We start from the raw sequence: 53809 nt of genomic DNA, 5'->3' as shown, positions 1-53809 counted from the left end.
TTGGTTTACCTTTTAGTATCTTATATGGATTCATGGTCTTCACTCATGCGAGCAGATTTCCTTCACCTTCCCACCCCAGTGTGGAGGGTAATCCTTGGTTATGGTTGAATCAGAAGAAAATATAATTCATGCTCAAATGGGGACACAAGGGATATATATTTTCTTCTTTTGTGAATAGATAATGAAAGAAAGTCTTTCATCATTTCATACACAGAAGTCCTTGAAGAAGAGGTATCCCTAAGGGGATAGATATTCAGGATTAATTTTATTCACATGAAAACAATGTAATTAATGCATGATAGAATTATTTCGAATTAATTTCCTTTTTTCTTCTTCTTGTTTCTAGCATGTCTCAATTTTTTAGGCTCATTTTCAGAAAATTGATGTGCGATGCCTTAAGTTGTGTCTTCTTGTAGGAAGGTTCTCGTTCAAGTGAACATTTTGTACTCAACGCCTTTAGGTTTTATTGGTAGAAAAAATGTCAGTTTTGCGTCTAAGAAGATGATAGTGTGACTTTATTAGCTCAACAAAAGGAAAGGGTATGATTTTTTGTGTCTAAAAAAAAGAAGATAAAGGCAATATTTCAAAGTCTCAAAGAAAGGTAATGTTAAAATTTGGTCCTTTGGTAGTGACCATGAATTATTTTGGGTAAAGAATCAGGGGTTTAATTTTTTGGTTTTAGATGGGATAAAAATGGTCTAATCTTGCCATATGTTAAAAATCTATAATTCTTGAAGAACTAAAAGAATATGTAATTCATTCGATATTCAAAGAGCTACAAGATTAAAACTCGTTCAATTATTCAACCTTAGAAGGTAGCATAAATTCAATCATTAAAAGATTAAAAAATATTTAAGCATATATTAAAGACAGAACAAAAATGAGCTCAAACAAAACAATGCTCTTAATGCAAGTGCAAGAAAGCTTTATGGTAGATGCAAAGATCTCTTCTTGGTCCACATCAGAATTCCCCATCATTCTTCGAATGTTCATGCCCCCCGAATCAATCAGATTCTCGACCTTTAGCTTCAATGCCCCACAATTCTCCTTGGAATGTCCTGAGCTTCCTATGTGATAGTTGCATGTGGTGTCAACATCGTAGCCCTCAGGATATGAGGACTCTTTTGGCTTGGACTGAATGGGAGTCCCAAGACTCATCTTAACTAGCTTTGGAAGTAATTCCTCATAGGTTATATGAATTGGATCAAATTAACTCTTTTCTCGGATCATCCTATAAGGCTCAGCCTATGGCTGGCTAAGTAGGCTCCCACTGTACTTATTTCAGCTTCTATGTTTACTTGTTCGAATCTTGCTTCTATTCTCAATGTGGGTGTCATGTGATTAGGACCACTTCATCGAATCCTCCATAAATTAGTCCCCATGTTTCCATGATTGATGCATGTGAAAAAGTTTAAATAAATCGAATGCATGTGAAAAATGTAAATATGCAAAAATAGATGCAAAAATATTGTTCTCAACGATGAATATCGTAAAACAATTTTCATCAGAGATAAAAGTCTCCGCATTACAAGATAGTCCATTTTACAGACATACTTTCGCTTAGATGCTAGGTATAAAATGGGTTGATGCTTCATCTTGGAGATTTGTCCTTGAAGATTACGCCCCTCAAGCACTTTATAACCTACCTCGGTTAATGCTCATGCGATGTTGAAGTCACGCGTCACTCCTTGGTGATTAGCGATAGAACGATCATATATAAGACTCTACCACTTGATTACTTCTTGGATCAATGGATCATCTTTCCAGTCTTGAATGTTGCATGATCTTCAAGCAGGTTTCCTTCTTGTACTATTTGAACTTCTTTTAGCCCTCGGTGCATGTTTGTATATGCGATTGCTTGATTGAAAACTTTTATCTCTCATTGTGAAAATTTTCGCTTAAATATTCCCTTGTGTATCAATACTTTCACATTATGTCATGTTGATGAAATGCAATGCAAAAAATATGAAAATGACACAAAAGAAAATAAACGAGTTAGTACCAGTAAGATAATCAATAGAGTTGAAAGATGCTATTTAAAGATAAATATAACACCTACCCGATCATGGTATTTACCCAAGCATGCTTTCATTAAATAACAACATTCCTGCCCGGACATGCTTTCTACCTAAATGATTTATTTTCAAGAAATTGATCCTAACCGCATGGTATCTAGTTCGTATGCTTTTATTCGAAAATAATTTAAAGCAAAAGGTAAAGGTTCAGAAACACTCCTCCTTTGTGTACACTTATTTTGGTACCTACTGACGGACAGAGGTTCGGTATGGCTATACCTAGGGTGACCGTTCTACGGTTTACTATATGCATGATTTCGACTCTATAAGGAAATGGTACTCGAATTGTCCTTGATGTCGGTGCCCCTTTGGGATACAAAAGCCTCAATCCTAAACCATTATAGGCGTAAACGAATTGAGTTCAATTCGAGGGGATTCACTTCCTTATACCCATACAAGGAATAAATCCCTACGAAGGTATAAGACATATGTATCTCAGGGGTTATTTGATAAAACTCATATGAAGAATAAATTCTGACAAGAGTAAAGCACTCACCCTGACTTATTTGGAACGAAGCTTGAGTCTAGAGCTCATGTTATGTAAATGCTCGTGATGTGTGTGAAGAGAAACGTATAAACCTATGACTCAAAAAAGAAAACGAAAAATCTTGATAAAAATCTTGACAAAGCTAAAAACATAAATTGAAACATTAGTACGATAATTTAAGGAAATAAAGAAATTAGAAAAACTTCAATAAATGGATCATATTTTATCTAAAGACTCGAACTCATGATTTATACCACAACGATAATGTATAAGTGACTTACATCTTGACTCTCTAAAAAAAGTCCCCAGCAGAGTCGCCAAGCTGTCATAACCATTTTTTTGAAAAACAATTAAGTTTTAAAAAAACAATTATGACTTTATTTGAAAATTTGATGATTTTTGAATTAATTTGAAAATTTTGAATTGGAGTCGCCATCGACCTTTGGGCTAGGTAGGTCGAATACCTAAAAATGTCTTTTAAAACAATTTTAAGAAAAAATCATTTTTAAGACAAAAATTGGTTTGCGTTATCAAATATTCATTTTTTGGATCTGGGAGTCAATTACGCGTGAGGAAGGGTAAACACCCCCACAACACCCAAAAATTGGTACTTAGTCGCTTATATATTGTTGCGGTAGTGGAAATTATAAATCGAACATAAAGTTAGAAAATGATCCATTTATTAAAGTTTAATTAATTTGCTTCAAAATATTTATTAGGTAAAATCCTTTAATTCGAAAAGAAATATCGAGATTTGATCATCATCCGACGGGAAGACTATCTCTTCTATTTCTTGCCAAAAAGAATATTCCCTCGTCGATTTTTCAAAAAAACGTAAAACAAATATAAATTGAATATCCGTATTTTGCATAAAATAAATTAGTATATAAAAAAACGCATTGCATAATTTGAATTAGAAATAAAAACGAATAAATTAGTAAAATAAATTCAATTTATTTCAAGTTCACATTTTGTTCGAATGTCTTATCGGATCGCACTACTTCGACCAAGCAATGCTTTCCATGCCCATTCTACAAATAAGTGTTCTTGAAAATATTAGAGTAAAAAAAGCGTTAAAAATGAATTAAACAAACATTTTCATACATGATAAAAATGTAATGAAACGAAATCTAACTATGAAAAAATTAAATTATAGAAGTAAAATAAACAGATAATAAAACACAGTAATTAAACAAATAAATTTAAAGTATAGAAAAATAAAGGGACATAAATAAACGATTAGAACATTAAAACAAATAAAATGTAAGTACTGAAATTAAATAAAGAAAATAAAAATGCATAAATTTAAAAGTGCATAAAGTTAAATAGCATAAATAAAATGCAATAAAATTAAAATGTTAGTAGTTAGTAATTAGCGGTTAAAAAGGTTAACTGCTAAAAAATTTAGTTGTTAGAAAAGTTAGCGGTTAACAGAGTCTGAACCATAATAATGTGGATCATACGCTGGATCTGGTCACCACAAGGTTGAATTGAATAATTCAAACAAATTAACAAAATAAAATAAATATATATAAAAAGTTAGTGGTTAACAGAGTCCAAACCATAATAATGTGGATCATACACCAAATCGGGTCACCACAAGTTCGATTCAAATATTAAAAACAATAAATAAATAAATAAATAAACTATGGTTAGAGTGCAATAAAATAAAAGTCATTAGTTAGAAGAGTCTGAGCCATAATAATGTGGATCATGCCCCTGACCAGGTCACCACAAGGTCGAAGTGAATATTAGAAACAATAAATAAATAAATAAATAACAACGGTTAAAGGGCAATAAAATAAAAAATTAGCAATTAATTTGAAATATAAAAAGCATGAATCAATGACTAAATTAAAATAAAGTAAAATCAACATGCATATTCGAAATAAAAATAAAAAAGTGACCAAAACGTGAAGTGGCGTTAGAACTGAGAGGACTTATGGGCGATTAGCCCCTAAAATCAATGACCAAAATGCAAATAGAAGATTAAAACTTAGGGACCTATGGGTAATTTACCCAAAAACATAAAACAAACAACTTCCTTCTACTTTTTTCTTTGTACGCACGACCGGTCACAAGGGTCTCTTCTCACTGGCCCAAACGTCGACCACCATTAACCGGTGGTCCTCACATACCTCAACTAATGCCAAATCAAACCGTGAAGCCTGATTAAACTCAAAAAGAACCAAAACCCCATTCGAACGAAACCCGAGAGCCCCTCTTTTTTTATTTGTTGTTTCAGACTTACAAAATTGGGGGATGTTTCTACTTTTTGCTTGGCTTTTAAAGCCCCAAAATTACAAATAGGTAATATTATAAGTTTGGTCCCTGCATTTTGTTTCCTCTTTAGTTTTAGGACAAAATTAGGGTATTACAACGACAACTAAAAATTATGTTAAATGACACGTGTCATGTTTATATGGTCTTAAAAATTTTATTTAAAATAATAAAGTTGAATTTATATTTAGAAAAAATCTCAAAATTTTCTCAAATCTTTAAAAAAATTCAAAATTCCACGTCAGTCATTGTCGTTTACCCCTTGTCATTGATCAAAACTCCATTGGACGACAAGATAAACTCGACGACTTAGAACCCAGAAACCTAACGAACATCCGACGAATAAAACTTTGAAAAATTGTGATACTCAGGTGACCTGACGACGCATGCGACGACGCATGCGACGACGGTTGACAAGGGAGATGCCGAAGGTGACAGTGATGACCATAGTGGCCGACAAGAGAAATGATAAGATTAGGAATTTTAGGGTTGATTTTAGGATTTTTTTAAGGATTTGAAGTTTTTTTTATATAATTTTAGAGAAACTAGATTTTTTTTAAATATAGTAATAATTTTATTTTTTTAAAATAAATTTTTAAAATTATTTGAAAGCAACATATATCACTTAACATACTTTTTAACGTCCGTACGACTTAGACACTTAAAATGGCAGTGTTTATAACATTAGACACCTAGATTAATCGAAAAACGTATAGACACCTAAATAGAAAAAATATATATAGTTTAAACATTTCTTTTGTATTGACCTTAAATTAAAGGCTTATATAACAAATAAGTACCTAAGTATACTATCTTTTCATTTAAGTACCTAAAATATTTTGTAGTCAAAATAAGTACCTAAAGTTATCTTTTTTTTTTGTCAAAATAAGTATCTAAAGTACTTTTTGGTCAAAATAGGTATCTAAAGTATTCAATTTTATCTAAGTACCTAACGTATTCTATAATTAATGTCACATGTCAACTTTTTTAGAACTTAGATGAAAAAGTTTGAATAGTTTAGATATTGTTTTGACCAAAAAGATAATTGTAGGTACTTATTTTGACAATGAATGCTCAATCATCCTGCTGTAATCGTTGGTGCTCAAACGCGTAGCCTCAAGAAAGAAAAACAACAATTTCTTTAACCATTGAGGTAAGTTGGTTCGTGTATATATATTAGATACTTATTTATGATATAAGTATAAATTAAATATGATATAACCGTAATGTCAACCATGAATTTTATCAAAATAACATTAATCAACTTGATTGAGTACGACAATTAATCCTTATGAGTTTAAATATAAATTATATTAGTCATGTTTAGGGTATAAATGAACTAGCGTTTGATGAATTGTTCGTGAACTATATATATAACATTCATTTATTAAGCTAAATAAATGAGTATGAACAAAAATTTTATGTTCATTTAGAAAAACGCGAACATAAGTATATTCAATTTGTTTATGTTCACGAACAAACACATTTAGTGACTTGTTTATAAGCTCATTTATCTATTTTTATTTTCTTTTATTCTTTAACATTTTAAATATGGGTGAGTATAGAGACTAAATTGAACACAAAATGATTTTTGGAGCTTAAATTATGAAGTCTAAGGAGCTTACTAATGACACAATTTCACCATTTTTGAGCTTACAAAATGAAAAGATAAAAAGAGAGTGTTGGTCGTTGAGGGAACTTGAATCATATAATTGAATATATTGTGAATGTTAAATGTATATGTTGGCGAATATATAAAGAAATATGTTTGTTAAATAAATATGTTTCTGAACGTTAAACGAACCGAACACAAATACCTTAAAAAAATAAACTAACAAACAAGAACACGAAATTAAAGTTTAAATGAACACGAATCAAACATGAACACCTTTAAAAATAAATAAATGAAAACGAACATAACCTTATTCATTCAAGCTCCATTCATTTACAATGTTAGTCATGTCCCTAACTTTTTGGTCCAATTGCAATTTAGATCCTTACAAGTTTAAATATAAGTTTAATTTTTAGATTTAAATACGTAATAAGTGATTATTAGGGGTTAGACGAGGTAGATAAATTGACTCCTAATATTTGATCATATTTCCAGCACATAGTAATTAAAATATTAATATTTGATTCACCAATGGATAGATGATATCAACAAAAAGGGAACATTGATTTGATCCAAATTAAGTGCTTGTACCAGAACTTTTCTCAGCTTATTTCATGTCTGAGATCTGCATTTAACCACTTTCGGATGATCCCGACTTCTTGTTTCCTCAGTTCAATAAGCCAGTCGGGATCGTCTTTCGTCGCCCACAGGAAATCAACATGAACAGCTCCTAATGACAGAGGGGCAAGTGGATAAATTTCTTACAATGCGTAACAATCGATCCATGTGTAGGACATAAAATGCTTATTGTTCAAACATACCCTTTTCTTTGACAAGTGCAATGATCCTGGAAGATATATTCTTCAGCTTGCTGTAACATCATTCGTATCATACATCGGTTTTAATTACGATGAATCGATGCCGTTTCGGCATAGAAGTTGTGATCTATGGCAAGCTAACAGAGAATAACTTACCGTCCTCAACTCCATGGATCTTGCATTCTGTCATGAGCAGCAGAGATACAGAAACAACCAGAGAAGGCGGGGAGAATTGGGGAAATTGGAAGTTGGGTTAGGGATTTCAATTGAGAAAATTAGGGTAATTGAGAATACAAAATTAGAAGGTCTTAGTCACTTATGTGATAGACCAATTAAGGGAAGGAATCATGCCAGCAACGCCTGCAGGGGAATTATTATGTTAGACAACTGTACTGCTAGCTGGTAAATTGGTTAGAATTTGTACAATGTTAACAAATAAAATGTGTACTGAACCAATGGAGAAATCATCTAAAAATTGAATGAAATTGTTCTCTTATTCAAGCTGTATTTCTTCTCTAAATATTCTTCTCTTTATCTCTATTTTTATTTCTTTGATTCTCATTCTTCTCCGATTCTATTGGGTCATAACAAATTGGTATCCAGAGCCACTCTTCGTGACAATTTGTTAATTGGTATGCTAAAGCAAAATCAAATCATGAAAGAAACTCCTTATCTTTCTTCAATCCAGAAGCAGATCGATGACTTAGCTAATTTGATGAAGCAAACTACAAAGGGAAATAACCTTCCTAAATGGTGCGAAGAACATGATAATCAGATTAGTAAATTCGAAATAAGGATGACATTGACTCAACGCTACGTGGAGTAGATATTAGGGATCTTGACAGGGAGGACGGAGGAGCAAGTCCAAAACAACCCTGAAATTGAGCATATGTTACATGTAGCAATAGAAGATACAAATGATGGGTATCAAGTGTTTGATAAAATGCCAGCAAGAGTATTTGATGCAATTCCATCCATCACCGACTCCATTAAGGCTAATTCACACCTGCAGCAGAATGTCAGTCTGGTTGGATATACCAAACTGATTTCATGGGAAAATCAAGCTTTGTATGTTTATTCAAGTTACTACATTTCATTCATTCTCCATTAAATTATTCATACTTTTTGATGGCAAGATTCAAATCGTTGGTTCTCCTTCAACGATCAATGTGGATCAATTTCTACATAGTCAAAAATTTGGTAACTCAAATAATCTGAATTCTCTATGTCAATCGATTTAGAGAAATTTATTTCATGATGTTTGTAAATGCCAATGACCATATCTCGATCCTTGATCCTTATGTGTTTGGACTTTTGTTGATGGGAAATGGTAGGTTTATTTGGCTAGGAATTTGAGTGTGAATCAAAGGTTGCACTTTATGCTTTCTAATATATTGAAGTTAGGTATATAGAGCAATTTCAATGGTCTCCTAATACTATTTCATGACTCCATGACTGCACTGTGTAGTCTCTGTTTTGGCATAGATTATTTTTATACATGGTGTAGATTGAAAATCAGTGGAATTAAGAAGAAATTAAGTAGTGAAAAATTGTCCCTCGAGCAAGATAAGGAACTTGCATGCTATGTTACACGTGAAAGAGCTAAAATCCCAAAAACTGTTCTAAATCATATTTTGGAATACTTGACTTCAGAAAATACTAGTTTGCGAAGTGTTCATACCATGAGTACTAAAAGCTCCAAAATAGGAGAGAATCAATTACGGACACTTTTGGAGGTAGTGCCAGAAAATGATTGGGACCAGTCCTATGTGTTACAATTATGTGAGAATGCATGTTTTTACCAGGTTTATGGATTAATTCATACCTACAGGCATCAGTATCTTGCTATTGTTGATAGTTATATTAAAGATGTAGAAGAGCCAATTCATGCCTTTGCTTTTATCAACAATATGTTAATGCAAATAAGCAATGGGGATTATACTAAATTCAGATCGACATTCATCTCTCGAATTCCAGAGCTGATTAATTTAAGCAGAGAGGAGACATTCCTTTTAGTTGCTGACCATTTTAATGATAAAAGTTCACGTATTCTTTCTGCACTTAAGTCTCATCCAAAAAGCATTTTCCTTCACTTAAAGACGGCCATTGAGGTTCACTTGTCAGGCATCATCAATTTCTCTTATTTAAGGGAAGAGAATATTGTAGATTTCTTGAGTGGAAAAAGGGGGAAAGATTCAGAAAAAATCCTTGAAGCCTACTTGGACAGAATGTTTAATTTCCCCAAGTTCCTGCGAAATAATCTTCCTCGTATAACTGATGATATGATTGAGTTTTATCTGGAGTTATTATATTAGTTTGAATGGAATTCAGTTCTCAAGTTCTTGGGAACTTTTGATAGCTACCGAGTTGAATATTGTCTCCGTTTGTGTTAGGAAAATAGTTGCTACTGCATTTTTATTAGAAAGGGTTGGTGATGTTGGTGCCCTCTTGCTTACACTTTCTAGCCTTAATGATAAACTTGCAGAGCTTGATACTTCCATCTGAAGTACGATCACTAAGGTTTCTTCAGGTAGATCTGGTGGCATGGAGTATTCCAACTCTATTTTGAAAATAGAAGAGGTGAGTGACATACGAACTTTATTGCAAGCTTGTATTGAATTGTGACAACAACATACCCTCCATTTGAATCCAGAAGATTCTGAGTTGTTTTGGTTTAGATTACTTGAATCATTTTGTAAACCTTTGATGGGTTCTTACTGTAATGAAAGGGTAGCTGAGAAGTAAAATCATGTAAGACTAGTTGAATCATTGGGTTCTCAAAATGAAGAGGAATGCATAATCAAGTGGATGATCCCAAAATCACCTCAAGGTGGTCATATATTGAGGAAATTGTTATCTTAGTTCATCAAAGAGATTGTTGAGGGCATGATAGGATATGTTCATCTTCCAACAATTATGTCAAAACTTCTAAATGATAATGGTGGCCTGGAATTTGGAGATTTAAGCTTACCATATTGAGAATGCTGGGAACTTATGGCTTTGAAAGAAGAATTTTGAATACTGCCAAATCTGCTCTTATAGAGAATGGTTTAGTTAGTTCATTGCATGTCACACCCCATTATAGGGTCAAATTATAAGATTTTGAAATTATAGGCAGTTAGAAAATTATAGAAAATTCGGGGACCCAGCCCTGAATTTGCCCATTTATCCTAGGCTGTGAAAATTAAAGCCCCGTGAAACCCCAAAATCATCCCAATGTTTTATACTTTTGCAAAATCATCCCCCCAAAATTTGTTCTTCACCGACGAGTCCCAGCACCATCCAGTTGCCTCCAGCCAGCAGTGGAGCACACCGCCACCTCCAATTGCATGCCCACTGTCTCGTGATCCTATCTCTGACCACTAAACACTTGATCGATCGTCGTTCATAACAAAACGGGGAGAGTGTGCTCAAAGGACCCATCGTCGATTTTGGCCGTGACCGGTGATCGTCACTGCCCTTACTGTGGAAGTGTCTCCCTCGTCCGATCATAGCCCAATGATCCACTCGTTGTGTAGCCTCGCTGTCCGTCGTGAATCCTCGATCGAAGGTCCGTTAAAAAATAAAAACTCACATTTATTGTTCACACGATTTCGGTCAAATCGTCCGCCTGTTGAGCTCATAACCATCCTCATTGAACTCTTCGTGGAATTCCAACCAAAACCTAGTTAGGTCCGTTGCTCACCGCCGTTGCAATCATCGTTCTCTATTGAGGGTAAACCTGCTATTTTTTTCAATTATTTTACACTATTATGGCTGATGATTAAGGTTGATTTGAATCAATTATGACTAGTGTTGAAACATGGAGTAACCGACCGATCACCCCGACCTCCTTCGCCACCGCACGCGCCACCACGTGCTGGTAACGCGCATGGGGCTCATTCTCCAATTCTGGGTTCTTTAAGAACTGATCCAACCATTTCCAGTCGAACCGGATCTGTTTGACCCGATCGAGTCAACCTGAACTGAGTCAACTCATTTGAGTCAACTCATTTGAGTCAACTCGTTCGAGTCAACCCATTAACTTTGACCAAAATTTTAACTTTTTCAAAAAGGTCTTATTTTATGTTTTTCGATGTCCAAAGTCCGAATCTAAAGTTCGTTTTCCAAATTTGCACCCGGTAAGCTGTTTTTCAATGTTTTATCTTTGGATTCAAGTTGATTTATCATTTAAGTTCAATTTTAGGTAAATTTATTTGCTATGTATCTGAGGAATTATTGGACATTGAATTAAAGTTCGAGGACGATCGAATGGATTTTATATGGTCGAACGATATGGCACGAAAATCAAGGTAATACTCTACTACCTTTTGTATGCTTTTCAGAACTTATTAATAGATGATGAATGCATGAATGAAAATGATTGGTCCATTAGATGTATTTAACTATCATCATACTAAGACGTAAATGGGATCAAAGAAAGAACATTATATAAGACTCAAACGACTCGAAAAAGAGAAATTGATAGATCGATCGGAAACAAATCTAAGTTCAGTGATTTAATCAGTAAATCAATCAATCTCAAGACTCATAAAGTATGATTAATCTAGTTAAAGGTTAAATTTCAGGAATTATTTGGATAAGAAATTACCTAAAATAGCCCTAAGGGGTAAAATTACAAAAATGCCATTGTATTGTAAAAGACCAAGACTTCCCCGGATGGTGAAAAATAACTCCGAAATGACATACTTTACCAATTATCACAAAAACTGCATATGATTGAATTGAAAGGAATTACTGAAATTTCCTCGAACTTAGTAATAATTATAATAACCTCTAATGATCAAAAGAGCAAAATAACATGAACGTTAAAAGAACTAGTATACATTCAAGCCTAATTTATTGAAAGTATGCCACTAATAGATTTTAATGAAATGACGATGATATGCTTAAAGTGTTAAGAACAATGGATGGCTATGATAATGGAGACGACATGAGAACTCATATTTTGATACACTTGAACCTTGGAATCATCGATTTAAATTCTGGATCTATATTATAATGCCTGAAATGTAAAATGACCCAATGAATGTCTAAGCACTGTAATAACTAAATACCCTTAAGCTCTGAAATGAATAAATCAAACTCGAATACCAAATGACCTAAGTACTTTCAAAGACCTAGAATTAAGAGAATGACTCAGACAAGTCTGGAAACACTGATGAACTTATATATTGTACCACCCTAAAAGTTTTTAAACCCCGGATCAAGCACGTTGACATTTATTGATATCATTGCAATACAGAAAAGAAATAAATACCACTGGAATACCTATTCGTCTCCTCAAGAACTGATCAAGGATGATTATGATATTGATCAGATCAACTGGTGCAATCAGTAAATATAAGTGAATAATATTGAAGTATCACAGCCCGAATGATTAACAAGTATTGTAGTGTTGGGATCGTTGGTTCAATTGGACTCAAAATCCTGTTAATTTAATACATAATCCTGAATACCCCTGATTGTTTGAGTAATGAAATCACTCTCAATAAATCTAAATCTAGAATTATTCTGATATAAAGGTTCCTGAATACCTTCCTGAATGCACCTGATTAAAAAGGGGGTATTAAGGTATCAATTTTAATGGTCTGATAGATCTATTTGTAATCGATCCCTTTTATATGGACCTCGTTCCTGGAATTCGATCAAATTGCATAAGTTTCATGTTTTCCATTCCTGATAACTATCGAGTGCCTCTGAAAAATAATTGGATCCTCTAATGTGTTCCCATGTGTAACATCCTGAAATCCGGGACAGTGACTAAAATGAGAATTTTTTAAATTTGGGGATTAATTTAGGAAATTGAAAAGTTTAAGGATTTTTATAAGAATATTTCAATATTGTATAAAGGGTAAATATGAAAGGATTATAAGGTTATTATGGTAATTTGGCTTGGAGGATATTTTTATCTCCCTTATTTAGGAAGATAACACGTGGGGATAAGGAGAGTTTTCAGGAAAGCTTATTTATTCTTCTTCATTCTTCACGTTGGCTTCCATTGTTAAGGGTAAGTTTGATTTTAGTTGTTGATTTCTTGAATATTAAGTAGGTTTTGATTATTTGGGTGTTATATAAGCTTAAGTAAAGCTTATATAAGCTTAAAGCACCAAGAAGAGAGAAATAGAAAAGAATTTCTATTAAGAGTTTAGAAATGAAGTTTTGTTATAGAAAGGGTTTTGAAGTTCTAAGAAAGCTTGTCAAAGGGTTAATTAAGAAGTCAGAGGTGATAGAATTGAACAAAGGACACATGGAAAATTTGATGAAATTCTTTGATTCAAGAATTATGGTGAATTATGAGGGATAATGAAGTGTTATAGTGTTATAAGAAGGTTTACATATGTATAGATAAGTTTTATGGTATAAGGAGGGGTTAATAAGTAGAATTTGAGGACAAAGTAAGAATTTTTGGGCTCAAAATGTAATTTCTAGGTTGTGTGCATCGATGCATCTTCAATGTGTATCGATGCACTCTCAAATAAATGAACATCGAATGCAATTAGTGCATCGATGCATAAGGAGTGAATCGATGAACCCCCTTAAGATTAGAACATTGAAGGTGATTTGTGTACCGATACATGGATAGTACATCGATGCACATGTTAAAGAATACATCGATACACTGTAGAATGTACCGATGCACTTCAATGGGAAATGGAATAAATCTTTCTTTCAGTCTAAAAAATTATAGATTATAGTATATCAATGGGATACTGATAGTATAAATATATGATTGTGTAGACATCGATCGAAAGCAAAGTTCGGTTAAGTCGGCAAAGTAAGATACGCAAAGAAAACAAGAGCTTAAGAGTGTTCATTGAGACCAGGTGAGTACATGATAGTAAGTGTACTTTATGTTAAGGAATTAAGACTTGCGAATAGTCTAATTCTGATATTATATGATATAAGTACTAAAGCATAAACATGTAGTGATATGGTGTTAGATGTATGGTATATGAGTATATGCATATGTCTAATTGTTGAATGCATCTTTATGTGTTAACTATGTAAATGCATGTATTTATGATAATATGTCATGTGATCATGAGATATATGATAAAATATATGTGAAAGTAATATGACTCATATGTATTTCTATTAGAATGTTATATGATATGTTATGTATGTGAAATGAATGATATGAATACATGTTAGTATAATAAGCTAGATTAAATATTATAATTGAATGAAGGGATTGTATGCGAACATGTGTTATGAGATAAGAATCATGACTATGAACTATGTGAAAAGGAATACAAGTAAAAGTGAAAAGATATGTAATAAGTGAATGAGAATTACATGGAAATATGTTATGTGAAAGTGAACTATGTGCCTACGTGAATATGTGAAAAGATATAAAAAAGTAATGCCCATGTCATGTTTTATGAGAACTATAGGTATAGTTGGCATGCCAAGAGTTGAGGGATTATCAGTGGTCCTTCGGGACATAGTGGTCCTTCGGGATATAGTGGTCCTTCGGGACACAGTGGTCTTTCGGGAGATAGTGGTCCTACGGGACAAATTCTATGCGCCCCTAGTGGGATTTATACGAGCTGTTGTGACAGCATTATGCACAACCTCTATGTACTCACATACCTTAAGTTCTCAATAGTGTGCATGGGCTTTGAAAAGAAAACATAATTTGATATAATGATATGTGTGTTTCTCGTGAAATGGTATATGTGATATGTGATATGTATAAGTGATAAGTTAGGATCATATGATAATAATGGTAACAAGTGCATATGTGTAATGGTGATAAGAGATGTTATATGGTTATGTATGATATGATCATAGTAATTATTCATGTATTGTTGTGTTTTGAAATTATATTATACGTTTATGTTCAAAATATGCTCATATGATGGAATTGAATTAATGACAAGGAAATACGTAAGGATAAACATGTTAGTGATGAGTTCAATAGGTATATAAGTATAATGTGTATTACATAAGATGTTCATACATTTGTTATTTTACTTTATGTATTTACATGTTTCACTAAGTCTATGACTTAGCGTGTAAGTGTCTTACATGTAGGTGTGGACAAGTCAGAAGATCAAGCTTTGGATCCGTAAAACAGCATATCTCCGTGCAAAGTTCAGATCAGAAATATTTTGTAAAGTATGTCTTGTCATATAATTTAGTATGTTGGCATGTAACTAAGTCATTATATGTTTTGAAATACGTTTCACCGAAATTATTGATTTACTGGCTTATGAACCATGGCTACATGGTATGTGTTATCTGATTTCAGTTTTCACTGAAAATATGATTGTTCTTCAATATAATCATGGAAATTTACTGGTTTATGAACTATGGTTTTTTGTTTTCACTGGTTACTACTTGAACTGTTTTATTGGGACTTTATCTGGGTATGCTGAAGGTTATCTCTGATCAAGCTGGTAAATCCTTACGGACCTAAGGTGACCCCTTGGGTAGGCTCTGAGGCCCCGAGAAACTTTCTTGGGGAGGCTCTCAAGCCCCAAGACACTCCCTTAGGTTAATCATATGACTATGGTGTACAGGTGGAGGGTAGCTATATGGTATATTTCATTGTCACGTTTATGAGATTTTACTGTATCAGGATCCAGATATTACAGTTTACTGTTAAAACTAATTTCTACTGGATTTTATATGGGTATAATTTTGGAGTATGGAGGTTCATCCCTGATCCAGCTGGTAAATCCTTACGGACCTAAGGTGACCGTTGGGTAGGCTCCGAGGCCTCGAGATCTTTCCTGGGTAGGCCCTACGGCCCCGAGATCTTTCTTGGGTAGGCCCCATGGCCCCGAATAACTTTCTTGGGTAGGCTCTCCTCTCGGGCCCAAGGTATTTCCTTAGGGTGGCTCCCTTTGCTGTGTGCTTAGGGTAAGCCCTTATAGATGCAGTTCTGGGGAACTGCATAACGGTGTTCGGTTGGAGGGTTCTATTATGGTTTTAGAAACATGCTTTAAATTGTTAATGTTTTATCTTTTCACTGGTTTTGGTTTGGACACACTAGACATACTATTCCAATTTCTTACAAACAGGGTTCTTTGAAGGTTTCCTATGAACTGAGAAATTTATGACTTTCACTCGATGAACTACCAGTGGAACCCCAGCTCATCCTAAAAAACCTGTATATGTTTGAATCAACAAGGAAATTTTATTGATTTCCATTTATATGTATGTTTTGTAGCATCAATTGGTAGTATTTTATTACTAAGCTTCCCAAAGCTCACTCTTTAACTCACTATTTCAGGTTAAAAGAACCAAACCAGTGCAACTATCGACATCAGTAAAGGAGTTCCACCAGTGTTGCTTACAGAGTACGGTGCGTGTGATTAGGGGGCATGTAGGTTGTATTTTGTTTTATATATACGAGTATGGAATCTATTTTATTTTCTGAATATCGTTAAATTCTAATTTTGTATTTATAAATTGTTTTATGATTTTAAGCATTTTAACAAATTTTTTAATTTTCTGGGATTTTTATGTTATGATGCTCCGGTGGCCCTAATGTGACACCCTAGATCCGATCGGGTCACCCGCATCGGTCCGTGGGTGTTACATTGCACTCAAGACACCCACCAGCACAAGGATGATCTCAAGGACAGGGGAATGCCATCAGTATAAGGGAAGTCAACATTAAAGGCGTCAGAGATAAAGTAAGAATCAAAGAACATGTGAAAATCAAATTCTTTGGAACAATACCAACTAATTGCTCATACAAAGGTTGTAACTCGGGAATGGCTTCTTATAGCATGAAACGACTCACGAAGCATAAATTATTGGAGTTGATAGCTTCAACCATAAGAAGGAAAAATGGTGGGTAGCCTACATTTCAATCAATGCTCAAACGCAAGGAAAACATGAATCACAAGTTAAAGGCACAGGGCGAGAAGGCGCAAAGAAGAATGGAAATTTATGCGGATATAAAATTAACATATAGAAATTTGAAGGTCAAGGGCCAAGTTTATTTGAAATTCAAGTCTTACCATCAAACCTCACTTGCTCTTCAAAAGGGATTAAAGCTGGCAGAAAGGTCTATGGTTCTATGGTGCTCGACAAACGTAGAGAGAAGAAGAACAATCAGGTGCAGTAGATGAATATAGGACTGGAAAACATCACTATAGTAAATTATATTGTACTTCAATCACAATTCCTAGGTTTTGATCCTTGGGGACAAACATCCTTTCATGGAGGGGTATTGTCATGAGTAGTAGAGATATAAAAATATTCGAAGAAGACGAGGGAGAATTGGGGGAATTGAAAGTAGGGTTAGGGATTTCTATTGAGAAAATTAGGGTAATTGGGAATACAAAATTAGAAGGGCTTAGTCACTTACCAGATGGACCAAATGAGCAGCTTGGAAGTCTAACCCAATCAGGGGAACGAATCATGCCATCAACACCTGTAGGGGAAGAATTATGTTAGAAAGTTGTACTGCCAGTTGATAAATTGGTTAGAATTGGTACAATGTTAACAAATAAAACATGTATTGAACCAAGGGGAAATTATCTGAAAATTGAATGAAATTGTTCTCTTCTTCAATCTCTCTGGCTTCTCTAAATCTTCTTCTCTTAATCTCTATTTCTGTTTATTCGATTCTCATTCTTCTCCGATTCTCTTGAGTCATAACACATTCCATTGGAGAATATGATATTGCTACCAAATCTCTTCAACACATTCCGAATTCTCTGCATCGACAAGGGACATTAATGCGTTCAAATCTTTTCGAAAATGGTATGTCGAAATGAGACGGAAGAGGAGAAAATGACCGAAACGAACTCATTTCACCGCTGAATTTAGACGTACTCCAATGTGGCCAAGGGGAAACATGCTATCCTTAGAGCAAGTCATCGGCATAATCATTTCCGTACATGACTGCATAATCTTTTTCACTTAAAAAAAATTAAATCGAGTTTTGGATCGAATAAAACCATTCTAAAACAAGATCGGATCAAGTGAAGAGTTAAGACTTTTCTGATCAAATTTGGTAGACAAAAAATCCGACCCGACCTAGTTTATAAGTCAGCTTAATCAGGTCCTAACAATTCAAGTAAAGCATTTGTCTCTTTGCTGGGATGAAGAGAAACCATTTGTCTCTTTGCTGAAGTGAAGTGAAAGCTGAAATTGCCTAATTGGACTGTTCTTACCATTTCTGTATCACTCCATTATTGCCTCCTCTTACTTCCTTCTTAAGTTTGTTTACTTGCAATGCAATCTCACCATCTCAAGAACTCACATGACCCCATCACCATAAACGTCCCAGAACCTTCCATCTGCATGTCGAAGTTGCAGGCCATCCATACCCTAAACATGCATGGCCCTCAAACCTCCACGATTCATTCAACATTTCACATTCCCAAACACTATTAAAACACCAGCAAAAACCACTCCCCAACCCCCCCCCCCAACAATCTAAAACAACCAAAATGGAAGTAGTGAAGAATCTAGATCTCCAAAGATTCATGGGAAGGTGGTACGAAATAGCTTCCTTCCCAAACTTTTTCCAGCCCAAGAATGGGGAGAACACGAGGGCAACCTACACGCTGAACGAAGATGGCACGGTGCATGTGCTGAACGAGACGTATAAAGATGGCAAGAAAGTGTCCATTGAAGGCACTGCTTACAAGGCCGATCCCAAGAGTGATGAGGCCAAGCTGAAAGTGAAGTTCTATGTCCCTCCTTTCTTGCCCATCATCCCTGTCACTGGTGATTACTGGGTTCTGTACATTGATGATGATTATCAGTACGTTCTTGTTGGTGGAGGACCTACCAAGAAGTTCCTCTGGGTGTGTCTTTCAAACCCTGAATCTCTCTTTATGGTTTATGTCGTCGGTTGGTCATTTAAACCCTGATTTTTTATTTTTTATTTTTTGCAGATATTATGCAGGATAACACACATGGATGATGAAACCTACAACTTTCTGGTGCAGAAAGCTAAGGATTTGGGGTATGATGTGAGCAAACTGCATAAGACCCCACAGACCGATCCACCGCCGGAAACGGAGGATGTCCCTAAAGACAAAGGCATCTGGTGGATCAAATCCCTGTTTGGGAAGTAGGAATCTGAAATGAATGGAATCATGGTGTATGCTTGTCAGATATATAAATAAACATCTCATCAGAATCTTGTCTTGGTAGTGTTAAAGTCCAATACATGTCTTTGTGTTTGTTTTGTAAAGAAGTTGATGTTTGAATGTAAGGTTTTGTGTTGTTCATCCCTGAAACTCCATTTTAATAGTTTTGAACTATGAACTATGATGTTTTAGCTGCTTGATGATGATGATGGAAGGATGAAGAAGCTTGAGCAGTTCAATTAATTTGTTTTTTTTTTTGCCAATTCCAAGGTGGGGGACGGTAGGTGAAGGGCACCACGTTGAGTTCATGAATCTTGTTATCCTCTCTCTGACGTGACTGCAACCTTATCTTCAACATGGGCAGTTCAATTTGGACCTCAGGGAGTTTCTACTTTCTCGCAACAATCTTTGGATTTTATGGCAAGTTTAGGGAAAGTTTTAAAGGAAAGGTATCTAATTATTAATTATCCAAAAATTAATATACTACAAAAAGAAAACAATATTTAAAGTCCCTTATATAACCATATTTATGATAAAGACTTTATTAACTCAATTCCTCCATTAAAATGAATTAATTTAGAAGAATTAAATGTTGGGATGCAAAAGTACACACATAACTGCTTCTATTAAAAGTATTGTATTGATTATTAAATCAATTTAATATAAATTACAATAACATTCGTTTTTTTTTAAAATTATTTTAAAAAATATTGAATAATATTTAGATGATATTGTGTAAATAAATTTTTATTTTTTGATATTTTTTTAAATTTACTCTTTATAATATTAAATACAATAGATAATATTACCTATTATAAAAGTCTTAATAATATTATTGTCAAAATATAATAATAATTTAATTAATATTATTATTTATTGTAAACATACCATTAACTTATTTACACTAGTATATAATTTTGAAGGGAAAAAAGATATAACTTAGCGTTTTTTTGTTGTTGACTTGTAATTAATTTCACATTGACCAACCATTTTACTCGAACCAAATATCAAGAGTAAAGAAAATGTTTTTCGAAAAATTAATTACAACAAAAAAACATATCCTTGTTTTTTAATAAAATCATTGATATCTGATCTATTGGTCTATTAATTAAGACTGGATGCTAAAAAAACTTATTATAAGGACGATCATCCCCGTTTAATTTGCTTCACTCATAATTCTGAAACTCAAATCCTAAACATTGTTAAAGAAACCTATAGCATCATCTCACCAAATCAATTGATAACTGATAAAAATATTTTATTTAATTTTTTTACTAATACATGAATTAAATCGATCCATTTAATAATAATTGGATTAATTTGAATCAATCTCTATAATAATAAGAGGATTAGATTGAACTCATATCTATACTAAACAGACCAAATCGGTTAACCATATAAACAAATAAAAGTTACCATCAGCTCCATTTGCTAGAACACTTGAATGCCATCACAACATAGTTGTGTTTCTCTACAAGTTTTACAATATACTACAACATTGATTGTTACTCTTAGCCCGGCTGTAGAACATCTGTTTCAATAACCAAAAGAGGATTGATATTAGCAAAAAAAAAATAAGGTTCAACTCCCAACCAGTGTACTGACTCCGAACAAGGATGGACCGAGCGGGTGGGTATCGCCTCCTTAAAATTTTAAAATTACCATATATTTTAGATTTTTCTATGTGTTTTTTATTAAAAATCTATTTTCGTCCTCCTAGAATTCTATAAATTGTTCATTCTTAAAATCTTAGATGTTCGCCCCTGATTCCGGATATATTTCGATTATTTAGTCCACAGTTGTGCTTTGTAACTATTAATTCTAATTATAGTCTATTTCGATATAATTGTAACTTCAAAAGAAAAATAATATGCAAAATGGATAATGCAATATAGGATTATATTGTGTTGCACATGTACTTGAGATGCCGTATTGAGATCTGAACTCTTCTCAACTAAACTGTCCAACTTCTTACCTCGTGCAAGCATGCTATCAATTGTTTTATGCTGCATCAAAGACATACTCATTTCAATGATTGAGAGAAGAACTTCTAATCAATCAAATCCAAGCTAACAAAAAGCATACCGATACTTTTCTATTTATGAACAAATCTTTCTTTTGAAATGATATAATTCATAACAACATTACAAAGAAAAAAAGATCCAAATATGGAATAGTGAACGAATAGAACATTGGAGCTGAGGATGACATCGTAGTACGATAACTCAAAGCTAAAAGGAAACAACACAAACTCATCATTTTTCCCACAAAAATAGAAAATTGCTTACAAGGATGATTTTAGTCTCATCCAACTCCCTCTGAATTTTCAATAATTTATCAGCCTCTACAGGATCCTGAAAACGGTAAAAGGGTTATGTAAGGTTTTTCAAATATAACACTCCTATAAAGCTCTAATATTATGATTAGAAAAGAAAATGTGAGATTAATTTGAAAGGTGTAAGTCCCCATATTTAAACACAGCAGAAATGAATGAGAAAGAAAACAGATACCTGAAATTTGGTCAAAGCCTCATCCAAATAGGGCCAAATTTGAGTGCTATCATCTTCTGCAGTTCTCCATGATTCCCCAAAACTTTTCTGATATTCATCCACTACCTGCCAAACATTACCATTTGAAATTTTCCAAAGATCCCACAGAAGAACATCCAACCTCACACACATATTTCAGAACACCATATGTCAAACGTGAAGAATGTGACCCACATACTCTAAACGTCATCTTAAACTCTTAATGTATTATACGCACAGACACAGACATAGACACTTCCACCTCCACCCGTCGTCCTAGCAATCTAGTTATTGCTATAAGATGTAAAGAGAGGGATTGAGCCGGAAAAAGAGACTTAGCTATAGCTAAGCTTGCAAGTAAGCAGAGAAACAAGAATGAGCAGAGGTCCGAGACAGGAAATCAAGAAAAACTAAAAGCTAGGAACATGAAAGCTGAACAGGGAGTTACAAGCTGAGAGCTAGTGGGTCAAGTACCATAAAGAGGGACGTGTAGGAGGAATAAATCAATGGTTACTGAATAAGGTGAGTTTATGCCAATATTAGGACAACTATCAATAACTGTTGCTCCTATACATTATAGTTCATTCCACAATAACTGAATCTATAAAGATCTATTCATGTAAACACGACTACAATCATAAATGAATAAATTATTTCTCTAATTCCTCTCTTCTTCTCTATTTTGCCTTTCCATTCATTTCCTGATATAATCAGTCTCAGGCTATGAGAACCTAATAATATAACCACAGAGAACACCAATGCAGAACACCAATATTGCAGTCAATAAGATTTGATGCTACTGAATTATAAGGCAAATCATGACACAGAGAAGATTATAGTTACACTCCGTTATATTACCTGGTTGAGAAGCGAAAAAGCACTTTGAACAGGATAGTGACTATCCATAAATCCAATTGCAAAGAGTCCATTTATGTTGTAAGAATGTACCATGTACTCTACATTAAAATCACCAAACATAAATAAATAAATAAATCATTATTTATCATAATTAACCAAAGATCTTCTCAAACCTAAAATAGAATCATGATATTGATTTTACTGAAAAAATCAAAATTTCAGAAAAGATTTTCTTTAAAAAATGGCAATGTAGTACACGATAAAACAAAAGAAGATGTAGAGACGGTGTTATTGATCTAATTGCCAGATATATTAATAATCAAGGAAACAAATATTATCCTGTAATGAGAAAAAAAATAAGAAAGGTTCGTAGAGGAGGGACCTTCGTGCTAGACAGACTGGCGCTGACCGGGAGAGGTTCGTTTGCCGACAGTTCAAGAGACGAAGAGGATGAACTGCCTGACGCTTGGCCTTTGGAAGAAACCGAAATGGCTCACGTCGGATGCATTGGCTAGTATTATGGGATCGGATCCTTCCGGCCAATAACGCAGTGATTTTCATCTTTCCACTTCTCTTTCAATTTTCCCTAACAAAAAAAAAAATTGACAAAAACAATTTCGTATCTTTCTCGCTGTAAAAAGAAAAATATAGAAAAATACAATTAATATTTAGCAATACTTAATAAAAATAAAATAATTTATAAAAAAATTAAACTTAATTTTTTTTTATTAATATGGGTAATTACAAGGTAGTATTGAAAGCTCACACTTTTAACTATAATTCATTTACCACCGATCTCCCTTGTTTCGTGCTTTAAATTAAAATATTAAATATATATAAATATCACAAATAAATTAAATATTAATAAAAATATAATTTTTTTCACTTGAATTGTTCTACGAGTAAAGTATACAAATGATTCCCTGATTATATGATAATACTTTGTTGAGTACACCAACTATTAAAAGTTATAAAATAATCTCTCGATTATAAGATGTTGATTTGTTGAGTCCTTAGTAACAAAATAATCACTTGACTATTAATATGTTTCAAACTCGTCATTTTCGTTAAAAATTGACGTTTGTCTCAGCTGGATGTTAACTTGCTGAGTAAGATATGATAAAACATTATCCATAATTTCAAACGGCTATATAATTCAAACGACTCTGGGATCAGACTTTATCATAACACACTCAATAGTTTAACATCCAAATCAGACGATCATAATTTTTTAATAAGTTTAGAACATATGAATAGTCAAGTGACAACTTTTTAATTTTTAATAATCAGGGAATCAACATCCTCTAATCGAGGGACCATTTTGTAACTTGTAATAGTTGAGTGACTCAACAAAATATTGAAATATAGTCAAGGGACCATTTGTGTATTTTACCCTTTTTATATGTTTTTGCACATTTTTTTATAGAAGTGAGTGGTTCTATTAAAAAAGAGAAAATATACAGAATTATAATGAATGTTTCAATCCTAAACATAAATTAAACGTATAATTAGGTTATTTTTCTTTAATTATTAATTAAAAATCTAGTCACTTAAAATCATACAAAGACCATATAAGAAAAATATTAAAAATGTAACCAAAAACTCAAATAAAATAGATACGAACAGATTTGACCGCGTAAGCAAACGAACCAAAAAAGCATTGTTTTAAAAACCAGACCGGACCGGCCGGTTCAACCGAAAATCGTTGCCTAGTCCGGTTCAATTTACACCGGTTGAACCGCTATTAGTGAACAGGCCGAAACTGTTGAACCGTTCGAACTGGACCGTCTGAAAACCGAAAAAAACCGCCAATTTTTTTTTTAAATTAAACCAAACGACGCAATTTGTTAAACGAGCCAAGTCGAACTCGAGTATTGCTGAGCTCGACTCGAACTTGAAAACTTTAAAAGTAAGCTCAACTCGACTCAAACTCACGAGCTAAAAATTATCAAGTTCAACTCGAACTCGAAATATAATATTGAAACTTGAACTCAAAAAGGCTTGAACTAAAAAAAATTAGAAGCTCGATTGAAGCCTAAAATTCGAGCTTGATTGAAGTGAAAGAATAGTTCACTCAATGCTCACCAAAAGTCTCCATGATTTTGAATGTCAAATTACCTTTATTATGTATAGAAGTTAGTTGGGATGCTATTCTATGTTTCTTAGCCATATGGGATTGTTTTGTTCTCATATTTTTACTCTTTAGACTTTTGGGATGCTCTTCTATGTTTCTTAACCATGTAGGATTGTTTTTTAAAAAAATTAAACCAAACAATATCATTTTGTTATGATTTTTTAGCCCCATATTTATTTTTTAATTATAGTTATATAATTATAATTATATTTATTATTTAATATGTTTTACCTTAAATATTATGTTGTAGTTAATTTGAATCATTTTGTTTCATTTGATTTTATGGTTTTTAACTTATATATGTTATGATTTGCTTTGAATATGATTTGTGATGTAAAAATTTATTTTTTATTAAATATTTTTGGTATTTTTATTTAATTTTTTAAATAATTATGGCGTCGTCCGGTACTTTGATGTTGTGCATTGTAATTACAGTTGAAACTGCCACGTAGAATTTGCACCGAAGTGCCATGTAGACTATGCACCAAAGTGACACATAGAATCCATCAACGCTTGGCATGCCAATTATACCTCTAATTCTCATAGCACATACTTTGGGCTTTAACCATATAAGTATTTCACATAACATTATTCAAATTATCATTTATTCACATAGAACATATACTCATAGTAATGAAATCCAAACATAGCTTTTGAAATACGATTTAGGTAAAGCCATAAAAATTAATATAAATAATTATTCAAAATTCTATTTTTGTTAAAAATCATTGGAAGTCGACTCATCACAAGTCTTCTTCCACTGTATTAATACATTAAAGTAGTATGCATTCACCTTTGCCTCACTTAAGCCCTAAGTAAAAATCATTTTCACTTTCGCTCAATCTCTTTATTACGTCGATTCGTTCGGTACTTGATTTAGTTAACATGACCAATATGAATACTGAAGCTCAATTAATTGTTATCCAATCAACATTTATATAAACTAAATGAAACACCTAATTCACAATTTCAAGCTGAACAGTATCGGTACTCTACACCAGTACCGATATTTCCCTTCTATGGTATCAATACCTACCTCGGTACCGATACCTACCTCAGTACCTACCTCGGTACCGATATTTCCCTTCTATGGTATCGATACCCAAATTGCTTTCTGGAATTTCCTCTTTAATTACAGTATCAGTACCTTACTATCGGTATCGATACCTCCCCAGTATCAATACTACCCATTCAATATCGATATTGTTTATCCGATTCACACAATTTCACTTCATTTAATCTCATAGTATCGGTACTGTTCTTCCAGTACCGATGTCCTTGCCCAAAATTCACTTATTTCATTTCGAATTTGACCCAAAACTCACCTAAATCTCATACTTCTAACTCAATTCATGCCCTTAAACTCAATAACAATTATCTCAACCAACTTACATCAATTAAATTCCCTTTAACATCCAAAATTTTAACTAGAACACTTAAAACTAAAAATTAAATCTATTCTTCAAACATGTTCCTAATCATTTTTAATACTTCAAACACCTTATTCAGACCTTTGACAAGTCAAATATATCTTTAAAATCCAAATACTAATAAATTTTCATCAACTCCCACAAAACCCTCTTTACCAAATCATCATTAACTCATCAATCCCATAGCTTCTAATCATCTTTAATAATCATCTTTAAGCTTTCTTAAGCTTCTATACCACCCAAAAGCTCAAAACCAATTCAAAAAAAATGAAAGAAGCAACCAACTTTAAGATTACTCACCTTAGCAATGATGTTCATGGTGGAAATGAAGAAGAGAAGATGAAGAGAGTTCTAGGATTTTCTTTTCTTTTTTTTCTTTTCCTCACATGTTATAATAACATTAAAATAAAATTTAAATTCATTTCATTCCAAAACACCATTTTGCCCTTCTATCCTTCAATATTTGATAATATATCCTAAACAAAAATTCCAAATCAATCCTTGAACATTTCAATTTAACAAAATCAAACCGCTAAATTTTGAATTCTTACATTTTAGTTACTGACTGATGTTTGGGGTATTACAATTCTCGCCCTTAAGAAAATTTGTCCTCGAATTTTCACTGCACAAAGAGATGAGGAAATTGTCTTCTCATGTCCTCTTCACGCTCCCATGTCGCCTCTTACACTTTGTGATTTCTCCAAAGAACTTTAACTAACGGAATCGTCTTGTTCCTTAGGTGTTTGACTTCATGTGCTAAAATATGCACTGATTCTTCCTAATAGGTCAGGTCAGATTGGACTTCTATATCTTTTGGTGCTATAATGTGAGAAGGATCTGATCGATATCTTCTGAGCATAAAAACATGACAAACATTATGGATCTTCTCCATTTCTGGTGGCAATGCTAACTGATATGCCACTGGTCCCACTCTGTTTATAATCTCATATAGGCCAATGAATCTAGGACTGAGCTTTCTCTTTCGACAAAACGAAACACTTTCTTCCAAATAGAGACTTTCAAAAACACTTTATCTCCTACTTGATACTCAATCTCCTTTCTTTACAAATCCACGTAGGACTTTTGTCTGTCTGCTGCCACTTTAAGGTTATGTTGGATCACCTGGACATTTTATTATACTTTAAGGTTATGTTGGATCACCTGGACATTTTATTATACTTCTTTAATTAAATAAGGACCAAGAACGCCTCGATATTTTAATTCATACCAATTAAGCGGCGTTTTATATTTTCTTCTATACAATGCCTCATGCGGTGCCATTTTAATGCTTGATTGATATCTGTTATTGTACGTAAACTCTGCGAGCGACAGATACTTCTCCTAATATCCATTAAAATAAATCACATACGCCCTTACCATATCTTCCAAAACCTGGATAGTCCGCTCAGATTGACCATCTGTCTGTGGGTGAAAGAATGTGCTAAAGTTCAATCGAGTACTCAAGGCTTCATGTAAAGACTTTCAAAACCTTGATGTGAACCTTGGATCTCTGTCATATACTATTGAACTCGACACTCCATGAAGTCTAATAATCTCCTTGATATATAATTCAACATATTTATTCATCGAATAATTAGTTCAAACAGGAATAAAATACGTTATTTTCGTCAATCTATCAACTATCACCCAAATAGAATCTTTTTTTATTCGATTAGGAATTGAGATCGGTTGTAAAAGTTCTGAAGGTACCTGATGCTAAGCTTTTACTTGTTGACAGGATAAGCACTTTGCAACAAACTCTGTGATAGCTTTTTTCATACAAGGCCACCAGTATCGGCCTTTTAAATCTTGATACATCTTGTTTCCTCCTTGATGCATAGTCAATGAACTACAATGCGCTTCAAAAAGTATATTTTTCTTCAACTCTTCATCACTTGGAACACAAACTCGGTCTCTGTAGTATAAACATCCATCAGACTTTACTTCAAAGTCTTTGATTTCACCTTTTTCCACTTGTTCCATTCTTGCTAAACACTTTTCATCTCTCCTTTACAACACCTTCATTCGCTCCAACAATAAAGGCTTTAGCTTTAATTCAGCCACTAGAGCATCACTGTCCTTTAAAATAATCGGGCATCTAACATACGCAAAGCTAAAAAAGTCTTTCGGCTAAGTGCATCAGCTACAACATTAGCCTTCCCTAGGTAATAGTCTACGATTGCATTATAATCTTTAAGTAACTCGATCCATCTCCTCTGTCTCAAGTTTAGCTCATTTTGAGTCATCAAATACTTTAAGCTTTTGTGATCAGTAAAAATATAACATCGCTCACCATATAAATAGTGGCGCCATATCTTTATTGTAAACACCACTGCTGCTAACTCAAGATCATGTAGCAGATAATTCCTTTCATGTGGCTAAAGTTGTATCAAAGCATAGGCTACCACCTTTCCATCTTGCATCAAAACACATCCCAAACCATTATGAGAAGCGTCGCTATAAATTGTATAGTCCTTGCCCGATTTTGGTTATACTAGCACTGGAGCCTCCGTCAGAACCTTCTTTAAGGATTCAAAACTTTCTTGGCATTTATCCGTCCAAATGAATGACACATCTTTCCTCAATAGCTTTGTAAATGGGAAGGTAATCATCGAAAAATCCCTTACAAACCTTCAATAATATCTAACTAATCCCAAAAAACTTCGTACTTCATAAATATTTCTTGGAACTTCCCGATCTATAATAACTTTAATCTTCTGAGGATCCACCCGAATCCCCTCTACATATACTACTTGTCCAAGGAATGCAACTTCAGGTAACCAAAACTCACACTTAGACAATTTAGCATAAAAATTCTTATCTCGAAGTGTATGAAAAATCACTCGAAGATGGGTGGCATGTTCTTCATTCATCTTTGAATAAACCAAGATATCATCAATGAAGACGAAAATGAATTGATCGAGGTACGGTTGGAATACACTATTCATAAGATCCATAAATGCTATCGGTGCATTAGTTAATACAAATAACATACCACAATCTCATAATGGTCATATCAGGTCCTAAAAGTCATTTTTGGAATATCCTCTTATTGTATCTCAACTGGTGATAGCCAGAGCGCAAATCAATTTGGAAGAAGATCGAAGCTCCCTTGAGTTGATCAAATAAATCGTCGATTCTCAGGAGGGGATACTTATTCTTTATTTTCACCTTGTTGAGCTGCTGATAATCAAAACATAGATGCATCGAACCATCTTTCTTCTTTAAAAATAGCACTGGAGCACCCCAAGGTGATGCACTGGGTCTGATAAATCCTTTATCAAATAACTCTTGTAACTGAGCCTTTAACTCCCTCAGTTCCTTAGGGGTTATTCTATAAGGAGCCATCGAAATTGGTTTCGTTCCAGGCATTACCTCAATTTGAAATTCAATATCTCTATCTGGAGGTAATCCCGGTAATTCATCTGGAAACACATCTGGAAACTCTGACCGTCGAAATATCCTCTAATCTCATCTTCGGGGCTCGAGTAGCAATCACATTGCCGATAAAAGCTTGACATCCTTGAAACATTAGCTTCTTAGTCGACATTACCGATATCACATTAGATAATGGATTAATTCTCTCGCTAACTACAATTATCTATGATCTAACAGAACTTCTCAAAATTACCCGCTTTAATCGACAATCAATATTAGTATGGTAACGATACATCCAATTTATTCCTAATATAACATCAAACTCGTCAAAGGTTAATTCCATCAGAATAGCATGCAATTTAATTCCTTGAATCCTTATAGGACACCCTCAACAAATCTGGTTTACCCGAGCACTATGCTCTAGCGGGTTAGTCACAATCACATCACTACTTGTAGTTTCTAACTGGATTCCCAAATCTCTCACTAGTTTACTACTGATATAGGAATAAGTTGATCTCGGGTCAATCAATACCAAAATAGGTTTATCAATTAATTGGAGAATACATGCAATTATCTCTGGATCATCACGATCTTCATTAGTCTTAATGTTATATAGCCGAGCAGTCGTGTGCATTTCAGGTTGAGTGACCGATTCAGACTGATTCTTTCACCTGATTCGTCCTCTACCTCTTTAAGATACAATAGTGGATCTCTCTGATTGTGCAGACTCTCCGATCATTAACGGACAATCCCAGATAAAATGTTCAGTGTCCCCATATCTAAAACATGCTCCAGAGACCACTCGACATACACCACTATTATTTTTACCACAATGCTGACATTGACTTGGCCTTTCAGCTCCTGATTTAGTTGATTGAGTCTACCTAGCTCTCACAGGATTTGATCCTCTGCCTGAGAATGTAGCTGAATCAGATCTAGTTTGAGGTCAAAAACCCAAACCTCGACTTCTCTTCGATTGTTCTGCACTCGATGAGGCACCCACTCTCTTGGTTAACTGGGTCTTTTGCTCCCAAATCTTTCATTTTATGCTCGCTCCAAGCTTTATCTCGATTCACTGCCTCTTGAAATGTAAAAATATTAAACGATATTAGAAGTTCCTTCAATCTAGGGCGCAAACCTTCCACGAACCAATCACATGAATCTTTCTCAGTCGGGACCAATTCATCTTCAAATATGCTCAATTTATTAAACTCACACTCATACTCATACTCATACACAGTGCGACTCCCTTGCTTCAAATTCATGAACTCATGCTTCATTTATCTAATGAACTGATCACGAATATTTTGTTCTTGAACTCTTACAGAAAGAATGACCACATTACTTGATCACTAGGCACTCTCATCGTCAAATTAGTTTACCATAAACGTGCTTGACCTCGTAGCAGTGAGACTACTCTGTCCAACTTCTCCATTTCAGAACAATGGAGACCATCAAGAATAATTTTCACGTCATTTAGCCAAAGATCTGCAGAAACAAGACCTTCCTCAGCTTCTCCCTTAAACTCGGGTGCTCTTAAACTTTTTAGCTCCTTAGAAACATTTATCCTAGGAGCCGAGGGAGTAAACGGTTTGAAACATGTCAGAATTATGTCCAACGTATGGAAAAATGCTCCCTGATCTTGCATAGACACTCCCAGAGGTACCTGTTCTTCACCTTGCCTAGCTGGGGCTGGTGAATTGCTACTACCCTCATTAACTCCATATTCCGCTTCACTTTGGGAGCCTTCGTAATCTGAAATCTATTAACATATAATCACTAAACTATAATAGCAAAGACAACATACTCATTACACTACCAGATCAGAGATTTTTGATATTTTGTTAGCATTTACACTTTTTAAAACATAAATTACTTCGGTTTGAGCCTAAAATCGGTTAAATCGTAGTTTTGATACCAATAAATGTCACACCTCGACCCGTACCCGACTCGTATTTGACCCGGATACAAATCTGAGGTGTCACATTGACTTTTCAACAGTTTAACTCTTTGAAAATCTGACTAAAATTTGACTTTTTACCTTTATTTTAGTGGCGAAGCTCTCATTTACATGAGTTCATATCGAAATTAATATTAGACGATGAAAACAAATATTTAATATACTTACATAACTCTAATTAGTATAATTACAAAACAGATCAGAGCATTTGTGATTTAAACATTTGTAGTACAAGCTAACAAAATTTCAAAATAACAAAATCACATATTGCTCAAATCGGTCTGATATGATCTTCAACGCGTATGATGTCCTGACCTAGCTTTACTCTGTTGACTTCTTTGAACCTACGTGTGAAAACACTCACACGCTAAGTCTTTTACTTAGTGAGGCATAAATGACCATAATAAAAATAATATTTGCTTAAATATTTTATGAGAAACATTGAATACAGAAAACAAGATACATTTCATAAAAATAACACATACTAATATGCACTGTTCATTTCATATTAATTTGTTTAAATAGTCCAATGTATATCACTAAGAACTCAAGGTATGTGAATAATTTGAGGTTGTGCACTGTAATTGCAGTCGAAACTGCCACATAGAATTTGCATTGAAGTGCCACATAGACTATGCATCGAAGTGCCACATAGATTTGTTCCGAAGGACCACATAGAATTGTCCTAAAGGACCACATAGAATTGTCCCAAAGGACGACATAAAATTGTCCTGAAGGACCATGTAGAATCCCTCAACTCTTGGCATGCCAATTATACCTCAAATTCTCATAGCACATACTTTGGGCTTTGACCATATAAGTATTTCACATAGCATTATTCAAATTATCATTTATTCACATAGAACATATACTCATGATAATAAAATTGAAATAGTTCTTTTGAAATACGATTTAGGTAAAACTATAAAAATTAATATAAATAATTATTCAAAATTCTATTTTAGTTAAAAATCATTGGAAGTCGACTCATCACAAGTCTTCTTCCCTTGTATTAATACATTAAAGTAGTATGCACTCACCTTTGCCTCACTTAAGCCCTAAGCAAGAATCCTTTTCACTTTCGCTCAATCTCTTTATTACGTTGATTCGTTCGGTACTTGCTTTCGATCGAAATCTACACGTTAACATGACCAATATGAATACCGGAGCTCAATTAATTGTTATTCAATCAGCATTTACATAAACTCAATGAAACACATAATTCACAATTTCAGGCTGAACAGTATTGATACTCTACACCCAGTACCGATACTTCCCTTCTATGGTACCGATACCTACCTCAGTATCGATAACCAAATTGCTTTATGGAATTTCCTCTTCAATTATAGTATCGGTAACTTACTATTGGTATCGATACCCCCCAGTATCGATATTACCCATTCAGTATCAATATTGTTCATCCGATTCACATAATTTCACTTCATTTAACCTCATAGTATCAGTACTGTTCTTCCAGTAGCGATGACCTTGCCCATAATTCACTTATTTCATTTCGAATTTAACCCAAAACTCACCTAAATATCATACTTCTAACTCCATTCATGCTCTTAAATTCAGTAACACTTATCAACACCAACTTACATCAATTAAATTCCCTTTAACATCCAAAATTTTCACTAGAACACTTAAAACTAAAAATTACATTTATTCTTCAAACATGTTACCAATCCTTTCTATTACCCCAAACACCTTATTCAAACCTTTGACAAGTCAAATATATCTTTAAAGTCCAAATACTAATAAATTTTCATCAACTCCCTTAAAAAATCTTTTTACCAAATCACCATTAACTCATCAATCCCATAGCTTCTAATCATCTTTAAGCTTTCTTAAGCTTCTATACCACCCAAAAGCTCAAAACCAATTAAAAAAATGCAAGAAACAACCAACTTCAAGATTACTCACCTTATCAATGATGTTCATGGTGAAAATGAATAAGAGAAGATGAAGAGAGTTCTAGGCTTTTATTTTCATCACATGTTATAATAACATTAAAATAAATTTTAAATTCATTTCATGCCAAAAGACCATTTCGCCCTTCCATCCTTCAATCTTTGATAATATATCCTAAACAAAAATTTGAAATTAATTGTTGAACGTTTCAATTTATCAAAATCAAACCGCTAAATTTTGAATTCTTACATTTTAGTTATTGGTCCAATATTTGGGGTATTACACTTATGGATACTATACACTTCATATGGTGTATCTGACAATCCATTCAAGATGTAATTATGACATAAAAACTTAGAATGCTTTCAAGCTTTAATGACAACAATGTCTATCTCATCCTCTCTTTGAATAAGAGGATCATCTTATATTTGACCATATTCAACATGATTAAATATTATATCTTACGTCACTATCTCTTGAAATTCTATCAACAAATTTCACATGTTTCTTGTTGTGGCTCACAACCACTGACATCGTTGAATTTATTCAAAGTTTGAATAGGAATCAACATTTCAAATCACGAGTTAGGTGAATTAGTTGGGTTACCATTGTTTCGTTTAAATTTGTAAATATTCCAATAATAAATTAAAAGTTAATTCAATTTGTTTTACCATTTGTTTCTGTTGAACAACAAAATTTAATTAGAAATTAAAATTCTAAAAAAAAATTTATAACAATGTTGTTACCTCCAAACTATTTCTGTTATCAACAATAAACCAAATAAATTTTGTTAAACAACATGATTAAAATCCTAAAAAAAATTATAGGCCAGATTTTTGTTCACAGACATATCAAATTTTGTTCAGTACCTTATTTATCACAACGAATTTTAGTCAAAACTAAAATCCAACAATTGAGTAATTTCTGTTAAATGGCGGGAATTTAGTAAAACTAAAACCCGAAATAGAAATTCACAATCAACACTATTTTGTTGAATTCATTATTTAAAACTAAAATCTGAAACAAAACCAACTTCTGTTGGACAACGGGATTAAAACCCAAAACAAAACCAATATCTGTTGAACGATGATAATTTAATAAATTAATTCTCGAAACAAAACTAACTTCTGTTGAATGGTGGAAAAATCTGAAACAATAGTATAATCTCAATGTATAAATATTATAAAAGAAATATTGAATGGTTACACATACATTTTCTATTACTTGATCAAAATTCACCATTCGTTACAAAAAAAATATGAGTCTTATCACGTTACATCAAAGCTTGTGGATGGGACAAAAATAGAGATTCTTTTCTTTGAACCTGCAAAAGGTTTTGAAGTCATAACACAAAGTTAATTGGGCTTAACCTATGCATCCATAATGCCTTCAACTTCCTTAAGGATTGAGCATGAAGATAACTATTTGTTGATCTTCTAGGAGCCTTTCATATGTGGAATGTTCTTTCCAACCAACCAATGTAATTTGAACAATCACAATTATTAGCCATTAGAAATGTCTCGTCAATTTTTCCTTTTCATTTCCTCGCGTAAAGACACATAATGCCAAAAGGTAAACAAATCAATGGATTCCATTATTACTTAAAAACCTAATAGATATGTAACCTTTTTCAAGGTTAAGATGGCTTTGCAAACAAATCTCCATGCACTAACTGAATCACCAAGGCATGTCCTTCGTTTTTGGAATAACCATGCTACCACACAATGATAAAATTTATTTTTGGGTATTGTAGAATGGTTTTGTACCCTCGTTGAACACCACTTTTAACCTTCCATGGCAAGTTGATGGACATGTTAAAAGAGAGCTTTACCCAAACTTATAGCCAACACCATACCACATTTGAAACATCATAATCTTATGCCAAGGATTATGTAAAAATCATCATGCATAAAAGTTAGCGGGACATAAATTTTGTGTCCAACATACCTTAATCTGCAAATACAAAACTTCTCCTTGTGTTGGAATCTGCTTTGTAAATACGCATTCAACTATCAATTAGGCATTAGACATGTAAATAGGATTTTTGAAGTTGTACTTCATGTAGGTCAGAATTCAACAGTATGATGTGCCACCATCAACATTATACACGGCTTGGGGCCAGATAATTTTTTGCTTCGTATGTATACCTTGGATTAAATATATATATATATATATATAATATGTCTTAAGATTGTTAGAAAAAATATTAATCCGAGATAAAATAATGATAATAAATAAATATTATCATATAATCAAACGGAACAAAATAATTATAAAGAATTAAAATAGAAGAATTAAACTTGTTACTCATGTGTAGACATGAAATCAGATGTGTAGAGCATGATAAACCATTTTTGTTGAGGCATGTATGAACAATTTTCTTAAGACAGATTCGTCCTCTCCTAGGTGCTTTGAGTAACGTTGGACGTCGGTCTCCCAAGATACAACAACAAACGATCACAATAGTAAGCACAACCATAGTGATCAGTCGAACACAATCTTTCCTTTCTCTATCACCGGAAAGAACGAATTTGGAAGGAAATTTCTAAGTGTTTTCCCTATTCCAAAGTTCTAAACTTGTGTAACTTGTGTGTCATTGTGCCTAGACTAGCCTATATATAGGGAGAGGAAATTGACTTTAAAGTTAAGACCTTTCGATGAAAGACTTAACGTTTTGATTAAAAGACTTCTCATTTTGATGAAAGGGCTTAACCTTTTCATAAAAGGATTTAATCATTTCATGAAGAGAATTATTGAATAGGTATTATTGAATGGATGCAACTTTAAACCCAAAGTTCAGTTCATTCACTAAGTGACATGACTTATAAGTAATTAGTTATAAATATCATCAATTCATTCAATTTTTGCAACAATTGCTCCATTATCGTTTGGCCGGACGACACTCTCACCCTCACCCTTCCGTCAACCAATGACTAACCTTAAGTGGTAACGTAAACCCCACCTTCTCATTTCTCTAGGGTTTTTTTACTTTTCCAAGATTTAGTTGATAAAAATAAGAATATATATATATATATATATATATATATATATATATATATATATATATATATATAATATATATAAATATCAATTATATATTGTTATTCTCTAGTTAAGTCCAACATTTTTTTTATTCTGAATCTAAATTTAATTTGAACCGAAATTTGATAATGATGGTAAACAAAATAACGACTTTAACAGAGATATGAAGAACTATGAAGGTGATAAAAAGATGAATCCTAGTTATTTTTTCTTTTTCTGTTTGTTTACATAGAAGATTGAAAGAAAGAAGGGAAAAAAAGGGTGAGAAAATGAAATATAATAAAAGGAAGGAAAATTGGACGTTATGTGTCACCTAGAAATAAGAATAAAATAAAACTTTATATATTTTGATTGACAAATATAAATATAAACATTTAATTTTTAATGAAAAATTTTTTTATCTGCCTGCTTGGCCTCTAGGTGAAGCACCATTAGTAATAGCACGAGGTGGATTCTCAGGGCTTTTCCCTGAATCCAGCAGATATGCAAACGACGCCGTAAAACAATCAAACTCCACGGCTGCTTTATCCTGCAGTCTTCAGCTGACAAAAGACGGCACGGGCATGTGTTTGTCTGATATCAGGCTCGACAATTCCACGAACATAAGAACAATTTTCCCAAACCATTCCAACACGTACAACGTTAATGGAAACCAACTCAATGGTTGGTTTGCCCTGGATTTCGCCTCTGATACCATATTAAAACATGTCTCCTGTAAGTCTCCCATTCCGAATCCATGATTTTCGGTTCCAATCACATCGATCTTCAGCTTTGTCATGCTTTTTTATTCTTGTTCTCTGGCAGTGGTGCAGAGCGTATCGACTCAGACGAATGTGTTCGACGGTCGACTGCTGGTTTCTACTGTCGAGGATGATGTCGGAGTTGAACCTTCGTTGTTTTGGTTGAATGTTCAGGTTTCATATCGGTTTTAGTTTATGCAGACATAATATAAGCTGATGAAGACATGGACTAACATGGTTTCTGTAGGTATGTGTTTCTGCACAAAATAATTCTCAGTGTTTGAGTTCCTTGATCCTGACGTAGTTGAACCGACAACGAAATAAAAGTACAGTGCGATCTTAAACGATCTTTCGGGCATCAAGCCATTTGTATCAGGAATTTTCGTCCCGAAAGAGTACATATGGCCTGTTGATGAAAACAAGTACTTGGGAAATCCTACAACACTTGTGGCTGATGCTCACAAGCTTGGCCTAGAAGTATATGCTTCTGGTTTTGCGAATGATATGCCAGGAAGTTACAATTACAGCTATGATCCAACAACTGAGTACTTGCAGTTTATAGATAATCCCGAGTTTTCCATTGATGGACTGCTTACGGATTTCTCCCCTACAGAAACAACCGCCATTGGTATGAGTATTAACCCCTGCATTGCAGTTACATTTTTCGGTTATCATCAAATTTCTTATGAATATGCCATGAATATATGCCTACAAGGCCCAACATTCTCAGTGTATTTGAGGTTTCGAGTAACGGTTCCGATTGTTTTTTTTTTTTTGCAGCATGTTTTGCAAGTGATGAGACCACGAAACCGAAGAAAGGTGATTGTTAAGTTCACCGGATAGTATACACACACACACGAATATGTATACCTGCGATTTTGTGCTTTTACAGGGAAGGCTTTGATAATAACTCACAATGGAGCAAGTGGGATGTATCCTGGTAGGACCGATCTTTCTTACGAGCAAGCGGTGAATGACGGAGCCGACATAATAGACTGCTTGGTAAAAATGTCGAAAGATGGAGTAGCTTTCTGTTTAGATTCAGCCGACCTAATGGGCCATACTACTGCGAGTGCGATGCCTGCATTCGTGTCTCCGTCTTCCTCGGTTCCTGAAGTTCAAAATGACATGGGTATTTTTTCATTTGATCTTACATGGAGCGAGATCCGGACCCTGAAGCTTAAACTTCTCGATCTCGAACATATTTGCTACATACAGTCCTACAAGTTATGTCTGTACAATCTTTCATGATTCTCAATTATCTTTGTTCATTTCAAATGGAAAAGCCCTTTTGAACAAGCAGCAGGTTTCCAGAGGAACCCGGAAGCTAAAAACAAGGGTAAATTCATGACACTGGTTGAGTTCTTGGATCTTGTCAAGGCAAATGCAGTTTCTGGGATTTTGATCAACATACAACTAAGTCTTCCTTTTTTTATTTTATGTTTCAAACTTGGTATCATTCCGACATAACCGATGACGTCTCTCCAGAATGCTTTATACGTAGCATCGAAAAAGGGTCTCGACATTGTACGTTCGATCACCGAGGCCTTGAGTAATGCGACATTCGACAAACAACGAACGCAACAAGTCTTGATCCAATCGGACGACAGCTCAGTGCTCTCCATGTTTCGAGGTGTCCCTGCTTACGAAAGATTGTTACATATCACGAAACCGATAGGCGACGTTCTGGAATTGACGATAAACGAAATCAAGAAGTTAGCCGATGGAGTTGTCGTCGCGAGACCTTGTCTGATTTCTGTCGAAAATGGCTTTACCGAGGCTCGAACTAAAGTTATCGATGAAATGCGCGCTGCGAAGATCTTGGTTTACGTCTCGGGTTTGAGAAACGAATTTGTAGCACTTCCGTTTGATTTTTCTGCAGATCCAACGAGGGAGCTTGCTACTTATGTTGCTGCACTGGAAGTTGATGGGGTTAACACTGACTTCCATGGAACAGCCAGCAGATATGAGTTAGTGCTTCTACTAGTGAACTTACGGTATAATGATATCAATTCAGTTTCTCTCTTATTCTTTTTAGAGTACTTTGCTCCTTAATATTTCATTTTAAGATAAAAATATCACCCAAATAAGAGTTTTTTTGTCATAAAATGGAATATTGGGATACAATACTCTAAAAAAAATAAATGTTAAAGTGACTATTTAATTAAATATTAGAGATTTTTTTGTCCTAAAATAAAATGTTGAGTGTCTAAATACTTCAAACAAAAAATATGGGTCAAAATGACTATTTAATCAAATATTAACCGTATTTTTTGACAATATCTAAAGCTTCTAACATAAAGATTCAAGGCATAATGTCAAACAATACATCTAACATTTGATTGAATAATCATTTTAATTTCTATTATTTTTTAGAATATTTTAACTTCAACATTTCATTTCGGAATGAAATGTCTCCAATTGGATGAAAATCGTTAATTTGATTAACAATTAATAATTTTCGTCGATATAAAAAAATATGTGTCTAAAATACTAACGTAACACGTCATGTGCCACAAGTAATAATATGACACATGTTCAAACGGTAATGTGACGCATGTCATGTGTCCAAAATAATAACATGACGTCATATGACACCTATCATGGAATTATTTTGGATACATGACTTGTCACATTAACAATGTAGATACACAAATATTGACTATTTAGTGAACTAATGATTTTAATCTAACAAAAATATTTTATCTTAAAAGAAAATGTTAGAAGTTAAAATACTTGAAGAAAAATAATATGGATTATAATTATATATTGACAGAATGGTAAGAGTAAATTTTGATAATGTCAGGATTTAATTATGCAAGCAGTGTAAGATGTGGTGGAAAACGATTGTATGCAGGGAGCCCATGTGTGGATCTCAAAGGAGAAATTGCAGCTGAACCAGGTTCACTGCAAAAGCAAGCTTCCGGAGCATCGGCACCAGCGAAACCTCCAAACCCGCCGCTTGAGGTTGCCGATGTTGTCGACCCTTCACTACCGGCAGTCACCAATATATCATCATCTACAGCTTCTTCCCGTGTAGCTGCAAATTCTTCGAGTGGCATGGTAATTGCTGCCAAATTTGGTCCTTGTCTGGCAGTGACTGATTTCTTGCCCTTTTTTATTCGTTTACCCATTTAACATCACATTAGACCTTAAATCCAAGTAATGATCATATTAATTCAACGATTGTAAAGTACACATTTGACTATAGTTTTTCATATTTATATTTACTTCCATGCAACTATAACTAAATCCAACTACTGATTATTTTAATTCAACAAATTTATCAATTTAACCTTAAATCTTATTATGTTTGTTTTGACCCTCAGAACTTCTAACTTTTTTCCAGTTTGATCGAGTTATTAATTGATAAAATTTTGATAAATATAACAATAATGTAAAGATTAAAAAGACTAAACTGGCTTAATACATTTATAATAAACAAGAGGTTTAACATCTTTAGCATTGGTAACCATAATGAAATCCAATATATCTTAAATTTAAAATTTACCATCTACAATCACTTTCTCCACTTCTCCTCAATCGTGGGTATACAAAAAACAATAGATGCCACCTTTCTCCAGCACAAGTATCTCATCTACCATGATGCTTAACTCAAAAGAAAAAACAAGTTCCTGCTCTGATGCCCTAACTTGTACACGGACTCAAAAGGACAGTCACCAAATCTGAGACAGTCTATATGTGCCACTATTTATGACTGGTTCAATGCTACATTCTCTAGTGTATATACACAGTATCAAGAGAAGAAAGTACATGGCGGCAGCATTGTTACGAATGTTATAGTGTTACATGAGCATCCTGGGAGCCCTTATGGGGTCGTATAATTTAAGACCTTGTAATGTATAAAAAATGTGTGTTTACTTGCTGATCCACCTTCGTTTGCGGGCTGGTCTCTCCGGTTTCACCTCAGACACCGCAGGAGTTTCGTTCTTGGTTGAAGGCAGTGGCTCGCTCTCCATCTTCTTTATTGCCAGTGCATCTTTTTCCTTGGGCATTGGAAGTTTGAACCTCTCGCTTCGCTTCTTCAGCTTCTCCACAGTGTCAAGATGCCGATCCTCTGATGGCCTTGTATCAGCATCCTTGGTCTCTGGCTCGCCAAAAATTTTATTGTCAGACGAATGGTTCTCAGCAGGCTCAACTGACGTGCCAGGTTCATCTGGAGTTTTGTTAGATTCTAAAGCTTCTACATTATTGATCTTCTCGATCTCCTTGATCTTTGAGGAGGTTGATGACTTGCTGTTGATACTGAAATCCCTCTCCTTATGGCTTGTCCAACGTTCCAATTTGGAGCGGCCCCGTTTCGACTCTTTCTGCTCATCATCCGAAGAAGCATCTTCTCTATGTTTTCTGGAAGGGTTATAATGAACTGGATTCTCATTCTTCTCATCACTTTTCAAGCCCTAACCAAGTCAAAAAGGTAACAGTAATAATGACACAAAACAAATATACTGGTCATTATATAACAATGTTAATAGATGAGTCAATGCAGCATGATAATTCCATCATTTAATTAAGAAGCGATGCCATATTTAACAACTTACTAAAATTGCAATTTATGATGCATATGAGAAATTTAAAAACCAAAGTACCGATAATTGGTTTTAAATTCAAATCCAACTTTGCTTCATGTTCAATCTAGATAATGTTATCTGAGAAAATAAGCTTACCGTCAATGGTAAATTACCATTTTCTTTCAATAATGAAACCTTTACATGTTAAAATAAGAGTAACTATGTTTACAAAGTTAAAGAAGATTTACCGAGAAATCCGCTTCCCTCAATCCAAACTAAGTCTTATTGCAAATAAATACAATATTGAATTCATAGCCAAACAGCGGGACCACAGAATTCAAATTGCAAGCTTCACCAACAAAGACGACGACGACGACAGCAAAATACTATGATAAAGCAAAGTTGCTAATTTTTTTTTTATAGAAGTTGGAGTTCTCATTAAAAACTCTCTTCGTATTCGTTCACATACTAAAGGTATGTTAACGAACATTGGAATGAAGAAAAGAGTATCTCAAATTTTATTGATAAAATACCCGATACAAAAGAAACCACGGAATATCCTCTCATGGTGATGTACACCATTACAATAAACACCTTAACCTCATATGACCTCATCCAAAGCCACAGCCTAATCACCTTACTTCTAATTACACCACCAGCAGTAGGAATAAAACAACGCAACAGAACATAATACAAATTAAAAGCAACACCTACAACTATATAGACTAAAACAACCACAATTGAAGAGACAAAATCTAATGAGACTCGTCTTATTCAGGAGCCCAAGAGTTTGGTTTGAATGAAGGTTCTATCTCATGCACCATGACCTTGAAGAAGTTATCACCAACCTTCAATTCCACCATCGCATCAATCCTCGCATCAGCCTTTGTGAGGAATTGAATTTTTGCCCGATCAAAGGATGATGGAGATTGACAACTTTCGTCAATAGCTAGTAATAAACCCCACTTATCAGCAATGTTCTTGAAAGTATCCCAATTCCATGCGTGAAAAGAAACACCCTCGCAAACTAACCATACTCGACGACACTCCATTACCAAACTCTTTGACCAAGCTTCGACTATGGAGAACCACTCTGCGAAAATCTTTGATTTATCGTTCTTCACACTTCTCAATGAAGCATTGTCTTCGAAAATCATTAAAATCGCATTACCAACAGCTCTCATTAAGGTGAAGCCAGTGAGGCCCTTCGCTTGCATTTGTCTGGCCAGATGACCAATTTTGACAAAATTCTTGCACCACCCCACTAGACAATTGCTTAACACCTGAAATTTTTCTTCATCTATAACACCTTCAACTTTATAATGATTCTTCCTCGAAACATCTTTCATGACTTGCGAAGAACACCAGTCGAGGACTTTCTCCAAAAGGACTGTCGAGGTTTGAATTTAGCTAAATAAACACAAATTTTGCTTCCGTCGATATGAGAACCATTCATTTTTGAGATCGCTCTCCTTGCTTCATCGATAGTTGCGAAGCGAATGAAACCAAAGCGAACTCCTTTTGAATTTCTTTTATTTGGAATAGAAGCAAGCATCAAGAACCCGACCATGGGAGCGAAATAAAGATCCAAACCTCTTCCATTGAATGTTCTCTAGTAAGTTATCAATAAATAACGTGTAGCATCCAGTCTTATCATTACTGCACCCCTTTGAGGTGGACTCCAACAGCATCCTCTCATATTTTTCCCCTGCCGCAATCGTACACTGCTTCTCTTTGGCCTTCTCCACTATCTTTGAAGTCGGCGCCTGCTGCTCCACTCTCTGTTTATGAAGTTCCGATTCCGTAATCTTCGGCACCAAAATCTCCACTCGATTAGCCTTCTTATCCGGAATTTTCAAACTTTTTCCAGCCTCTTTATCCCCACTATTGGACTGACGGCCAGCCTTAGCCCCGAGAGCTGCGGCTTCAACCCTCATCCCATCTTCTTCCTCGCGTTTCTTGGTCACCTTTCCTCCAGCACATGGACATCATAACTTGATGGACGAACTTCTTTAGGAACGGAAGATGAATCTACTGTCTCCCTCCCAGCTGCAAGCTTGTCATCGACAGATTTCTTTAAGGTTTCTGCATCTTGCACAGCTTCTCTTGCTTCCCTTAGTTTAGCTGAAGACTCTTTAACGAGCCGCTCAATATCAAGCCTTGTCTTATGCAATTTGTCACGTAATTCAGCGGTGTCTTTAAGTGAACCGAGGGAATTAACAAGGCGATCAAATGCCACAATAGCAGTTCGTATCTTGGAAATCCCCACCTCCACAGACTGCGAAGCCGAAGCATGTTCTGCAGCTAGCCTTGGCTTTTGCCGAGAGGACTTGTAATGGTGAGGGGTAGCAAGACCCACTTCAAGTTTCCGGGAACTCATTTCTTTTGTGTTGCTTTATCGTTGAAGAAAAGCAAAGGAAGAAAGGGTGATGAACAGAACCAAAACTGCAGCTAAAGATCAGCGGCGAACGTGGCTGACTTGATTGCTCTGTGGAGAGACGACAGACGCAAGGAGATGGAGAAAAGCAAAGTTGCTAATCAATGAAAAGAAAAATTCACGTCCAAGGTTCCATAAGCTTTGTAAATAGCAGCAAATTATACATATTTGCTTGCTGAAACCGCTACCCAAAGATTGCATGATAAGAGAAATTCTGACAGAATAGTGTGTTCTTCTTGGGGCAATATATATAGAAAGGGAAAAAAAATCCACAGTTCGAAAAGGGGGCAGGGGGACACTGCTCCATAAATGGAACCTACCATAACAACAAATCATATTCCTGGAAAAAGATTCATGAGTTGAGTGGATTAAATTACTCTCGATTTAAAGGTAAAATGTCAGGGACACAAGACTTATGCAGGTAACAAACACAGTTCTCCAAACTGTAAATAGTAAAACAGAGATATGCATGCACGTGCTTATTTATTTAAGGATTTTTAAGACATTGCGATCAAGTGATTAAAACCAGAATCTCTAATTTTAAAGAAACTGCGCCAACTTCAATAGAAGATTACTTTATATAAGTAAAGCACATGTTTGGCTCATTTCAAGAAAATTGCTGTATTATTTTTCTCCTTATTACTAAAGAAATATTATGTCCTAGTCTACGAAACATACCGTTTCGGTGAAGTGACCACTTAAATCTTCTTGATTTCTCTTAGCAGAACCTAAACTGATGGGATCTCCACCTTCAGATTCTCTACCCTTCCTATTATTTTCTTTATGTTTCTTCTCATGCCCCCTTTGGCTATCCGAAGCATTGACAGCATGCTCACTCTGGGTGCTTGTCCTTTCCTGCCTGGATTTTCTCTCATCATTGCTAAATTGGTGTCCCCGTGCATAGGAATCTTCACGCCCTCTATGGCGTGAGAAACTTTCATCACCATTCCGATCCCTTCTTTTCACCTGTTCACTGTGGCGTACTGTCTCTTTGAGTTGGTATTCCTTTTCAGAAACTTTATGTTCATCCTTTTTCCTAGAGCGTACAACCCATGCTTTGTCCTCTGAACTACGTCTACTCCTTGCAGTGGCTTGTCCTTCTTCTCTCTCCCGTTTTGATAAACTTTCATCATAGGCTGGCTTTGGTCTATGCATTCCATCTCTATCCCGCTGCTTCTCAACCCTCTCTCTGTGCAACCAAACCCCATCTTTGTCCCGAGCAGACTGATGATCAAAATTGTCTCCAATTCTTTGCTGCTCAGCTCTCTTACGCAGTTCTAAAATTTCATCCCTTTCTTGCTTTCTGCGACTGCTGCTGTATTCTCTGTTGCCATGCAAGATCACCTCTTTGTCTGCATTACCCCTCCTGAGATACTCCTCATCTTTCCTTCTTTTGCTGTCATAATCATCTGCTGTTTCATATCTACTCTTCACATTATCACCTCTTTCCCTATGTCTAGGGCTGGCATCCTTATCATGATGAGCCTTATAAATGCCATCATCCAATTGTTTTCTAGAAGGTGGATGATCTTCTTTGTCACTCCTCTCACTTTCACGAACCTTAGCCCTGTTCCTAGAACCCATTTCATAGTCACGCTCTCTCTTCCGTGAGTCCTCAGTTCTACTTTTTCTTCCATTAAAATCATCTCTCTGTTGCCGTGCAACATCAAGAATACCACTCTCCCTTCGCCTGTCAAAACCCTCCATTTTGATGTGCAAATTATGTGATGAGCCAGCATCAACGTCTCCAGAAGGATAAGAGCCTTCTCTTGGTTTACCTACAATTTGGCTTCTTTCAATCTCACGTCTTGAATCAGAATCTTTACGCAGTAAATTCTGATCATGTTCATCAAGACGTTTTTTGCCAATTGGAATTCGAGAAGAACGACCACCTTGAACAACTTCATCATCGGCACCGTCTCGCCACTTCTGATAATCTCTGCTGCTGCCAGATCTTGCTTCATTGTTTTCAATAATTCTTGCAGCCATAGAATCCTCACCACCTTCATATTCTTGAAGCTTCCGTCGGTGTACTTGAGAACTCATTTTTCCATCAAGTGGATTCTCATCACTGTGGGTGTCATTCATTAGCACATCTTTTCCTCTATCAGGGCTTCTACCAGCCAATTCAAGCTCATCATCATCACCACCCTTGCACTCCACACTTATCTCCCTGGCATCTCTAACCAGGTGAGGAGATTTGTGATCCATGCTGTCAACAGATTCTTCCTCATCAGAATGGGTGTCACTGAACTTATCCTGTTTACCTCGAATAGGTGTCATGTTAGGGGATCTCTTACGTGCTTTTCCCTGTCTATGCCTGCTTGAAGAAGAGGGTCAGTGGCACTTATTCATGCATTGTAGTATTACCACCTAAATAACAAACTAAGACTTCAAGCTAATGAAAACCATAAAAGTAATCAAATACAATAAAGAAATCCTAGCTCAAAGTTACAAGCAGCCTTTTACACCAGCTTCTCTCTCTTACTTCCAAAGAATGAAATGGATTATGAAAGCATGGAATTCATCTATGTAACCAACTCATCGGCAAACAAAAAAGAGTTAATGATAACAGCCACTTGAATTAATTTCCCATGACAGTACAACATTCTAGAAAGTTACACATCAGCTTAAAAAAACAAACTGCCACCGCTAAAAATAAGTCAAAGGCATAAGTATCTCTATTAATTACTTGAACTGTTGAACATACAAGTAACATAGGACAATTTTTATCGCTCAATGATAATAAGGAACTACTACCAACTCCATTAGTTTTCACTATGGCCATCTTGATCATATTTTTTTCACTTCAGATAAATAAATAATAGGACAGGGTATTATTACAAGGCATATTCTAAGAGCTGCTAATTGGGAAGCGGATGAGTTAGCTAAAGTTGGTATAGGTTGATTTATAGGTTATGTGTAGCGGTTCTTAAGGTGCTGTGCTTGGTTTGTATCTCTTAAGGGTGTGTTGGTTTAAGTATTATGTAATCAGTGTTATGTTTTAAGTGTTATGTGTAAGCAGTTAGTGGTTAGGGACTGGATGTGTATTATTGTTCAGATTAATAAAATTCAGAGGCACTCTTTTCCTCCTTCCTACGTCCTTCATGTTACTATTGTAACATGTAGGGTATGAAAGGGGTTTTAATGAGGCATAATCTTCTATCAAAAAAAAAACTACCACACCATTTTTTATGACTCTCAATATCCATCAAGTTCATGCATAGCTTCTCAGGGCACACAAAAGCAGGTTTAATAGTATTTAACAATTAACATAGAAATTAATGCATCCATTTCACTATAAAGAATAACCAGCTTGTCCCAACTACATCTTGCTTATATTTTCCACATGAAAGATGTCAATGGAGAAGTAAACAAATTAGAAGTTAGGAAAAGAACAGAATTAATCAAATGTAGGGCTGCCAAATGCTTCACCATGCTACATATAGCATCATAGAATCACAGAACATAGATGATATTAGATGATACTATTAAGCAAAAATAAATGACAGATTAATTGAAGATTAATACCTCTCATCATTAGGGCTGCCAAAGTTCCCATTATGATAGATAGGACTCTGACTCTTAGATCCAGGACCATAACGACGATATGCTTCCGCGGAGATGGGAAAAATCCCATCATCTTCAGGCACACTACTCCGAACAGGCTCCCTCTTTCGACTACTATAAGCATTTGGAAAACCATTAACATATTCAGTTTCTTCATGCACGATATTGGTGAAAGATGCAAGATCTTCCCTAGTATCCTCCCTTTGCAGATCATTTTCTATTTGGACTTCAACAGCATTGCCTGTGTAGGAATCATCGTCTAGAGTATCCTGACAAACAATCTGTTTACACAAATAAGAGTTAAAACAATTTTGCATAGGCAGCAGATAGATACTAAATAAGACTTGGGCTAAGTGCAATTGAAACAACGTTTCACTGCTAACCTCAATAATTGCATCTGAATCACGCATGCGAGGTGGTCGAGTATCAATGGAGGGAGTTCCCCAGAACCTCCTTCAACCTGTATCGCTCTCCCAGTTGGCTGGTACAATAAGTAAAAAAAGGTATGTTATCAAACAAATAATACATGGATTTGTTCATGTTCATCGCACTCATAGTAAGATAGTTAATATTGGAGTATTGGACAACGGAAGAAAAGCTACAGGCACAGATCAAGCACATATCATAAGAGCCAACAGTACAAGCACTGGCAGATCTACATATTAGGGTGGGCACCCTGGAATTTGAATTTCCTTCGGTTAGTTATTTACCCTGAGATTTTACTGTGCCTATCCACATACAAAAATTGTGTTATTAATGTGTGCCCACTCTAAAAAATATTTATGGATCCGCCACCGAGTACAAGAGAAGTATTTATAGAGAAAATAAAAGTATGATTGAAGAATCTACATCTAAAAGATGACTTTTATAATTATAATGCATGTACAGTAAAGCCAGTAACTGAAGCGTACTATAGGAGGTCGCATGCAAGCAGTTCCTTTGGTCAATCATTTGTCCACCATTTGACTTTGCAAAATTAGCGGCATCAGCAGGAATCTCTTGCCCAGTTGCTGCTGCCAATTCTGGAGGCAAATCTGGATCATAATCCTAAAAGAAAAACCATGGCAATTATTTTAGACCCTTAATGGCAATTGCAGAACCGTAGAAAACATGGCATCAATACAAGCACTTAACCGTTCAAGGTTCATTTGAAGGAAAACATTTTTTCAGACATGCATAAGAAAGCAACTAATTACCTGCTCTGTTCGCCCACTTTCATAAACGAATTTGCTTTGCATTGTTGTCTCCAAGCGACGTTGTTCCTACAAGATTTTCACATTCAACCCCAAGATCTTAGTTCACACAAATGAAATAATCAATTAAGTTAATTACCAGTTGCTTGCAATAATCTTTCCAGCTCTCCTCATGCAGACCAAAGTTGAAGAAATCCGAAAGATCAACACCGGGATATTTCCACGGCTTTTCCTCAAAACTATCAATGTCCACTTCAAATATAGTCCTGAATTCGCATAGGGGTAAATTAAAATTAGTCAGGAAAAAACAAAGAACGAAATTAAGAGTATGCACACGATATTTGAAAAATGAAACACAACAAATTATGACAGAAGCTGAAAGTCATCTTGCAATAAGCAATTTGTCTCAATTACTCCAGATTCAGCTTCTATGAGCGAAAATTAAGGAATTTAGTATACCATGCACAAAATCACACTATCAACTAATGACAAACAATACATAATTATAGAAAATGAGCAATTACTTGTGAGAAGGAAGTGTGAAATCTAATCCACCACCAAAACCTCGCCCCATATTGTTACCCCAACCAGACATTCCAAAACTAGGATGGAAGCCTTTTTGCATGGGAAGACCAGCTTTCAGTTCAGGTGGTCTCCAATCACCTCTACCACGACCAACCATAGCACCCATGACTGGACGAACCTGAGCTGGAGCACCTCCAGGACCACCTGCAGTGGCTCCAGGCATTAGTGCTGCACCGGGTCTTACATACTGCATGAAGCAGAAAATAGATCATGTCATTTATCAGAAACCAAATTGAAAAAAACAGCCTAACCACATATAAAGGAATGGGACGTTTGTCCAACAACGCAGTTTTTTTCCGGTTCAGCTATAAAAGAGTATACAACATATGACGAGAAGCTTGACATAGATCCAATAAGCTTTCCATGAGATAATATAATCAAGATTAAGGCCAACAATAGCATCATATAACCAAATACCAATTTTAATGAAAGAGTGTTATATCAAAATTGCTTTATAGCAAGCACGAAGACAATATACAAATCAGAAAACAAGGACATAAACAAGTGCAACCAAAATGTCCATTATACAATAAGAATATCAAGCTGGAAATAACTTAACCTCTGTGACCAATGACAGGTTAAGTAAACCAATTAACCGATATTTGAAAATGGTTCTGGAAAAGCATAAAGAGAAGAGCTTTCATCAAAGGTTCACACTTGATCTTGTTTATATTTCAAGAAATAGAAACATCACACCTTTAACTAAAATGTTTCTGTAGTTACATCTCTTTTACCAATAGGTTATTTACACTTTAACTTTGCAGAAAAGTCTAGATTTTCTTTCGAGCAAAAATTACTTGACAAAAAATAACTAGTTCCGAACATATTTGTTTGTTTTCAACGGATATTACCAAGAATTATTGGTGTATGACACACAAAATATGAACAGATATGTCTTCACATATTATGCCAACAAATGCTTTAACTGTAGCTGTAGTTTTGTACCACGTCCACAAAGGTTTTACTATTGAAACCATTACTAATATGCCCCAGAACATCCAAAAAACAAAACTTATGATGAAACAATTTTCTTTTAAGTTGTCGATTCAAGTTTAGGTTTAGGGATTGCTGAATCAAATCACCCTTTCTTACAATTAGTGTTGCATTAGTCAACAATTGGAGGAAAGTTTGATTCTTGAAATAGGTGAGATTTGGAGCAAAACTATAATTTAAAAGTTAATATTGATAGATGTACTTCCGAGCGTACCCCAAGGCGTCATCATAGGCTCACAAAAAGTTTGAGGGTTTAGTTCAAGGATAAACATAATGATTTCTGACTGCAACTTATGATCCTCAATATTTAAACATAAAATCGAAGCAGAAAAATCAAAATATAATTTCCACTTGCTCACAATTTTTCTTTAAAAAAAAAACTTCTATTTATCATCCCGTTCATTACAGTGTTTACAAACCAGTATCTAAAGTAAATTCCTAAACATTCACAAAGTCGGGGCATAAAACAAACAAAAACCCCAACTTTTGCCTAAACATTTCCATATTGCTTAATTCAACAACAGCATCGACATGATAACACACTAACCTTAAACTGAGAATGAAATGGATGGAACCCATGGCTGCTGTACCCAATTTTTGGCGCAATCACGATCCCTCCGCTGCTGCCAGGAGTGCCAACCTTCCCTACTTCTCCCCCTTCTTTCCCTTCTCCGCCCGCCGCCTGCCCTCCTCCTTCACCCCAATTCTGTTCCTCCGTCCCTTGGTTTGCATCTCCATCGGCAACTATCACAAGCGGATCCCCATCCTCATCGTCGTCGTCATCTGCCGCCATCATTCCTCCTCTCTCCATAGATATAGGCCTGTGGTTGTTGTCGTTCAACACTATCTGTAGATCATCTTCACTGTCACTATCCCCATCATCCCCTTCCCCTCCACCTCCGGCTTCCACTTGACCTCCGCCTTCAATTCCATTATCGTTACCATCATCATTCCTCCCCGAATCTCCCTGGCGAACCGATTCGGTTAAACCCGGAATAATCGGGTCATCCGAGCCCGAACCCTCGATTGCGTTACTACCCCCATCTTCAATATCAAGCAAAACATCGTTCCCATCAGCGGGTTCTTGTTTAAAATCCAAAACCATTGGTTCGGGAGCTGAACCATCGCGTTTAGGGATCGAAGTCAGAGATGCGGCTGGCGCAGCGGTAGGATGAAACTTAAAGGGCGCCAGGGTTTGAGCATCGGGGATTGAAACTGGTGCTCCGAGGAGGGTATTGTAGCCATATCGGGAATGATGATTGGAATCAATCGGACGGTGGAGATGGGGGGTCGGAGGAGGGTGAGACAGCGGGGGAGCAGCAGAGGAAGAGAAAGGCATGAGAACGTCGGTGTAAAGATCTCCGAACTCATCGTCATCTTCCATGGGAATTCCTCGAAAGAAGAAAGATTCGAAGAGAAGGGTGAGCTTGTCCAAAATAAAAAAAAAATAGAGTGAAGGGCGAGACGGGAAACGCAAAGAGAAACGAAAGAAACAAAAAAAGAGTTAGGGTAAAGGGCTTTGATTTTCTATGATCTATTGTTTACACATTCTTATTAGTTTAAGAGTAGGGGTGAAAGAAACAAATACATAATCAGTTTTTTTGTGAGCAGTTGTATTTTTATTTTTATATTTTTAATTACATTTTTTTGGTACATAATTTTAATTACATTTTGATTATTTAATTATTAATTTATTATTTTTTAAGTACACAAATGTGTCTAAAAATGTAGAGTATTATTTTATTGAGTCAATCGTCTATTTAGTTATAAATGGTTCTCTAAGTATAAAATATCATTTTGTATTGTGGAGTATTTCAACCATTAAAAGTTATAAAATGGTCATCTGACTATTCTTATATTCAAAACTCGTCATTTTCTGTTAAAAAAATTGGCGATCATTTAAATTGGACGTTAACCAACTAGCAGGAATATGATAAAATCTAATCCCAGAATCTTTTGAGTCGTATTTTATGAATCGATTTTATGTTTATATTATGTCATCGAGCTAGAGGTTGAAATATTATATTGTCGAGCCAGTTCCAGTAAACATCATTAAATATAATTTTATCATATTTCGATCAGTAGATTAACGTTCAACTCATACGATCATCAATTTTTTAACGAAAAATAACCAGTTTAAAATATATAAATAATCGAGTGATCATTTTGTAACTTTTAATAGTCGAAGAATCAATAAAGTAATGTACTATAATCGTGAGATCAATTATATACGTTATCACATATTTTAATTATTAAATTCTTAAATTTTGTTATTTCAATAGTAGAAGTTTAGTCTGACACGAAAAATAATTAAATATATTTAAAATTTTTCTTTCCTCTCTCTTTATTCTTCAAATAAAAAACTCTTACTTTTTTAATACAATAATGAGGCCGAAACCAGTTACGCATTTAAGCGCACATAAGGAGGACCGTTGATGTCACGAAATAAGATCGGCGAAAAAGCTGGCGGGGGTGTTTAAAGACTTGCAGAGTATAGGTAGACATACAACTCATCTGGGCCATGTGATCGGCTACCATATTTGCTTCGTGATGCATACAAGAGAAATCAACATACCAAGCTCTCTTGCAAAGTCCATATATGTCACGTACAAGGGAGAAGGGGCAGTCAGGAAGAGGTGAGGATAGGGCTGGCAATTGTGAGTAGATTATCCACCCACCCGTCCTCGAATAAATGGATAAAAACTCGCTATGAAACGGGTGATTGACGGGTGATGAGTCAGGTCGAATATGGATGAAATTTTTTTGACCATCACCCGTAACATCTATCCATATATATTATATTATATATATATTATATTATAATATATCCATTCCTTTTATAAGTCAACTAATTGTGTGATTATAATAGTGTAGCATTTTATTTATGCTTATTATTAAAATTGTCGTTTTTAAATAGGAAAAAGGAAGACGGGGTTTTAAGGAAAACGGTTTCTTTAATTGAGGTGAACCCTTGCTTGGTTGTTTTATTACTATCGGTTTTGGTAGATATATATTTTTCTCGTATTTTTTTGGAATAAAGAAACGTGTTTTGATTTTTTTTATGATATTTATGGATTTTTAAAAGTAATTTTTTGTCGTACTTTTTTTTTTCAAAAGTAAAACATGAAACTTATAAATTATGAATCGAAACGATGATTTGATTGTTATATGAATA

General features: G+C 34.8%; 1 protein-coding gene, 1 long non-coding RNA gene and 3 pseudogenes across 2 annotated transcripts; 3 read left to right on the top strand and 2 right to left on the bottom strand.

Moving 5' to 3' along the window:
* The first annotated feature begins 18535 nt into the window (after nt 1–18535).
* On the top strand, nt 18536–19403 carry LOC120197430 (temperature-induced lipocalin-1-like). The gene is made up of 2 exons (XM_039198963.1): nt 18536–19052; nt 19143–19403. The coding sequence occupies exons 1-2, from the start codon at nt 18693–18695 to the stop codon at nt 19323–19325; spliced, it is 543 nt and encodes a 180-aa protein (XP_039054894.1). The 5' UTR covers nt 18536–18692; the 3' UTR covers nt 19326–19403.
* A 1417-nt stretch (nt 19404–20820) lies between these two features.
* Nucleotides 20821–23287, bottom strand: LOC120197532 (annotated as a pseudogene).
* Nucleotides 23288–36747: 13460 nt separating this feature from the next.
* LOC120197596 lies at nt 36748–40462 on the top strand (annotated as a pseudogene).
* A 377-nt stretch (nt 40463–40839) lies between these two features.
* Nucleotides 40840–52151, bottom strand: LOC120197656 (annotated as a pseudogene).
* Nucleotides 41815–50508, top strand: LOC120197657. Its single transcript, XR_005523284.1, has 3 exons — nt 41815–41930; nt 47231–47235; nt 50497–50508. It is a non-coding gene; the product is annotated as an uncharacterized LOC120197657 (long non-coding RNA).
* Nucleotides 52152–53809: the final 1658 nt, after the last annotated feature.

Source organism: Hibiscus syriacus, unplaced genomic scaffold (genome assembly GCF_006381635.1).
Source record: "Hibiscus syriacus cultivar Baekdansim isolate YM2019G1 unplaced genomic scaffold, ASM638163v2 tig00117048_pilon, whole genome shotgun sequence".
Taxonomy (NCBI): domain Eukaryota; kingdom Viridiplantae; phylum Streptophyta; class Magnoliopsida; order Malvales; family Malvaceae; genus Hibiscus; species Hibiscus syriacus.
The sequence above is the reverse complement of the archived record's forward strand: the minus strand, read 5'-3'. Positions and strand labels throughout refer to the sequence as shown.

Bases quoted from the DNA above. Each gene is read 5' to 3' on its own strand.
- LOC120197430 (XM_039198963.1), top strand. From the start codon at position 18,693: ATGGAAGTAGTGAAGAATCTAGATCTCCAAAGATTCATGGGAAGGTGG. The intron at 19,053-19,142 runs GTGTGTCTTTCA...TATTTTTTGCAG, and splicing joins CTACCAAGAAGTTCCTCTGG to ATATTATGCAGGATAACACA.